Genomic DNA, 60,948 nt, shown 5'->3' on the forward strand with positions numbered 1-60,948 from the left:
AGCAGGGGGCCCGTGACATCCTTCAGGTGGTTCAGTACTAACCTCTCGAAAGATTTCATGACCACAGATGTCAGTGCAACAGGTCTATAGTCATTCGTACCTGTGATGGCGGGCTTCTTGGCCACTGGTACGATGGTGGAGCTCTTGAAACACGAGGGCACCTCACACAGCTCCAGGGAACGGTTGAAGATCCGTGCAAAGGTGGGCGCCAGCTGCTCAGCGCAGACTTTCAAGCAGGAAGGTGACACGCCGTCTGGGCCCGGTGCCTTCCTGATCTTTTGTCTCCGGAACATCTGGCGCACTTCCTCCTCGCGAATCTGGAGTGCGGGCGCGGCCTCTGCAAGAGAGAGAGTCGGTGACCACGGTGATGGAGGTGTGGACAGAGCAGTTGTGGGGGGAGGTGAGTATGTGGATTGTGTGGATTGTGCTGCAGGAGGTCCCGTTGTGTGGGAGGACCGATCAAACCTGCAGTAGAACCTGTTTAGCTGGTCAGCGAGCCTTGGGCTCTCCACAGGACGGGGGGTTCGTTTCTTGAAGCCCGTGATGCTCTGCAGGCCTTTCCACACTGTTGAGGGATCAGGATTGGCAGAGAGGTGTCTCTCCAGGCTCTCCCCGTAACACCTCCTGGCTTTCCTGACCTCTCGGTTCAGTGTGTTTCTGGTCTGCTTGAACAGGTCCCGGTCGCCGCTCCTGTAGGCCTCCTCCTTGACTTTGCGCAGCCTCCTAAGGTTCGGTGTAAACCAAGGTTTGTCGTTGTTGTACGTGCAGAAGGTCTTAGTCTGCACACACAGATCCTCACAAAAACTGATGTATGATGTGACAGTGTCAGTGAGTTCATGCAAGTCTGAATTTGCAGCTTCAAAAACACTCCAATCGGTGCAGTCAAAGCAGGCTCGGAGGTCCTGCCTTGACTCCAATGTCCACTTCCTGACAGTCCTCACCACAGGCTTTTAGTTTTTAGTTTCTGTCTGTAGGCAGGGATCAGATGAACTAGACAGTGGTCCGAGAGTCCTAAAGCTGCACGAGCCACAGAGTGGTATGCATCCTTAATTACGGTGTAGCAGTGGTCCAGTGTCTGTGCCCCTCTGGTGGGACACGTTATGTGCTGTCTGTATCTGGGGAGTTTGTGTGCGAGGTTCGCCCTGTTAAGATCACCCAGAACAATGATTAGTGAATTTGGTAGAAGTTTCTCCATGTCTGTCACCTGGTCAGCCAGCATCTGCGTGGCTTCACTCGCACGTGCGTGTGGTGGGATGTAAACAGCCGCCATGACGATCGAGGAGAACTCCCGTGGTGAATAGAACGGCCGGCAGTTTATGAAAAGTGTTTCTAGGAGAGGGCTGCAAAACTCTTTCAACACCATGACATCGGTACACCAACGTTCATTAATGTAGAAACAGAGACCACCTCCCTTTGATTTTCCGGAGAGCTCCGCGCTGCGATCTGCACGCGTTAGCCGAAACCCAGCTAACTCCATGGCGTGGTGGGGGGTTCGTTCGCTAAGCCACGTCTCAACAAAACACAGCGCGGCGGATCTGCTGAAGTCCGTGTTCCTTGAAGTGAGGAGCAGCAGTTCGTCCATCTTGTTCGCCAGGGAGCGGACATTCGCCAGATGAATTGACGGTAGGGCAGAACGGAACCCTCTCTGCCTCAGCTTTACGAGGGCTCCCGCTCGTTTTCCGCGTCGCCGCCGTCGCGCTAGCTTGTATAGCACCGCCGCTCCGGCTAAAATCTCCGACAAACAGTCTGAATCAGAGAGAACAGGAGAGAAAATACCAGAAGAAGACTGACCGATGTTTAACAGTGCTTCTCTAGTAAAAGTGATCCGGGATGGACAGCAGAAGACACAGAAAACACACAAAATAAGACAAAGAAACAGAGAGCGACTCACCGTGGCAGCCATCCGCGGCGCCATCAGTCGTAACCAAATCCCCGTAAGCGTATCATAGCTAATGTTATGAGCGTTAGCTGTGTTTCCTTTATTGATATCCGGCAATTTAATATTTTCTCTTTTCGTTCTCTTTTACCTTAGCATACTCCCGCACATCCTATACCAATAAATTCCAGCATAGCGTAGTACCGCATAACGTAACTTTAGCAATTAAAAAGGGTTCACCTGTTTCTCTCAAAGAATCGGAAGAATCTTCCACCTTACCTGGAAAGAAGGTCTTCCCCAGTGCCACTCTCCTGAGTCACAGCGCCACCGCCGAACGCCACCCCCCCCACGAGCCTCAGCGAATTAACTGACGGCTCTCGTCATCCCATGACGTTCCCACATCTAACCGATAAGCCCTAAAACATTCGGTAACCCCTATGGTACCGTTTAATCGGGTTAGACGTGAAACATTTAAATGTAAATTGAATTCATCCTCTAAATCAAGACATATATTTAGAAATACATTCATCTACATAAATTGCGATCCCCCTAAGTCCCGCCCCCTGGAAACACTCGTAAACTCCTGTCAATCACTCTGGCGGCTCTTTTTTCCGTAATCCCCCTATCTTACAAAACCTCACATCGCCCAAATAAACGAACAATATGGAATACCATTCTCCTAAATCCCCTGGTATTATTAAAGTGTGTACCCCGATCCCCTTCATTCGTAGAATTAATTTATAACATTAATACGATCGTACATTCGTAACCAAATCCCCGTAAGCGTATCGTAGCTAATGTTATGAGCGTTAGCTGTGTTTCCTTTATTGATATCCGGTCTCATTCATCCGGCAATTTAATATTTTCTCTTTTCGTTGTCTTTTAGCTTAGCATACTCTCACATATCCTATACCAATAAAGGCTAGCATAGCGTAGTACCGTATAACTTAGCTTTAGCGATTAAAAAGGGTTCACCTGTTTTTCTCAAAAAGAATCGGAAGAATCTTCCACATTACCTGGAAAGAAGGGCTTCCCCAGTGCCACTCTCCTGCCTCACAGCGCCACCGCCGAAAGCCAACCCTTCTTTTCTCTTTTCTTTTCTCTCCCACGAGCCTCAGCGAAGCAACTGACGGCTCTCGTCATTCAATCACGTTCCCACATCTAACTGATAAGCACTAAGACATTCTGTAAACCCTATTGGTACCGTTTAATTAGGTTAGTCGTGAAACATTTAAATGTAAATTGAATTCATCATCTAAATCAAATTATATATTTAGAAATACATTCATCTACGTAAATCGCGATCCCCCTAGGTCCCGCCCCCCGGAAATACTCGTAAACTCCTGTCAATTACTCTGCCGGCTCTTATTTTTCTGTAATCCCCCTATTTTCCCAAACCCTCCCCTCGTCCAAATAAAAAATTCATATGGAATAAAATTCTCCTCAACCCCCTGGTATTATTAAAGTGTGTTTCCCGATTCCATTAATTCGTAGAATTAATTTATAACATTAATACGATCGTATATTTGTAACGAAATCACTATAAGCGTATCGTGGCTAATGTTATGAGCGTTAGCAATGCGGAAGTACTTTTTCATTTCTGAATTTAAAGGGTATCATTAATCCCCTAATATTCGCGTCTAGCCGAGCTCTATTCGTACCACAGCGATTTAGTGTGCCAAGGGCGCCCTCAAGCGTCCCATCACGTACTATGTTTTCCTTTTATGTGTTAGAAGAAAAATCCTTCTTTTTTTTATATTTTTCTTTTAGAGTTTGCTTAAAATCAAAAATATAATTCGATTATAGTCCCCCCTTTTTTTTGTTTTGTAATTTAATTCAATTTAATCGTAAATTTTTAGATTTGGTTGGATTAAAATTCATTCTGGAATCTCATTGCATTTAGGATCAACATAAGGTTCAGTTTAGATTAATTTTGTTGAAATTTGGTGTAATTCCTAATTAATTTAGCGTTAATGGTTAGGGTCAGAGGTCAAGGTTAGAATTAGGGTTTGGGTTAGGTTTTCATTCTGAATCTGAATTTATGTAAGTTTTATGAATTGATTAAGTGTTAGGATTTAATGTTAGAGTAGAGTCCAAATAAGGATGAAGATTAGAATTTGGTGTCCGAGTTGGGCACTTTATCTATGTTGTCAGGAAAACCAGCCAACCAGAGTTAGACTCTTTGATTAAATGGAAAGTGTCAGGTTTTTCTCCAACCTCCTTTCAGCCGTCTCCCAATCACATAAACATCCCCCACAAGAACTTAAACCAAGGAACAATTATGATATTTTCCCTAATTTCCATATATCGTTTCGGGAGGGCATTCCCTCCAAATTTTCCCCAACCGTGTAAACTCCACCACTAGAACTTCTATTTTAACCCCGATATTCCAGTGTTCTCCGTTTCCGTTGTTGCCAAATTGAGTCCTAGTGGATATTGAGTTTTCAACCTCCTGACCCATCTCATTTCCGCGTTTTCCCTATCCCTTTGTGTCCAGCCCGCACAGCTCTCCAAAATCCGTATTCTCAAGTTACGTAACCCGTGCAGGCGGAAATGGCGTACTACATGCGTGTTACGCTTCTGGTTATGTGTGATGCTGTAGCGGTGCGCATGCAGTCTGCTTCTGACATCATTTCGAGTCCGTCCCACATACATAACTCCACACAATCGACAGCTCATACAGTAGACCGCATTCCGCGTAGACAAGGCCTTACCCGTCTGTTAGGTTCAGATTCAGCAAAAGGATCAGCAGACAAAACCAGTGAGACAAAATGTTGATCTTTTCTCGCGAGGAGTGCATCCAGACTTACAGCAATCCAAAATACACTAAAGGTCTTGGTTACACTCCTCTCTTTTTATTAAGGAATGCCCTAACTACAATGTGAGACTAGCCCCTGATAGGTGGGGGGGAAAGCGTGGGCTAGTCTCAAGAGTGAAGAAACGAGATTCTATGTGAAACTAGAAGTCGCGGACAGGATCCCATGAGAACCGAAAAGTGAATGTTATGGGAAACAAAGTAGTCATGAGAAAAGAGTGCATAGACAAAATGACATGTGCAGACATCAACAACTTTCTTGGATTCCCAGATGTGTAGAAAGTCAGGAAGCTCCAGACAGCATCGTTTGACTTGCTGTGGACTGGGGGATGTCTGCAAGAAGAAACAGCAAGCATTCTGCGCAATAACTTTATTAATAAGTACTCATTAGGGAACGCATGATAACATATATATACAATTTATCTAACACCGTCTGTGTGAAGAAATGTTCTTTCTTCTGAGAGTCTGTTATCACTCCTATTGATCTCCTGGCTGCACGAGAGGACCCACTTTTCATTTTAGTGCTAACCAACAAATCTTTTAAATTTGGATTCCTTTTGAAGGCTGAAACCACCTTATGTTTCGCCTTCAGGTCAGTCAGCGCCGACGCTTCCAAATTCTGTTTAATTTTTCTGTGAACATTGACTGTGTAAGAGTTGTAAATCGAAATTAGAGGAAGTATCATTTTTTTAACCCGCTGAGTGTCCCCTCTTCTTCCTTTTTTCCATGTTTGTAGCTTAATCGTGCGAAGAAATGACCGAGAATAACCTCGTTGCTGTAATGACCTGAACAAGACTTTGGTCGCTTCTTCCCTATCTTCTGCGTGAGTGCAAATTCTCCCGAATCTCAAGAGTTGTGAATAAACCAAACCCCCAAACGTGTGTCTAGGGTGAAAACTCTTTTTGTGTAGTAGCGCATGAGTATCTGTGGATTTAAAAAATACTCTGACATCAAGTCCCCCTGTTGTATGAAATTCCGGTCCCTTATATGTAGTTGTGTCAAGAAAATTAATTTCCCTCTCGCTAATCTGTGCCGTCAGTTTAATTGAAGGGTGGTGGCCATTTAAGGTTTTAAGAAACACGTCAAATTCTTCCCTAGAATCTCCCCAAATTCCCCAAATATCATCTAAGAACCTCAGGTAAGCTATAGGTTTCTTAGAGCACTGTGTCAAGGCGTTCTCCTCCCATTCAGCCATATAGATATTGGCATAGGCTGGAGAGAAACGTTTCCCCATTGCTGTCCCCTTGACCTGTAAAAAATACCCATTGTCAAATTGAAAATCATTCTTAGTCAGATTGAGTTCCAGCAATGCCAAAATGTGTTCATCCGGGCGGCCCAAAATCGGATTACGTGCCAAAACATTGCGTACCGCCTCTAAACCCCTAGCAGTTTCAATATTAGTATACAAGTTTTCAACATCCATGGAAAACAACCAACAGGTCTGTGGCACGGTCAAGGTCCGTACTTTTGAAACAAAATCATTAGTATCTTTGATGTAACTCGGATGTAGAATTGACAAGGGATTCAAGTAATAATCTACTAGCTCAGCCGAGCCGTAGGATTCGCTACTACAATCTGACTCGATGGAACGTCCTGGCGGCATTTCGTAGGGCCAGGGCCACGATGCCGGGTCTTTATGAATCTTAGGGAGTAGATAAAAGGACGTGACGGGGATGCTCCTGTTAAATACAAGAATTGTTTTTTTAGTAATGTGGTGCTCTTTTCTCATTTGATCTAATATTGTGTGGACTAACTTTTCTGTATCCGGATAAATCGGTTTTTGGATCGAATGGTAATACTCCGTATTGCGAAGTTGTCGATGAGCCTCTCTCACGTCATTTTTTCGGTCCATAATGACCACCGCTGACCCTTTATCTGCTGGCTTAATAATCAATTCCTCTGCCGAACTTAAGTCGTCCAGGGCTCTTCTTTCGCCCTCTGTCAAATTTGGCATCTCTCTTGGGACTTCCACTTGTTTTAGGACTGCTCTGTCTTTGTGTATTAATACTTTTATCTCCCTGGGTACTTCATCATCCTTGGGCTCCCACATTGAAGCCGACTGGAATTTGGGTGGTGCTGCCGTCGTCGAAGTTCCAAAATAAGAGTCTAGTTTTAACCTTCTATGGTACTGTCGCACATGGGCCTTGGTGATCCTTCTCTGATCCTTCATCATGGTTGCGGTGGGGACGAATGTAAGCCCCTTCTCCAGAAGCTCCCTATGATCTTTCGTCAAACTAAAGGAGGTCGACAGGTTGACCACTGGATCAGCCAGGGTTATCTCCTTGAGTTAGGGGAGGCTCCTTGGCATAAAAAAGGTTTTCCACAAGTTCCATATCTCTTCAGCCGTGTCCGTTGTCCAATGGATGTTGTCCGGTCCTGTGGTAAACAGTCTTGATGGTAAGCGTTGAATCGAATGACCCGTTTCCTCTATTATTTCATTCAGTTCCCTAAGGTTGGCTTGGATCTCCAAAGGAAGTGATTGGGAATAATTAATTTTAGGAATGAATATTTTAGCATAAGGAAAAGTGGCCTTAGCTGCTCCCAGCAATCTGGCTATCTCCTTGGATATGAATATTGGGATGACCCTACCTCTATTGTTAAGGCCCAAGGATAAAATGACCCCTAGCACGTTGGGAGAGGTTGCAGTTCTGTTTCTGAGTAGGTGAATCCCATGGCGGATTTTAGCTCCCGGGTAACAGTCCACTTGTACTTCGCGGTCTTCGATTTTCTGCAATTTGGCCAAGTTTGAATCACCTACAATCAACCATCTTCTCTGGGGAAACAAAAACCAATTTGCCCTCTTATTCCCTTCATGTTCGTGTGTGGTGTACATCGATTGTGGTTCGGTTTGTGTGTCACGTGACTGGAAGAATATTGTTTCCAGTAATTTCGGTCGTGGTGTCTCTCTTCTCCTAATTGGTGTTTCTGACGAGTTAGGGCCAGTAGGTTCCTGGTATTTCCTCCTTATTTCTTCAATGCGCTTCATTGGAGTCTCTGTCGTCGGTTCTTCGGAAGCTGTCGAGTCCTCCTCTTGAGTCGGTGAAGGTAAGTCTTCCATCTGCTGGTCAAGGTAAGTCGTTTGAGGCGCTCCCCAATCCTCTATGTGTTGGGCATCCCTCTGTTCCCCTGAGTGGTGGGTGAGCTTCTTACTCCTCTTTCTCTTTTTCTTAGTCTCCTTAATCTTCTTAACTTCACCTTGTTGAGTGTCTTTTTTTAGGTTGGGGTTAGGGTCAGGGTCAGGGTTAGGGTTAGGGTTAGGTTTTGAGTACAGAGACCCACTCCAAAAGGAGCGAGGAGGTGCACGGACCTCCCGGTCCCAGGATCCCCTATCCTCCCTGTCCAAAAAATTGGGCGGTTGACGTGGTCCCCTCCGACCACGACTAACCACCGTCCACTCTGTCATTGTTGTTTTTTTTTAACTTATTTAATTTTGAAAATTTAATGTATTTTTAACTTTATTTATTTACCAAAGCATTTAATGTACTAATTTGCCAATGAAATCCAATTCAATCCCTTTATTTATTCACGTATTTATTGAGACCCCCAAATCAATAAAGTCCCCAATAACCCAAACCCAGTGTATTGTGCCAAAAACAACAAAAAAACTTCTTTTTAAATGAACTGAAACAAATACGACGTTTCGACCTTAATCGGTCTTCATCGGGTACTATAAAAAAAAAAAAAAAAAAATGAAAAAAATGAAGAAAACCCCCAAAAAATATATTAGTGAAAGAGTTGGCTAGTTTTTAAGAGAGCAGAGAGTTGTCGACTGTTCGAGAGACAAAAGCACAATGAACCTGTTTTTTTCTCGCCTCCTTTTATACTCTTTCATTTTTTCTTTTTTCCGGGTCCCTTTTCCTTTTTCCTTTTTTCCTTTTGATTCAGATTTTATTTTGTTGACTTGTATATCACTTTTCGCACCATAAACCACTAAATCCACTGGTCTAATTATTTTCATTCGTTCTGTTGCTTATTTTACATCAAATGTATAATTTGTGTTAATATTGTTTTATTTATTTATCTCTTTCGACTCAATCATCAATTAATATTTAATGTTACCTCTGTGTTTTTAATACTTCTGAAATTTCGTAAATGATTTTAAATTAATTAGTATTTATACATTTTAAATTTTGACGTTCTAAACTTTTATGTATTTTTAAGCTTTCTTAGTGTTTTTGAAAATTTGTAATTGTCATTTTTTTTTATTTTTACATGTTATAGCGGCAGAATTATAATTTAGGCGATTGTTGATGTTAGGATTGTGTGATGTGGGTGGGGTTAGGGGTTAGGGTTAGGGGTTAGGGGTTAGGTTTAGGGTTAGGATTAGGTTTGGGGTTAGGGTTAGGGTTAGGGTAGGGTTAGGGTTAGGGTTAGGATTAGGTTTGGGGTTAGGTTAGGATTATGGGTAAGGAGTAGCGATTGGGGTTAGGTTAGGATTATGGGTAAGGAGTAGGGATTGGGGTTAGGGATGGGATTGTAGTAAGGATCCAAATCAAGTGGTGTATGGTGAATCTTCAATGCTTAATGTTTAGTCCAATTGGCTCCCTAGTTCCCAATGTAAATATCCAATATCGTTCCCTCCCTTTTCTTTCTATGTCTGTCCAATTAATGTTCCTTTGTAATCCCGCCATTCTCATTGAGGCCATACCATGATCAACAACATGTTTAACTAAGGGTGTGTCCATTTCTTTCTTGTTCTTCACATTATACCGATGCTGATACATGCGTGTGGACAAATTGTTTCGTGATTCGCCAACATATTGGATCCCACATTTGTTACAAAAAATAACATAAACACAATTTCTAGATTTTGGGTTGATTCCCTGGTCAATTCCAAATACTGTTCCCATTTCTATATTTTTAATGAAATTTAGTCTCTTGAATTGAGTGTCCAACAATAAGGGTTTGTCCCACTTCAATGTTGGCAATTTTGCCCGGATCAAAATATCTGCCAGACTCTTGTTCCGCTTGTAGGCAGAAATGACCTTAGTGCCAGAAAATAGCCCCAGAGCACCCTGTCCGTCGTGACTGCGCCAGCCATGCTGATCAGGCCAAGTTGGGCTTAAGAAACATGTATTTGCTTTGTATTTGTTGTTTGTTTTTGTGTTTGCACTTTGCCTATCCAGTCGCCTTTGTTATATATGTAATAAATGAGTCTCGACTTGGCATGATAGATTGACAGCGGCATTTGCGGTCAAATTAGTCGTACCTCGCACTTAATTCATCGACTCCCCTATCTGGGTGGAGCGAGAGCATCTTGCTCTGTGCGGCATCCATGCGCTCTCCTATCTGGGTAGAGCGTGAGTAAATTATAATTTTGCACCTAATTGTTTTCCTATCGGCGCTAGTTTGCGCTCCCTTTTATTTCCTCCGTGTGGCCATCGACAACGTTTCGGCATCTTTTGTGCCTTCCTCAGGTCTGGCACACGGGAATTGCAGCTAAATTTAGTTTTGTTGCATGTGGAGCTGTTTCCTCCTTCATGGCCGCATCGAGACTGAATTTCCTGCTCCGAGCAGTCCTTATATGTGTTTCATGTCAGCAATTTGCGTTTCGTTCCGGATAATTTTCCATCTACTCATTTTAGCTTATTAACTTGTTGTTTTTGCTCTTTTCTTGCAGGTACCGATTGGGTGTGAATATGTGAACTCGGCATAGTTAAGTATAACTGTGTGTTTTTCTGTTTCAGGTTATCCAGGTAAGTATTGTTTTTTTTGATAGTGTAAATTTTTACTTTCAACCACTTTTTAGTTTATATTCAATTTCGTGTTTGTGTTCAAATTTTTGACTTCTTAATTTCCATTTTTTGACTTGCAGGTTGAAATTTTTTTCATAATGGGAGTCAGGGAGGGATTTGGATTAGGGTTAGGGTTAGGGTTGGGGTTAGGGTTTGGGGTTAGGTTAGGGTTAGGGTAGGATCGGTTTAGGGGACAGCGCACAGACGCAGCAGGAGCTCAATGGAAACTGGAAACGTGGGGGGGCAGTGGGGGTGGCACAGGCGAGTTAGGATTAAGAAGGGAGTTCCTCCCCCGAAGGAGAGGAGCAAAGGCACGGTCCTACCATCCACGCCCACGTCCCACATCCAGCCCCAGAGCAACCTGTCCGTCGTGGCTGCGCCAGCCATGCTGGTCAGGCCAAGTTGGGCTTAATAAACATGTATTTGCTTTGTATTTGTTGTTTGTTTTTGTGTTTGCACTTTGCCTATCCGGTCGCCTTTGTTATATATGTAATAAATGAGTCTCGACTTGGCATGATAGATTGACAGCTGCATTTGCGGTCAAATTAGTCGTACCTCGCACTTAATTCATCGACTCCCCTATCTGGGTGGAGCGAGAGCATCTTGCTCTGTGCGGCATCCATCCGCTCTCCTATCTGGGTAGAGCGTGGGTAAATTATAATTTTGCGTCTAATTGTTTTCCTATCGGCGCTAGTTTGCGCTCCCTTTTATTTCCTCCGTGTGGCCATCGACAACGTTTCGGCATCTTTTGTGCCTTCCTCAGGTCTGGCACACGGGAATGGAAGCTAAATTTAGTTTTGTTGCATGTGGAGCTGTTTCCTCCTTCATGGCCGCATCGAGACTGAATTTCCTGCTCCGAGCGGTCCTTATATGTGTTTCATGTCAGCAATTTGCGTTTCGTTCCGGATAATTTTCCATCTACTCATTTTAGCTTATTAACTTGTTGTTTTTGCTCTTTTCTTGCAGGTACCGATTGGGTGTGAATATGTGAACTCGGCATAGGTAAGTATAACTGTGTGTTTTTCTGTTTCAGGTTATCCAGGTAAGTATTGTTTTTTTGATAGTGTAAACTTTTACTTTCAACCACTTTTTAGTTTATGTCAGGTGCAGAGCAGGGAGAGGATTCGAATGCAGAGACTTCAATGTCCAAAAAGGCTTTTATTGTCTCCACTGATAGTCGAACAAAAAACGCCTCAATAGGAGGGAAAAAAGGGAAAACTAAGGCGCCTCGAACCGAGGGAGAAAAAGGGGAAATCAAAGCACCTCGAACCGAGGGAAATACAAAAACAAGATAGCGATGTAACCAAGTTAACATCGGGGATCAAAGTCGCTCAAACAAGGCTTGTACGTGGAACTCGAGGGTTTCGTGATCGCTAGTGTTCTTACAAGGCAAGACGCACTGGCACTGGATACTGGGAAAGACGCGGGTTATATGGACACAGGAGGGGAACACAGGTGAAGACAGTTGGTCATTGACGCAGGTGCACACACTTGGAATCAGGGGTTCACGTGACCGGACGCACAGGGGAAGGACACACCGACTGGAACGAGAGGAAAATCACACAATAAAACAGGAAGTGATCCGGACGACACATGACAGCATGACATAACCCCCCCCCCACTAGGGCCGGATCCCAGACGGACCCGGAGCATCGGGGTGAGCCGCGTAAAAGTCATCTAGTAGCCCGGGATCCAGGATATAGCTACGCGGCACCCATTGCCGCTCCTCTGGCCCGTAACCCTCCCAGTCCACCAGGAACTGCCAGCCCCGGCCCTTCCGGCGCACGTCCAGCAACTTCTTAACTGTGTAGGTAGGCCCACCCCCCACCGTCCGCGTAGGCGGGGGTGCCGCGGGAGCCGGCACCATCCCACTTTCCCTAACCGGCTTGACCTTCCCGACGTGGAAGGTGGGATGCACCGCAAGGGACCGAGGCAGACGGAGTCGCACAGCCGCTGGACCGACGACCTTGGAGATCGGAAACGGCCCTACAAAACGGGGGGCCAGCTTCCTGGAGCCCACCTGGAGGGGAAGGTCCCGGGCGGACAGCCAGACCCGCTGGCCGGGCCGGTAGACAGGTGCCGGACGACGTCTCCGGTCAGCCATCCTCTTCACCCTGTCGCCCTGGCGGACCAGTATGGCCCTTGCCGCTGCCCAGATGCGCCGACAGCGTCTCACCACGGCGCACGCCGAGGTAACTGACACCTCCGGCTCGCTGTCGGGGAAGAGCAGGGGCTGGTATCCAAAGACGCACATGAAGGGGGACATCCCGGTCGCCGTGATGGGAAGGGAGTTATGGGCGTACTCTACCCAGGTCAAGTTTTGACTCCACGACGAGGGGTTCTGGGTTACCAAACAGCGGAGGCCCATTTCCAGCTGTTGGTTAATGCGTTCTGCTTGGCCGTTCGCTTCCGGGTGGTAGCCCGAAGTGAGGCTCACGGTGGCCCCTATAAGCTTGCAGAAAGCCCTCCAAAAGCGGAACACGAACTGGGGGCCCCTATCTGACACGACGTCCGAGGAAATCCATGAATCCTGCAGACGTGGTCCATGAGAACTACTGCCGTACGTTTGGCCGAAGGTAATTTGGGCAGGGCAATGAAGTGGGCCATCTTGGAGAACCTATCCACGACGGTGAGTATCGTCGTCTTACCGCTAGACACCGGCAGTCCCGTGACAAAATCCACAGAGATGTCGGCCCATGGTCGAGAGGGAATGGAGAGAGGCTGCAGCAACCCCACACGGCGGCCCGGAGTGTTCTTACTCCGCGCACAGATGGAACAGGCTGCAACATACTCCCGGACGTCCGCCCCCATGGAGGGCCACCAGAATCTTTGTTGGATGACGTGCAGGGTTCTTCGCACGCCCGGGTGACACGTGAGCCGGGAGGTGTGCGCCCAGTGGATCACTTGGGATCGTAGTTGGGGCGGAACAAACAGTCTATTCTCGGGACTTCCCCTAGGGGGTGGATCATCGTGGTTTGCCCGCTTCACCAAGTCCTCTATGGGCCAGGTTACGGCTCCCACCACGCAGTGAGGGGGGAGAATGGGCTCTGGCTCTGTGGACACCGGGTCTGGGCTGTAGATGCGTGACAGCGCATCAGGTTTGGTGTTCTTGGCCCCCGGTCTGTAAGACAACGTGAAATGGAAACGGTTAAAGAAGAGGGACCAACAAGCCTGGCGGGAGTTCAATCGCTTGGCCTCCTTGATATATTGCAGGTTCTTGTGATCGGTCCAAACCAGAAAGGGGTGTTGGGCTCCCTCCAGCCAGTGTCTCCATTCTTCAAGAGCCTTTTTGAATTTGCTAACAATTCCCGATCTCCGACGTCATAGTTCTGCTCCGCGGGGGTCAGCCGTCGGGACAAAAAGGCGCATGGATGGAGCTTGTTGTCGACCTGGGATCTCTGAGACAGGATGGCGCCGATTCCCTGACTGGAGGCATCAACCTCCACCACGAACTGACGAGATGGGTCGGGCAAGGTAAGGATTGGAGCGGTGGTGAACCGCCTCTTCAGCTCCTGGAAGGCGGCTTCAGCCTCCGCCGTCCAGCGAAACGGAACTGTCGGGGAGGTGAGAGCGTGCAGGGGAGCCTCGGTGGCGCTGAAGCCTCGTATGAATCGTCTATAAAAGTTAGCAAATCCCAGAAATTGCTGCACTCTTTTGCGGCTATCCGGTACCGGCCATTGGGTCACCGCGCTTACTTTGGCTGGGTCCATCTGGACCTTCCCTGGGGCTATGATGAAGCCAAGGAACGATATCGTTTCTGCATGGAACTCGCTCTTTTCGGCCTTTACATAAAGTCGATGGTCCAGGAGCCGTTGCAGGACCGACTTAACATGACTCTCATGGGTCCTCAAATCTGGTGAATAAATTAAGATGTCATCCAAGTAAACGAAAACAAAGTGGTCTAAGAAATCACTCAGAACGTCATTGATCATGGCCTGGAAGACCGCGGGGGCATTGGTGAGGCCGAACGGCATTACCCGGTATTCAAAGTGTCCCCGGGGGGTGTTGAAGCCCGTCTTCCACTCATCACCTTCCCGAATGCGCACGAGGTGATACGCGTTACGCAAATCTAACTTGGTGAATACCCGAGCCTGCTGCAACTGATCAAACACGGCCGACATGAGTGGGAGGGGGTACCGATTCTTTATAGTGATCTGGTTGAGGGGACTGTAATCTATGCAGGGGCGCAGGGTTCCGTCTTTCTTCCCCACAAAGAAAAACCCGGCCCCTGCAGGCGATGATGACGGCATGATCAGACCCGCTTTAAGTGACGCGTCAATATAGTCATTTAAGGCCTTCTTTTCGGGGCCCGAAAGGGAATAAAGTCTCCCCTTGGGGATCGAAGCACCGAGCAATAGGTCTATGGCGCAGTCGTAGGGACGGTGGGGTGGTAAGGAGCTCGCCTTGGCTTTGCTAAATACCTCCGCAAGTTGATGGTAGCATTTGGGTACTTGGTTTAGATCCGGAGCTCTGAACTCTGGTTCAGGAGACGCAAAGTCCGAGGGAGAAGTGCATGGGGACTCGATCGAAGGGTTCGGTTTGACACACGATACTTGGCACTGGGATGCCCACCCCTTTATCTCCCCTGACTCCCAGTTTATTGCAGGGTTGTGGTGTTTTAGCCACGGATAACCGAGGATAAGTTTTTAATCAACGCAATAATTTACAACCGTTGACCAGTCGAAATAATCGTCGAAATTTGGCATCTGTGGCTGGAAGCAGACGCCGAGTTCGACGTTCCTCCCAAACGCCACACTCCCTCGCTTTTCAGGGCTACACAAAAAAACATATTTTTCAAAACAACGAGTTGTAATTACCTTGTACGCTCTAGACGGTCAAGTTGCAAGCTGAAAACAAAAATATTTGTCTTGTTAGTTGTCGTGTTACTAACCGCTGTGTCTTGTTTGCAAGCATTGCCGCTTTCCTACTTCCTGTTGCAAGTCACGCCCACGGATTATAATTTTGCCGTGAGTTCCGCCTATTGACATCATGTCCGCGTCACATGACTGCGACATAATATTATCTAAAACTGTTTGTGCGGTATTGTGTTGTTTTGTGCGGTATTGTGTTATTCTGTGCGGCGTCGTGTTGTTCTGTGCGGCGTCGTGTTGTTCAGTGCGGCGTCATGTTGTTCAGTATGGCATGGTGTAGTTCAGTGCGGCATGGTGTTGTTCAGTGCGGCATGGTGTTGTTCAGTGCGGCATGGTGTTGTTAAGTGCGGCATGGTGTTGTTCAGTGCGGCATGGTGTAGTTCAGTGCGGCATGGTGTTGTTCAGTGCGGCATGGTGCTCTTCAGTGCGGCATGGTGTTGTTCAGTGCGGCATGGTGTTGTTAAGTGCGGCATGGTGTAGTTCAGTGCGGCATGGTGTTGTTCAGTGCGGCATGGTGTTGTTCAGTGCGGCATGGTGTTGTTCAGTGCGGGATGGTGTTGTTCAGTGCGGCATGGTGTTGTTCAGTGCGGCATGGTGTTGTTCAGTGCGGCATGGTGTTGTTTAGTGCGGCATGGTGGTGTTCAGTGCGGCATGGTGTTGTTCAGTGCGGCATGGTGTTGTTCAGTGCGGCATGGTGTTGTTCAGTGCGGCATGGTGTTGTTCAGTGCGGGATGGTGTTGTTCAGTGCGGCATGGTGTTGTTCAGTGCAGGATGGTGTTGTTCAGTGCGGGATAGTGTTGTTCAGTGCAGGATGGTGTTGTTCAGTGCGGCATGGTGTTGTTCAAAGCGGCATGGTGTTGTTCAGTGCGGGATGGTGTTGTTCAGTGCGGGATGGTGTTGTTCAGTGCGGCATAATGTTGCTCAGTGCGGCATAATGTTGTTCAGTGCGGCATGGTGTTGTTCAGTGCGGCATGGTGTTGTTCAGTGCGGCATAATAATGTTCAGTGCGGCATGGTGTCGTTCAGTGCGGCATGGTGTCGTTCAGTGCGGCATGGTGCTGTTCAGTGCGGCATGGTGTTGTTCAGTGCGGCATGGTGTTGTTAAGTGCGGCATGGTGTAGTTCAGTGCGGCATGGTGTTGTTCAGTGCGGCATGGTGTTGTTCAGTGCGGCATGGTGTTGTTCAGTGCTGGATGGTGTTGTTCAGTGCGGCATGGTGTTGTTCAGTGCGGCATGGTGTTGTTCAGTGCAGCATGGTGTTGTTCAGTGCGGCATGGTGGTGTTCAGTGCGGCATGGTGTTGTTCAGTGCGGCATGGTGTTGTTCAGTGCGGCATGGTGTCGTTCAGTGCGGCATGGTGTCGTTCAGTGCGGGATGGTGTTGTTCAGTGCGACATGGTGTTGTTCAGTGCGACATGGTGTTGTTCAGTGCGGCATGGTGTTGTTCAGTGCGGCATGATGTTGTTCAGTGCGGCATGGTGTTGTTCAGTGCGGCATGGTGTTGTTCAGTGCGGCATGGTGTTGTTCAGTGCGGGATGGTGTTGTTCAGTGTGGCATGGTGTTGTTCAGTGCAGCATGGTGTTGTTCAGTGCGGCATGGTGTTGTTCAGTGCGGCATGGTGTTGTTCAGTGCGGCATGGTGTTGTTCAGTGCGGCATAATGTTGTTCAGTGCGGCATGGTGTTGTTCAGTGCAGGATGGTGTTGTTCAGTGCGGGATGGTGTTGTTCAGTGCAGGATGGTGTTGTTCAGTGCGGCATGGTGTTGTTCAAAGCGGCATGGTGTTGTTCAGTGCGGGATGGTGTTGTTCAGTGCGGCATAATGTTGCTCAGTGCGGCATAATGTTGTTCAGTGCGGCATGGTGTTGTTCAGTGCGGCATGGTGTTGTTCAGTGCGGCATAATAATGTTCAGTGCGGCATAATGTTGTTCAGTGCGGCATAATGTTGTTCAGTGCGGCATGGTGTTGTTCAGTGCGGCATGGTGTTGTTCAGTGCGGGATGGTGTTGTGCAGTGCGGGATGGTGTTGTTCAGTGCGGCATGGTGTTGTTCAGTGCGGCGTCATGTTGTTCAGTACGGCATGTTGTAGTTCAGTGCGGCATGGTGTTGTTCAGTGCGGCATGGTGTTGTTCAGTGCGGCATGGTGTTGTTCAGTGCGGCATGGTGTTGTTCAGTGTGGCATAATGTTGTTCAGTGCGGCATGGTGTTGTTCAGTGCGGGATGGTGTTGTTCAGTGCGGGATGGTGTTGTTCAGTGCAGGATGGTGTTGTTCAGTGCGGCATAATGTTGTTCAGTGCGGCTTTGTGTTGTTCGGTGCGGCATGGTGTTGTTCAGTGCGGCATAATGTTGTTCAGTGCGGCATAATGTTGTTCAGTGCGGCATGGTGTTGTTCATTGCGGCATGGTGTTGTTCAGTGCGGCATGGTGTTGTTCAGTGCGGCATGGTGTTGTTCAGTGCGGCATGGTGTTGTTCAGTGCGGCATGGTGTTGTTCAGTGCGGCATGGTGTTGTTCAGTGGGGCATGGTGTTGTTCAGTGCGTCATAGTGTTGTTTAGTGCGGGATGGTGTTGTTCAGTGCGGCATGGTGTTTTTCAGTGCGGCATGGTGTTGTACAGTGCGGAATGGTGTTGTTCAGTGCGGCATGGTGTTGTTCAGTGCGGGATGGTGTTGTTCAGTGCGGCATGGTGTTGTTCAGTGCGGCATGGTGTTGTTTAGTGCGGCATGGTGTTGTTCAGTGCGGGATGGTGTTGTTTAGTGCGGGATCGTGTTGTTCAGTGCGGCATGGTGTTGTTCAGTGCGGGATGGTGTTGTTCAGTGCGGCATAATGTTGTTCAGTGCGGCATAATGTTGTTCAGTGCGGCATGGTGTTGTTCAGTGCGGGATGGTTTTGTTCAGTGCAGGATGGTGTTGTTCAGTGCGGCATGGTGTTGTTCAATGCGGCATGGTGTTGTTCAGTGCGGGATGGTGTCGTTTAGTGCGGCATGGTGTTTTTCAGTGCGGCATAATGTTGTTCAGTGCAGCATGGTGTTGTTCAGTGCGGCATGGTGTTGTTCAGTGCGGCATAATGTTGTTCAGTGCGGCATAATGTTGTTCAGTGCGGGATGGTGTTGTTCAGTGCGGCATGGTGTTGTTCAGTGCGGCATGGTGTTGTTCAGTGCGGCATGGTGTTGTTCAGTGCGGGATGGTGTCTTTCAGTGCGGCATGGTGTCGTTCACTGCGGCATGGTGTCGTTCAGTGCGGCATGGTGTCGTTCAGTGCGGCATGGTGTCGTTCAGTGCGGCATGGTGTCGTTCATTGCGGGATGGTGTCGTTCATTGCGGGATGGTGTTGTTCAGTGCGGCATAGTGTTGTTCAGTGCGGCATGGTGTTGTTCAGTGCGGCATGGTGTTGTTCAGTGCGGCATGGTGTTGTTCAGTGCGGCATGGTGTTGTTCAGTGCGGCATGGTGTTGTTCAGTGCGGCATGGTGTTGTTCAGTGCGGCATGGTGTTGTTCAGTGCGGCATGGTGTTGTTCAGTGCAGGATGGTGTTGTTCAGTGCAGGATGGTGTTGTTCAGTGCGGCATGATGTTGTTCAGTGCGGCATTGTGTTGTTCGGTGCGGCATGGTGTTGTTCAGTGCGGCATAATGTTGTTCAGTGCGGCATAGTGTTGTTCAGTGCGGCATAGTGTTGTTCAGTGCGGCATGGTGTTGTTCATTGCGGCATGGTGTTGTTCAGTGCGGCATGGTGTTGTTCAGTGCGGCATGGTGTTGTTCAGTGCGGCATGGTGTTGTTCAGTGCGGCATGGTGTTGTTCAGTGCGGCATGGTGTTGTTTAGTGCGGCATAATGTTGTTCAGTGCGGCATAATGTTGTTCAGTGCGGCATAATGTTGTTCAGTGCGGCATGGTGTTGTTCAGTGCGGCATGGTGTTGTTCAGTGTGGCATGGTGTTGTTCAGTGCGGCATGGTGTTGTTCAGTGCGGCATGGTGTTGTTCAGTGCGGCATGGTGTTGTTCAGTGCGGCATGGTGTTGTTCAGTGCGGCATGGTGTTGTTCAGTGCGGGATGGTGTTGTTCAGTGCGGGATGGTGTTGTTCAGTGCGGGATGGTGTTGTTCAGTGCGGCATGGTGTTGTTCAGTGCGGCATGGTGTTGTTCAGTGCGGCATAATGTTGTTCAGTGCGGCATGGTGTTGTTCAGTGCGGCATAATGTTGTTCAGTGCGGCATAATGTTGTTCAGTGCGGTATAATGTTGTTCAGTGCGGCATAATGTTGTTCAGTGCTGCATGGTGTTGTTCAGTGCGGGATGGTGTTGTTCAGTGCGGCATGGTGTTGTTCAGTGCGGCATGGTGTTGTTCAGTGCGGCATGGTGTTGTTCAGTGCGGCATGGTGTTGTTCAGTGCGGCATGGTGTTGTTCAGTGCGGCATGGTGTTGTTCAGTGCGGCATTGTGTTGTTCAGTGCGGCATGGTGTTGTTCAGTGCGGCATGGTGTTGTTCAGTGCGGCATGGTGTTGTTCAGTGCGGCATGGTGTTGTTCAGTGCGGCATGGTGTTGTTCAGTGCGGCATGGTGTAGTTCAGTGCGGCATGGTGTAGTTCAGTGCGGCATGGTGTTGTTCAGTGCGGGATGGTGTTGTTCAGTGCGGCATGGTGTTGTTCAGTGCGGCATGGTGTTGTTCAGTGCGGCATGGTGTTGTTCAGTGCGGCATGGTGTTGTTCAGTGCGGCATGGTGTTGTTCAGTTCGGCATGGTGTTGTTCAGTGCGGCATGGTGTTGTTCAGTGCGGCATGGTGTTGTTCGGTGCGGCATGGTGTTGTTCGGTGCGGGATGGTGTTGTTCGGTGCGGGATGGTGTTCAGTGCGGCATGGTGTTGTTCAGTGCGGCATGGTGTTGTTCAGTGCGGCATGGTGTTGTTCAGTGCGGCATGGTGTTGTTCAGTGCGGCATGGTGTTGTTCAGTGCGGCATGGTGTTGTTCGGTGCGGCATGGTTTTGTTCAGTGCGGCATGGTGTTGTTCAGTGCGGCATGGTGTTGTTCGGTGCGGCATGGTGTTGTTCGGTGCGGCATGGTGTTGTTCGGTGCGGCATGGTGTTGTTCGGTGCGGCATGGTGTTGTTCAGTGCGGCATGGTGTTGTTCAGTGCGGTATCGTGTTGTTCAGTGCGGTATCGTGTTGTTCAGTGCGGTATCGTGTTGTTCAGTGCGGTATCGTGTTGTTCAGTGCGGTATCGTTGTGTTGTTCGTATTGTGTTGTGTTGTTCGTAATGTGTTGTGTTGTTCGTATTGTGTTGTGTTGTTCGTATTGTGTTGTTGGTATTGTGTTGTGTTGTTCGTAATTTGTTGTGTTGTTCATATTGTGTTGAGTTGTTCATATTGTGTTGAGTTGTTCGTATTGTGTTGTGTTGTTCGTATTGTGTTGCCTCTCGCACCTAGAAGGTAAATAAATAGGAAGGAAGGACTCACCGGTGATGTCGTCGCCTACGTCCAAGTGTTGTACTTTGTATTTTCATCCTTCTGACAGTGGAAAACATATAGCCAACAAACACCGTGGAACCTAAACGAATGAAAGAAAACTATCATTTGGCCACAACCAACATTCACAGATACAACACAATGTGACGTGCGGGGTTGAGGTTAAAGGTTGAGTGAAGGGCCCTCGTTTTAAACTACTTTTTTGAAAAGGAGTGGGAACAAAACATATTTAATTTATTTATTGGGAAGTAGTAAGACTTATTAAATTTATTTAATCTACTTTTCTTCCCAGGCAAAATTTGATGTGCCGCAATTCCAAATTTCCAAAGTGAATGAAGGAATGAAATCCTTTAAATTATGATTTTGTATAAATACTAGGCATAAACACAAAATCTACGGCACAAAATGGGCAGACTTTACTTGTTTGAAAAGGACTGGTTACAAGACAGACTTTTTTAATTTATTTAATGGGAAGAAGACTTATTTAGTTTAATTGATCTATTTTTGTTCCCTGGCAAAATTCGAATTGCTGCAATTCCAAATTTCCAAAGTGAATGAAGGAACGAAGTCGTTTAAATTATGATTTTGTATAAATACTAGGCATAGACACAAAATCTACGGCACAAAACGGGCAGACTTTACTTGTTTGAAGAGGACTGGTTACAAGACAGACTTTTCTGATTTATTTAATGGGAAGAAGACTTATTTAGTTTATTTAATCTCTTTTTGTTGCCTGGCAAAATAGGATTTGCTGAAATTGTATTTTGCCAAATCTTGACTTGAGACCTGATAGGAAGTATTAAACGCTCAGTTAAATCGATACAAGTTGGTAATAAGAGCGAGTAATGTTGGTTGAAGCGACGAATGAAGGTTAAAAGCAATTTAAATTATGACTTTGTATAAATACTAGATATTAACAGAACATCTACTGCGTAAAATGGGCAGAGTTTACTTGTTTGAGAAGGAGTGGCTTATTTAAGACTAAGATTTATTTAATCTGTTTGTTCCCTGGCAAAATTGGATGTGATGCAATTCCAAATTTCACCACATGATGGTGCCAAATTTTGACTTCATAGGACATATTCAACACTTAGTTCAAGGTAATCAGATTTGTTTATAATTCTAATGGCCTTTTCAAAACTATTGTGGATTACTACTTTGGATCTATTCTACATTACTTGTACATTACTCTGTAACAGATTAGGCAGTATAATCACATATGTTAACTTGAGAGTGCCCACACTCAATCTACTTATCGTGATGTGTTAAATCAATTACTGTTAGACATTATTTGTCTGATAATCTACCAAATCTTTGAATTGAAGAATTTGTGATTTAATTAATAGCTTGTTGTTATGTTCAGGGTAATCAGACTTGTATATAATTCTAATGGCCTTCTTTTGAAAACTATTCTGAATTACAACTTTGGATCTTATATTACTTTGCAACAATATACTCGGTGACAGATTAGGCAGTATAATCACATATGTTAACTTCAGTGCCCACACTGTATTTATGTATGGTTATTTGTTAAATCAAGTACTGTTAGACATGAAATAGGAAGTGTTTAACATAAATGTTATGGCTACTCACCATTGTAGCTCGCTCCTGGTCAATGATACGAGCCTCTTCTTGCAGTGGAAAACTTGCAGCCAACAAACACCGTGAAACCTAAAGGAATGAAATTAAACATTAACATTTCGCCTGGACGAATATTCACACGTACAACGCAACGCGGCTACACTTCTGCTAGCGCCTCAGCTACACGTTGCTATTACAAACGTAAATCTCTTTAAACACAATGAGTGTTACTTACCGTGTACGCTGTAGACGGTCCAGTTGCAAGAAGAAAATAAAGATGTTTCTTTTGATATTCGTCGTTGCTCAGTGGCTCACGGCCATCGCGCCAAAAGATTTGAATTTTGGTGGAAGTTCCGCCAATTACCGAATATCTGCGGCACATGACTGCGACGGAATACCCGCTTATCTGAAACGGCAGTTAAAAGTAGAGTTACATCAAGTTTTCTTGGAACCTAAACGAATGAAAGAAAACTATCATTTGGCCACAACCAACATTCACAGATACAACACAATGTGACGTGCGGGGTTGAGGTTAAAGGTTGAGTAAATGGCCCTCGTTTTAAACTACTTTTTTGAAAAGGAGTGGGAACAAGTAAGACGTATTTAATTTATTTATTGGGAAGTAGTAAAACTTATTAAATTTATTTAATCTACTTTTCTTCCCAGGCAAAATTTGATGTGCTGCAATTCCAAATTTCCAAAGTGAATGAAGGAATGAAATCCTTTAAATTATGATTTTGTATAAATACTAGGCATAAACACAAAATCTACGGCACAAAATGGGCAGACTTTACTTGTTTGAAAAGGACTGGTTACAAGACAGACTTTTTTAATTTATTTAATGGGAAGAAGACTTATTTAGTTTAATTGATCTATTTTTGTTCCCTGGCAAAATTCGATTTGCTGCAATTCCAAATTTCCAAAGTGAATGAAGGAATGAAGTCGTTTAAATTATGATTTTGTATAAATACTAGGCATAGACACAAAATCTACGGCACAAAACGGGCAGACTTTACTTGTTTGAAGAGGACTGGTTACAAGACAGACTTTTCTGATTTATTTAATGGGAAGAAGACTTATTTAGTTTATTTAATCTCTTTTTGTTGCCTGGCAAAATTGGATTTGCTGAAATTGTATTTTGCCAAATCTTGACTTGAGACCTGATAGGAAGTATTAAACGCTTAGTTAAATCGATACAAGTTGGTAATAAGAGCGAGTAATGTTGGTTGAAGCGATGAATTAAGGTTGAAAGCAATTTAAATTATGACTTTGTATAAATACTAGATATTAACAGAACATCTACTGCGCAAAATGGGCAGAGTTTACTTGTTTGAGAAGGAGTGCCTTATTTAAGACTAAGATTTATTTAATCTGTTTGTTCCCAGGCAAAATTGGATGTGATGCAATTCCAAATTTCACCACATGATGGTGCCCAATTTTGACTTCATAGGACATATTCAACACTTAACTATTATGTTCAAGGTAATCAGATTTGTTTATTATTCTAATGGCCTTTTCAAAACTATTCTGGATTACTACTTTGGATCTATTCTACATTACTTGGCAACAACATACTCTGTAACAGATTAGGCAGTATAATCACATATGTTAACTTGAGAGTGCCCACACTCAATCTACTTATCGTGATGTGTTAAATCAAAGTCAAAGTCAAAGTCAAAGTCAGCTTTATTGTCAATTTCTCCACATGCCAAAGACACACAAAGAAACCGAAATTTCGTTCCCCCCTATCCCACGGTGACAAGACATGGCTCACAACAGACAAACAAGTAACAAGTATAACAAAAGCGTGCTGAATAAAAATAATGAATAAATAACACAACAATAAATAAATAAATAAGAGGAGCAGAAAAAAAAAGGAGCAAGTGCGCGTACAGCAGACATTCCCGAAAATAGCGCAACAGTGCCACACGCTACGCAGAAGGGGGTAGCGAGTTCAGGGCCCTAACAGCTTGGGGAAAGAAGCTGTTGGCAAGTCTGGTGGTGCGGGAGCGCAGGCTCCTGTACCTCTTCCCAGAGGGCAGAAGGTCAAACAAAGAGTGAGCCGGGTGACTCACATCTCTGGCAATCGAGGTTGCCTTGCGGGCGAGATGGGAGGTGTAAATGTCCTTCAGGGAGGGGAGCGAAGCACCAATAATCTTACCAGCCGTATTCACTATGCGCTGCAGGGCCTTCAAGTTCTGTTCAGTGCAGTTACCACCCCAGACAGCGATGCAACTGGTGATGACGCTCTCAATAGTGCCACGGTAAAATTACTGTTAGACATTATTATTCTGATAATCTACCAAATCTTTGAATTGAAGAATTTGTGATTTAATTAATAGCTTGTTGTTATGTTCAGGGTAATCAGACTTGTATATAATTCTAATGGCCTTCTTTTGAAAACTATTCTGAATTACAACTTTGGATCTTATATTACTTTGCAACAATATACTCGGTGACAGATTAGGCAGTATAATCACATATGTTAACTTCAGTGCCCACACTGTATTTATTTATGGTTATTTGTTAAATCAAGTACTGTTAGACATGAAATAGGAAGTGTTTAACATAAATGTTATGGCTACTCACCATTGTAGCTCGCTCCTGGTCAATGATACGAGCCTCTTCTTGCAGTGGAAAACTTGCAGCCAACAAACACCGTGGAACTTAAAGGAATGAAATTAAACATTAACATTTCGCCTGGACCAATATTCACACGTACAACGCAACGCGGCTACACTTCTGCTAGCGCCTCAGCTACACGTTGCTATTACAAACGTAAATCTCTTTAAACACAATGAGTGTTACTTACCGTGTGCGCTGTAGACGGTCCAGTTGCAAGCAGAAAATAAAGATAATTCTGTTGATATTCGTCGTTGCTCAGTGGCTCACGGCCATCGCGCCAACAGATTTGAATTTTGGTGGAAGTTCAGCCAATTACGTCATATCCGCGGCACATGACTGCGACGTAATACCCGCTTATCTGAAACGGCAGTTAAAAGTAGAGTTACATCAAGTTTTCTTTTTTAATCAACGCAATCATTTACAACCGTTGACCAGAAAGAATCGTCGAAATTCGACGTTCCCCCCAAACGCCACACTCACTCGCTTTTCAGGGCAACAAAAGTACTTCTTTTTAAAAACGATTAGTTGTACTTACCGTGTACGCTCTGGACGGTCCAGTTGCAAGCAGAAAATAAAAATATTTCTCTTGTTAGTCGTATGTTACCATCCGCTGTGTCTTTGTCAACATCGCCATTTTCCTACTTCCTGTTGCGAGCCACGCCCACGGATTTAAATTTTGGCGGAAGTTCCGCCCATTGGCGTAGTTTTCGCGTATAGCAAATCCGATTGGTTGGGAAGGGGGCGCGGTTATGCAGCCGAGGGGTCCTGTGATCGGTGGGATGTAAAGTAGGCGTCGACGTCACGTCCGCGTCACGTGACCACGACGTGGCAGACGTCATATAGCAACCGCTGTTTTGTTTAGTAGACTTACAGTTGTTATGCATTGACATAATGGCGCACACTCCAATAGATTTAAATAAATTAAATAATTCTTCTGCCCACTCCCTTTTAAACAAGTTAACTCTCCCCGCGGATTTGAATTCCGGCGGAAGTTCTGCCCATCACGTGACGTCTATCACGTAACCACACGCGGCAGATGTCATATAGCAACCGCTGTTTTGTTTAGTAGATTTACAGTTGTTATGCGTTGACATAATGGCGCACTGGTTAGCATGTCCACCTCTTAAGCATGATGTTGCGGGTTCGACGCCTGATCAATGTTAGCATGGAGTGAGCTGAAGTGCATGGCGCTGAAGATTTGAATCTTTGAAATGCGCTGAGGTCTGACGTATCAGGCAGAATGGTTTGCCATCACGTTCAACAAAAAATAGAAACTTTCCCACTCTGATAAAAACGTCCTGTGTTCATCTACATATTTTCGTTTTGCTGTGCATCTTTTCCCTGCCATTTCGAGAGCCCAATTGACACTAATAGTTTACTGAAATGTGTTTGCCCATCCTACTTTGTGGAATTTCACCACATGCGCTTTTGACGAAAATACTAAATTGAACTCAAGTGAAGCCAACACGCACAACCCCCCCCCCCACACACACACACACACCTACACACACACACACAAATGTTGATATGACCATAAAAGAGCCGCATGCGGTTCGGGAGTTGCGGCTTGGCCAAACCTGTACTATACAACTTTATTTGTGTAAAATTTTCACAACAGCTGTCACACAAACAAAGCGGGAAAAACCGAAGACGTGCGTGTTCCGCCCACGCTGGATTTATTTGCACCTTTGAAAAGACACCGTATTGCCGCAGATGTGGCAAAGAGTACTTTTGGGCATCTGAGACGGAAGGATGTCCAAAGCATCACGTCACCTGCTCTGGTAGGAATGGTGGTGGGACGTTGAGGTCAACCGCTTTGGGGTTGGCTGAATCTTTGGTCGCAGGATGCCACACACTTGAAGACAGAAGCAGAAAAGCAGAGCTAAATGCAAAATGTACTCACCGGTGACTCCAATTTTTTCCCCCCCTGAAGAAATGGATGGACGGGTGGCCCCGGCTGGCCGGTGGGACTCTTGTTATTCTGACCCTTTTTAGTGCGCGTTTGGGGCAACAACCGTTTTTTGTGGCGCTCTCTTCTGGTTCGAGAGTGCCCTGCATGTGAATTTGCCTTTCCTGCCTTCTGATTGGATGAGCGCCGGTGTGACGCGGTGGCTCTGTCACCGTGGCGGGGGGTATACGTCGGCATCGGAACGTCTGCCAACGTCTGAGACCGGCTGGCAGTGTATCGGAGGTGTCGAGTGCGGTGCCGCTGGAGCTCACTCACCAGCTGGTGTTAGGGCCACAGAATGAAGGCCAAGGAGAAGACTAGAAAGAGAAACAGAAACTTCTCCTCCAATTGTTTGATTTGTCTCTTCTGAGCTTCGATGAATTCTTTCAGCTCTTTGTTCCTCTAGGACGGACAAATGGAAAGTAGCCTTCAAAAGCCAGTAAGCGTGCAAGTAAGTGCCGGGCTGGCTTTGGGCCCTTACCTGTTGCGCGCTGTGCAGCAGATCCATTCTCTCTTGGAGGATGCAAGCGTCGCGCTCCCTCAACTTCCACATCAGGGCTCGCTTCCATTGGTCCACGGCGCTCCTAAGCTCTTGTCTCTGATCCGCCGTCAGCACGTCATTCACGCCAGCGTGGCTGGCTTTTTCGCCGTCCGTGGCGGGGCAGTCCCGCTGCGGTAGCGCCTCGTACAACATGGCCTCCAGCTCCATGATCCTCTGGGCCGCAATCCTCGTCCATCAGTGGTCCGGCGGGAGATTTGAGGGCGGCTTACCTTATGAGCCTGGTCCATGGAACGCTTCCTGAAGTCCAACTCTTCATCCAGGTAGCCCTTCTGGTTGCAGAACATATCCTAGCACAGCTCAAGGTCAGAATTGTTGGGGCACATTGCCCCGAGTTCCCCTTGGCTGATGTCGCGTGTCTGTCTACCTTCTCACTTTCAATGTCCAACATCTTCTGTTGAAGTGCTGACTTGGTCACTTTGATGTATTCTAACCACTGAGGAAAGGCTGCTGTCACATAAGCAGAATGCGAGAGCGTGCGTGGACGTGCGCGTTACCTTCTCGGCTAGGGTGGGAAGGGTCCTGGCGTGAATCACGACCACCTGCTCCTCGTTGGTGAGATTCTGCAAGAGCCCAAAGGCACAGCGTCAACAAGGTTCTTTCAGCGCAAAGCCTTCCAAAAGTCACATTTGAGCCGCCGAGTCTCGTGGAGTGCGAACATAAGGAGTTCGACATACACTTACGGCGTTATCGCCCAGGATGTCCAGCTTCTTCATCAGATCACTGATGACGATGTCCTGGGGAAAGGCGCAAGGAGCAATGTAAGGTGTTCTGGGACCTCAGGTTAAGGTTAGGGTTGCGAGGGACGCCTTACGTACGCTCACGCCGTCGGCCTCGCAGTAGATCTGCAAAGGGCTGAGGCCGTCTGGGAAACGGACTTGCAGAAACTTCAAGACGGGGGAGCGCCACTCCCTCTCCTGAAAGGCAGAGGCATGCATCCATCCGTCCGTCCGTCCGTCCGTCCGTCCGTCACATCTCTGGCCTCAACACGCTTGTGCGAGTCTTCCCACCTCCAGCTCCAGGATGCGGAACTCAAGCAGTTCGTTTTGGTCTCGGATATCCTGGATGTGCTCTTTCAGACGCGCTTCTTCCGCCTCCATCCGCCTGACCTGAAAAGACAGTCAGACCTCATCTGCGGGGCTTCCGGACGGGTGTGACGCCAAGCGACTCCGCCCAGCGCCTTTCTTTCCGTCACCTTTTCGGCCAACTGCTGATTGCTCTGACGCAGCAGCTGCTTCTCCTCCACCCACTTGACATTCTAGAAGAGACAAACGCGTGGACAGCTTTGAAATGTTGTGTCATTTTCATCCACAAATTCTTTGGTTGACTGGAAAATGACATTTGCTTTTCTCCGCATTTTCCCAGCCACGTTCAAGGGGGGGGGGGGGGGGGGTTGGTCCAGTAATGCCAGACGAATGAGTGACTGAAGAATGTAGCTATTTTGTCTGAGAAAAAGGTGTGCTCATTGATAAGCTTACCTGTCCTTGTTGCTTCAGCGCTGACTCCAGATCTGCTACTCTGCTTTGATAGTGACCCATTTCTACTGTCATGTAACATGGGGGGAAGAGATGGTGCAAATGGTAAAATATGGATTGTTCACAGGAATAAATTGGCAGAGCTGAAATTCCAAATTTGTCCAAAAGATGGCGCCAGACCAAAACATGAGACCAAAAAAGGGGCCAAAATAAGCTAAGCAAGTTAAAATAGAAATAAAACAGGAACACGGTGTCGGATTGTGAGTCACGCATGGACGCACAAATGTGATTTTTACTTTTTGATTTCTTTGCTTGGCTAAAAATGTATTCTGTAACAGCTTAAAGCAATATTGTTAGTCAATTCGATCAAGGGACCCGTCACTATGAGAATAGTGGCGTGACATAAATTGTTTGGAGAAGCACAAATGTGATTTTTACTTCTTGATTTCTTTGCTTGGCTAAAAATTGATTCCCTCTTTCATGAACTGTGTTTTGCAATCGAATTGTTCTGGGATTGAATGATTTTATTAACACGGGTATCAGTGGGTGAAATTGTTCGGTTTCTGGAGTGATTAAGATTTGTAATTCTATTTCATGTTTCTTCAATAAATGTGTTGTGTATATTCATCTACTTTGTTGTGCGCTGATTTGTACTGAATGTACAATCGATGGTTCGGGGTTGATTTGACAATTTGATTAATGTGCGGGGGGTTATTATGGTATAACATAGGACCGTAATAAATAAAAGTAACATCAGACAATTTTAGAGAATTGAATAACTTTCATAGTTATTTGAGACACGAGTGAATTTCAATCCGTTTGAAAGTTTGCTTCGTCTGAATAAATTAACGGAAGTGTTTGAACCGGATTATCGGTTTGGTGTAGAACTGAAAGTAATTTAATTATTTGAAGGGCGCAGGCCCGTTTCCCCTTTTGACGGGCCGCGTAAAAAGTAACTCCGAACATGTTAGAGAATTAAATAACTTTCGTAGATATTTAAGGGAAGAGTGAATTTCGTCAAAAGTGAATTCGTTTGAAAATTTACTTCCTCTAAATAAAATAACGACGATGGTTAAAATAGATCATTTGAGTTGGTGAAGGATAAAAGTATTTCGATTGTCCGTCGGGCGCGGCCCAGTTCTTAATTTTGTCGGGCCGCGTCAAAAGTTAAACAGGACACGATCGAAAAATAGACTTGCCTTCCAAATTAATTACTGGGCAAATCTAAATAGAGTAAGACATTTTTATTCGTTTTAAGAAAGTTGTTATTCTTTTTAAAGCAATCAAGTGGGGTGAAGCACTCCGACAGTTAAGTGCTAGATCTACATATAAGAAGTTAGAATTAATAACGTAAAGTGCATTAATTTTCTCCTTAAATGCTATTATTGTCAAACTTTTATTAATTCGATTCTCTTTCGAATAAACAAGTTGGTCGGCTCGCTGCTTGAGCGACCAAGTAGAACGGACCCATATCAACATTTACTTCGGCAAAACTAGTGCTAGGGTGCGCTATACAAACGAATCCCTGAGGTCTTAACAAAGACATCTAAAAATATCCGTAACATAATAAGAACTTCAAACATTAGCGGGGAGCCATCAATACGATGCGGTCACTTCGAAGTCTTGCCTCGAATTGAGTTACTCGGCTCGAGCTTAGGGTGACTTGAGAGGGATTGGCGTCGTACAGAAATTAGATTGATTCCGGTGGAGTTAATTTAACTCGGGTGGTTAGATTACGGACGAATCTCCGAACCCGGCTAAGACAAACCCGTTACCGGGAAGCCGGGGGCACCTTATTGAAAGAGGTGCGTTTGACACTACCATCAGCTTTTCTCTGGTCTGAAAGGAGGAGGAGGAGCCTCCCTCCTCCTCCTTTCAGACCAGAGAACACCCGAGGCTGGGTGAGAACGGGGAGGCTGCGACCCGGCCGGGGGTTGCGGGAAGGGGCGCCACCTTGATCTCCTTCTCGGCGTCGTAGTCCCCTCCGCTGGTCTGGGCTAGCAGAGCGTAGGCTCGTTGCAGCGCTTGATATTCTTGCGTCAGCTGGCGGTAGCGAAGCTCCGCCTCCTCATGCACACACCAATGCAACACAGCACTAGTACCAGAATCAGTCAGACCGGCGACAAAGCACCCGCGACGCAAAGACGAGTCCGATTCCAGGCTGAAGAGGAATGTTTGGCGCCAATACGCTGGCAGAAATGGCGGGCTACCTCTTCGGGTTCCGTGTCGGGGGTTCTGTCGGTGTGAAAAGACAAGGACGATCCGTCCGAGTCCACCAACACGTCTTCGTCGTAGCCGTAAAATGTTTCGATGACCTGCGGGCGCGGAAGCAAACATCTCTCTGAACAAACTGAAGCGACACCTCACGATGAATCGACGAGAGGAACGATAGCGAGAAAAAGGCCATTTCATCTTGCGCAACACCAAGCAGCCGCAAACAAACAGACTCACCTTGCAGGACCTCACGCTTTGTTCCTCCTCAGAGATTCTCGACGTCGGTATCGTAGCAGCAAATCTCTCTCCTGTCGACACAAATAATCCGCCTTTGAGATTCTTTGGATGCAAAGGGAACGAACGGCTCCGGCGCAGAAACAAACGCGACTCACGATGACATTTCTGACATGAGCTCCTGTCTCCAGAGCCTGAAAAACCCGTCACCGGCGATGATTGGAGGGACGCTCGTCTTTTCCAAAAGTGACAACTACAGGGTGTGTCAGGGTTTTCCAGATTATCTTTATCGTACGATTATGTTGCTTTGACTTTGACTGCAACCTGTAATAAATAATATTATTTATCCCTTATTTATCCCTATCGCTTATCCCTTCCTACACAAAGTCGTAAAACATCCCTTGCTATGTTTTGACTAGAGGTCAAGGGCTTTCTCTATTCAATCCACTCTTACACCCACCCTGTTTCTCTTAATAAAAATGCTCGTGCAGGAGCCGAGAGTCAGACTTCATTCGTACAACGGATGGACTCTCCACCTGCAGGTGTCCAAAAGAACTTACTTGTCTCCCGTGTGGTTCTTGCAAAATAAGTTGGAGCGAGCGCAACTCTAACAGGGTGCATTTTGCCACTAGCTGCCTACGGACAATGACGTCGCGCTCGCGGCTCATGGTTGACGGGCTGAGCAGCCGGGCGAGTCCGTCGTTTTCAGCGCACAGCGAGTGGCAAAGGCGCTGACAAAACGGGAGCTTTGAGCTGCTGAAAACGGCAAAACAAGTCTAAAGCGTGTTCAAACGCGTGCGTACAATGCTCCTGCTTGAAAGGTCGGAATTTAAGGGGCCAATTTTTTGGATGGCGGCCGCCGGCCAAGCTTTGGACGGAAAAGGTTTCCTGGCGACAGCGAGCGAGCGCGGCGCTGCCGTACGTGCACCGAGTCACCTGCCTGAAGACCTTGGACAAGTCGTCGATGATGTGCCGCTGCTCCACAACTTGAAGGAACTGCATTTCACCGTCCTGCTGGCCGCAACCGCGCTCCAGGTCATTGAGCGAACTAGGCCTTCTCTGTGGAACACAAATGCAGTGGACTCTGTTGGCACGCCGCCGTTGTCCGCGTCGACTTACCAAGCTTGCCATCTCCTCGTTCTCCTGGGTGACAAAGCGCACTTTGTTTTCAAGGCGACACAGCACCAGTGAGAGTTCTTCATTCTTCCTGCTCAGGCGTTTGTTTTTGTACAGGAGTGGCAGAAACTGGCTTTCTGTTTCTCTCAGTCGCTTAAGCTGCAAGCATGAAGTGCGGGATGCGAAAGACGCACAACACGCGGGCCAGAACGTATCCATTCCTTTTGCATCGGTTTGAACGGAATCGTGGCTTTGGCTCCCAATAAAAGACATCTACCAGGCAACCGACTCGCCGCGCCGCTCAACTAATAAGCAAGCACAATGGGTGCCTCGCTGGATGGCGCGCATCAAACGTAGCGCAAACCTTCAAGCGTGCCGTCAATAAATTACCAGTTCATTGCGCTCTTCAGAAAGCAGGGCGTTTCAATCCTCCAGTTTCCTGATGACTGCGCTGAGCTCAGCGATTTTCAGATGAAACCTTCGCGTGTCCCGATCCTCCTGAGACTGAAAACGCCCCGCAACACACACACACAACCACTCGTTCAAAGTTCAAAACTGTTTTTGTGCTACCTTCCTCCAGCAACGAACTAAGTCATGCGTACTGCAAGTGTGTGATGAGGTGGCTTACGCTATGAAGAGGATTGCTAGTAGCGCCGTTGACCCCACTTCCAGGGTAGTTTAGGCCCGCCCTTTGGGAATCCCTCAGGGCAGCGATCTGCTGCTCGGCAGCCTGAGTCTGCAGCTGAAGGCGGTGGACGTGGCCGGCCCCAGGGATTTATCCAAAACACTAACCGCTCTGTCTTTCAGCTTGATCTCATCCATCTGGATGTACAAACGGGGAGCGCTCAGGCAGGCGGGCAAACTCATTTGCCAGAATTGTGACAAAAACAAAGAGAGCAACCGACCAATTTTTATCTTGAATCGACTAGAACACCATTGCTGTGACAAAAGCGAAGCGAGCAACCGGACGTTTTCTTCTTGTGAAATAGAATAGAATAGAATGCCTTAGGTGTCATTGCACTGCAGGTATACAACGAAATTGGGAACATAGCCACGCACCGCGCATCTGATCAGTCCTACCAGTCGGCGGATCTCCCTCTCGCAGTCTCTCTTGGTTCGGCTCAGCTCCTCCCGATGCTGGTGATGAGCCGATCGGAGCTCGGCCGCTCGGGACTGCCAGGCCTGCTGGGCCGCTGCCAGGGCTTCTTCCGCGCTCCTGGTGGAGGCGACACCGCTCGGTCTCCCGACACCGCCGCGTCTCCTCCACTTCCGCCAGCAAAGCGCCCCCGCTCCTCACCTGAGCAGACATTGCGCCACATCGGGCCGTTGAGACCGCAACGGAGCGCCGCGACGCTTACTGGGGACAAGCTACACAATACGGTAGCGGCCGCATCGGAGCCCGACGTGGCGTGCGGATAGTCAGACACGGATTGAGCGGATCACCTTCTACTGAGCTCTAAACTGAACTCTGCATCACACATTCACAGAACTGTACTTTATGACACTACGGACCTCTATCTTGCACTATCTCGCACTACCAACTTTACTGAACTTGTGTAAACCCTTTAAATAGAAGTTTAATACATGGTTTAGCATTCCTCTGCACACTCTTGAATACTGTTTTGCCTACTTGCACTATTGCATAATTAGCACTGCTGCACTTTATACTTATTTGTAATATATATATATATACAGTATATGTATATATATATATTTTCATAGGATATGTTACTTCTATTCAACTGCAATATCACTACTTTGTTGTAAGCCGTGTGCAACGAAATTTCGTTTTGTATGCACCATGTGCAGACAAGATGACAATAAAGTTTGTCTAAGTCATGTCAGGTCAGAGTCAACAAGACTCGCACAAGCGTGTTGAGGCCAGAGATGTGACGGACGGACGGACGGACGGACGGATGCATGCCTCTGCCTTTCAGGAGAGGGAGTGGCGCTCCCCCGTCTTGAAGTTTCTGCAAGTCCGTTTCCCAGACGGCCTCAGCCCTTTGCAGATCTACTGCGAGGCCGACGGCGTGAGCGTACGTAAGGCGTCCCTCGCAACCCTAACCTTAACCTGAGGTCCCAGAACACCTTACATTGCTCCTTGCGCCTTTCCCCAGGACATCGTCATCAGTGATCTGATGAAGAAGCTGGACATCCTGGGCGATAACGCCGTAAGTGTATGTCGAACTCCTTATGTTCGCACTCCACGAGACTCGGCGGCTCAAATGTGACTTTTGGAAGGCTTTGCGCTGAAAGAACCTTGTTGACGCTGTGCCTTTGGGCTCTTGCAGAATCTCACCAACGAGGAGCAGGTGGTCGTGATTCACGCCAGGACCCTTCCCACCCTAGCCGAGAAGGTAACGCGCACGTCCACGCACGCTCTCGCATTCTGCTTATGTGACAGCAGCCTTTCCTCAGTGGTTAGAATACATCAAAGTGACCAAGTCAGCACTTCAACAGAAGATGTTGGACATTGAAAGTGAGAAGGTAGACAGACACGCGACATCAGCCAAGGGGAACTCGGGGCAATGTGCCCCAACAATTCTGACCTTGAGCTGTGCTAGGATATGTTCTGCAACCAGAAGGGCTACCTGGATGAAGAGTTGGACTTCAGGAAGCGTTCCATGGACCAGGCTCATAAGGTAAGCCGCCCTCAAATCTCCCGCCGGACCACTGATGGACGAGGATTGCGGCCCAGAGGATCATGGAGCTGGAGGCCATGTTGTACGAGGCGCTACCGCAGCGGGACTGCCCCGCCATGGACGGCGAAAAAGCCAGCCACGCTGGCGTGAATGACGTGCTGACGGCGGATCAGAGACAAGAGCTTAGGAGCGCCGTGGACCAATGGAAGCGAGCCCTGATGTGGGAGTTGAGGGAGCGCGACGCTTGCATCCTCCAAGAGAGAATGGATCTGCTGCACAGCGCGCAACAGGTAAGGGCCCAAAGCCAGCCCGGCACTTACTTGCACGCTTACTGGCTTTTGAAGGCTACTTTCCATTTGTCCGTCCTAGAGGAACAAAGAGCTGAAAGAATTCATCGAAGCTCAGAAGAGACAAATCAAACAATTGGAGGAGAAGTTTCTGTTTCTCTTTCTAGTCTTCTCCTTGGCCTTCATTCTGTGGCCCTAACACCAGCTGGTGAGTGAGCTCCAGCGGCACCGCACTCGACACCTCCGATACACTGCCAGCCGGTCTCAGACGTTGGCAGACGCTCCGATGCCGACGTATACCCCCCGCCACGGTGACAGAGGCACCGCGTCACACCGGCGCTCATCCAATCAGAAGGCAGGAAAGGCAAATTCACATGCAGGGCACTCTTGAACCAGAAGAGAGCGCCACAAAAAACGGTTGTTGCCCCAAACGCGCACTAAAAAGGGTCAGAATAACAAGAGTCCCACCGGCCAGCCGGGGCCACCCGTCCATCCATTTCTTCAGGGGGGGAAAAAATTGGAGTCACCGGTGAGTACATTTTGCATTTAGCTCTGCTTTTCTGCTTCTGTCTTCAAGTGTGTGGCATCCTACGACCAAAGATTCAGCCAACCCCAAAGCGGTTGACCTCAACGTCCCACCACCATTCCTACCAGAGCAGGTGACGTGATGCTTTGGACATCCTTCCGTCTCAGATGCCCAAAAGTACTCTTTGCCACATCTGCGGCAATACGGTGTCTTTTCAAAGGTGCAAATAAATCCAGCGTGGGCGGAACACGCACGTCTTCGGTTTTTCCCGCTTTGTTTGTGTGACAGCTGTTGTGAAAATTTTACACAAATAAAGTTGTATAGTACAGGTTTGGCCAAGCCGCAACTCCCGAACCGCATGCGGCTCTTTTATGTTCATATCAACATTTGTGTGTGTGTGTGTAGGTGTGTGTGTGTGTGTGGGGGGGGGTTGTGCGTGTTGGCTTCACTTGAGTTCAATTTAGTATTTTCGTCAAAAGCGCATGTGGTGAAATTCCACAAAGTAGGATGGGCAAACACATTCCAGTAAACTATTAGTGTCAATTGGGCTCTCGAAATGGCAGGGAAAAGATGCACAGCAAAACGAAAATATGTAGATGAACACAGGACGTTTTTATCAGAGTGGGAAAGTTTCTATTTTTTGTTGAACGTGATGGCAAACCATTCTGCCTGATACGTCAGACCTCAGCGCATTTCAAAGATTCAAATCTTCAGCGCCATGCACTTCAGCTCACTCCATGCTAACATTGATCAGGCGTCGAACCCGCAACATCATGCTTAAGAGGTGGACATGCTAACCAGTGCGCCATTATGTCAACGCATAACAACTGTAAGAACTTCCGCCGGAATTCAAATCCGCGGGGAGAGTTAACTTGTTTAAAAGGGAGTGGGCAGAAGAATTATTTAATTTATTTAAATCTATTTGGAGTGTGCGCCATTATGTCAATGCATAACAACTGTAAGTCTACTAAACAAAACAGCGGTTGCTATATGACGTCTGCCACGTCGTGGTCACGTGACGCGGACGTGACGTCGACGCCTACTTTACATCCCACCGATCACAGGACCCCTCGGCTGCATAACCGCGCCCCCTTCCCAACCAATCGGATTTGCTATACGCGAAAACGACGCCAATGGGCGGGCTCTTCCGCCAGAATTTAAATCCGTGGGCGTGGCTCGCAACAGGAAGTAGGAAAATGGCGATGTTGACAAAGACACAGCGGATGGTAACATACGACTAACGAGAGAAATATTTTTATTTTCTGCTTGCAACTGGACCGTCCAGAGCGTACACGGTAAGTACAACTCATCGTTTTTAAAAAGAAGTACTTTTGTTGCCCTGAAAAGCGAGTGAGTGTGGCGTTTGGGGGGAACGTCGAATTTCGACGATTCTTTCTGGTCAACGGTTGTAAATGATTGCGTTGATTAAAAAAGAAAACTTGATGTAACTCTACTTTTAACTGCCGTTTCAGATAAGCGGGTATTACGTCGCAGTCATGTGCCGCGGATATGACGTAATTGGCTGAACTTCCACCAAAATTCAAATCTGTTGGCGCGATGGCCGTGAGCCACTGAGCAACGACGAATATCAACAGAAATATCTTTATTTTCTGCTTGCAACTGGACCGTCTACAGCGTACACGGTAAGTAACACTCATTGTGTTTAAAGAGATTTACGTTTGTAATAGCAACGTGTAGCTGAGGCGCTAGCAGAAGTGTAGCCGCGTTGCGTTGTACGTGTGAATATTGGTCCAGGCGAAATGTTAATGTTTAATTTCATTCCTTTAGGTTCCACGGTGTTTGTTGGCTGCAAGTTTTCCACTGCAAGAAGAGGCTCGTATCATTGACCAGGAGCGAGCTACAACGGTGAGTAGCCATAACATTTATGTTAAACACTTCCTATTTCATGTCTAACAGTACTTGATTTAACAAATAACCATAAATAAATACAGTGTGGGCACTGAAGTTAACATATGTGATTATACTGCCTAATCTGTCACCGAGTATATTGTTGCAAAGTAATATAAGATCCAAAGTTGTAATTCAGAATAGTTTTCAAAAGAAGGCCATTAGAATTATATACAAGTCTGATTACCCTGAACATAACAACAAGCTATTAATTAAATCACAAATTCTTCAATTCAAAGATTTGGTAGATTAACAGAATAATAATGTCTAACAGTAATTGATTTAACACATCACGATAAGTAGATTGAGTGTGGGCACTCTCAAGTTAACATATGTGATTATACTGCCTAATCTGTTACAGAGTATGTTGTTGCCAAGTAATGTAGAATAGATCCAAAGTAGTAATCCAGAATAGTTTTGAAAAGGCCATTAGAATAATAAACAAATCTGATTACCTTGAACATAATAGTTAAGTGTTGAATATGTCCTATGAAGTCAAAATTTGGCACCATCATGTGGTGAAATTTGGAATTGCATCACATCCAATTTTGCCTGGGAACAAACAGATTAAATAAATCTTAGACTTAAATAAGCCACTCCTTCTCAAACAAGTAAACTCTGCCCATTTTGCGCAGTAGATGTTCTGTTAATATCTAGTATTTATACAAAGTCATAATTTAAATTGCTTTTAACCTTCATTCATCGCTTCAACCAACATTACTCGCTCTTATTACCAACTTGTATCGATTTAACTGAGCGTTTAATACTTCCTATCAGGTCTCAAGTCAAGATTTGGCAAAATACAATTTCAGCAAATCCAATTTTGCCAGGCAACAAAAAGAGATTAAATAAACTAAATAAGTCTTCTTCCCATTAAATAAATCAGAAAAGTCTGTCTTGCAACCAGTCCTCTTCAAACAAGTAAAGTCTGCCCGTTTTGTGCCGTAGATTTTGTGTTTATGCCTAGTATTTATACAAAATCATAATTTAAACGACTTCATTCCTTCATTCACTTTGGAAATTTGGAATTGCAGCAAATCGAATTTTGCCAGGGAACAAAAATAGATCAATTAAACTAAATAAGTCTTCTTCCCATTAAATAAATTAAAAAAGTCTGTCTTGTAACCAGTCCTTTTCAAACAAGTAAAGTCTGCCCATTTTGTGCCGTAGATTTTGTGTTTATGCCTAGTATTTATACAAAATCATAATTTAAAGGATTTCATTCCTTCATTCACTTTGGAAATTTGGAATTGCAGCACGTCAAATTTTGCCTGGGAAGAAAAGTAGATTAAATAAATTTAATAAGTCTTACTACTTCCCAATAAATAAATTAAATACGTCTTACTTGTTCCCACTCCTTTTCAAAAAAGTAGTTTAAAACGAGGGCCCTTCACTCAACCTTTAACCTCAACACCGCACGTCACATTGTGTTGTATCTGTGAATGTTGGTTGTGGCCAAATGATAGTTTTCTTTCATTCGTTTAGGTTCCACGGTGTTTGTTGGCTATATGTTTTCCACTGTCAGAAGGATGAAAATACAAAGTACAACGCTTGGACGTGGGCGACGACGTCACCGGTGAGTCCTTCCTTTCTATTTATTTACCTTCTATGTGCTAGAGGCTAAGTGTTAGAAGCTAAGTGTTAGAGGCAACACAATACGAACAACACAACACAATACGAACAACTCAACACAATATGAACAACTCAACACAATATGAACAACACAACAAAATACGAACAACACAACACAATACCAACAACACAATACAAACAACACAACACATTACGAACAACACAACACAATACGAACAACACAACGATACCGCACTGAACAACACGATACCGCACTGAACAACACGATACCGCACTGAACAACACGATACCGCACTGAACAACACGATACCGGACTGAACAACACGATGCCGCACTGAACAACACGATACCGCACTGAACAACACGATACCGCACTGAACAACACCATGCCGCACTGAACAACACCATGCCGCACCGAACAACACCATGCCGCACTGAACAACACCATGCCGCACTGAACAACACCATGCCGCACTGAACAACACCATGCCGCACTGAAAAAACACCATGCAGCACTGAACAACACCATGCAGCAGTGAACAACATTATACCGCACTGAACAACATTATACCGCACTGAACAACATTATGCCGCACTGAACAACATTATGCCGCACTGAACAACACCATGCCGCACTGAACAACACCATGCCGCACTGAACAACATTATGCCGCACTGAACAACATTATGCCGCACTGAACACCATGCCGCACTGAACAACACCATCCCGCACTGAACAACACCATGCCGCACTGAACAACACCATGCCGCACTGAACAACACCATGCCGCACTGAACAACACCATGCCGCACTGAACAACACCATGCCGCACTGAACAACACCATGCCGCACTGAACAACACCATGCCGCACTGAACAACACCATCCCGCACTGAACAACATTATGCCGCACTGAACAACATTATGCCGCACTGAACAACATTATGCCGCACTGAACAACATTATGCCGCACTGAACAACATTATGCCGCACTAAACAACATTATGCCGCACTGAAAAACACCATGCCGCACTGAACAACACCATGACGCACTGAACAACACCATGCCGCACTGAACAACACCATGCCGCACTGAACAGCACCATGCCGCACTGAACAGCACCATGCCGCACTGAACAACACCATGCCGCACTGAACAACACCATGCCGCACTGAACAACACCATGCCGCACTGAACAACACCATGCCCCACTGAACAACACCATGCCGCACCGAACAACACCATGCCGCACTGAACAACACCATGCCGCACTGAACAACACCATGCCGCACTGAACAACACCATGCCGCACTGAACAACACCATTCCGCACTGAACAACACCATGCTGCACTGAACAACACGACGCCGCACTGAACAACACGACGCCGCACTGAACAACACCATGCCGCACTGAACAACACCATGCCGCACTGAACAACACCATGCCGCACTGAACAACACCATGCCGCACTGAACAACACCATGCCGCACTGAACAACACCATGCCGCACTGAACAACACCATGCCGCACTGAACAACACCATCCCGCACTAAACAACACCATGCCGCACTGAACAACATTATGCCGCACTGAACAACATTATGCCGCACTGAACAACATTATGCCGCACTGAACAACATCATGTCGCACTGAACAACACCATGCCGCACTGAACAACACCATGCCGCACTGAACAACACCATCCCGCACTGAACAACACCATGCCGCACTGAACTACACCATGCCACACTGAACAACACCATGCCGCACTGAACTACACCATGCCGCACTGAACAACACCATGCCGCACTGAACAACACCATGCCGCACTGAACAACACCATGCCGCACTGAACAACACAATGCCGCACTGAACAACACCATGCCGCACTGAACAACACCATGCCGCACTGAACAACACCATGCCGCACTGAACAACACCATCCCGCACTGAACAACACCATGCCGCACTGAACAACATTATGCCCCACTGAACAACAATATACCGCACTGAACAACATTATGCCGCACTGAACAACATTATGCCGCACTGAACAACACCATGCCGCACTGAACAACATTATGCCGCACTGAACAACATTATGCCGCACTGAACAACATTATGCCGCACTGAACAACATTATGCCGCACTGAACAACACCATGCCGCACTGAACAACACCATGCCGCACTGAACAACACCATGCCGCACTGAACAACACCATGCCGCACTGAACAACACCATGCCGCACTGAACAACACCATGCCGCACTGAACAACACCATGCCGCACTGAACAACACCATGCCGCACTGAACAACACCATGCCGCACTGAACAACACCATGCCGCACTGAACAACACCATGCCGCACTGAACAACACCATGCCGCACTGAACAACACCATGCCGCACTGAAAAACACCATGCCGCACTGAACAACACCATGCCGCACTGAACAACACCATCCCGCACTGAACAACATTATGCCGCACTGAACAACATTATGCCGCACTGAACAACATTATGCCGCACTGAACAACATTATGCCGCACTGAACAACATCATGTCGCACTGAACAACACCATGCCGCACTGAACAACACCATGCCCCACTGAACAACATTACGCCGCACTGAACAATATTATGCCGCACTGAACAACACCATGCCGCACTGAACAACACCATGCCGCACTGAACAACACCATGCCGCACTGAACAACACCATGCCGCACTGAACAACACCATGCCGCACTGAACAACACCATGCCGCACTGAACAACACCATCCCGCACTGAACAACACCATGCCGCACTGAACAACACCATGCCGCACTGAACAACACCATCCCGCACTGAACAACACCATGCCGCACTGAACAACACCATGCCGCACTGAACAACACCATGCCGCACTGAACAACACCATGCCGCACTGAACAACACCATGCCGCACTGAACAACACCATGCCGCACTGAACAACAACATGCCGCACTGAACAACAACATGCCGCACTGAACAACAACATGCCGCACTGAACAACAACATGCCGCACTGAACAACACGACGCCGCACAGAATAACACAATACCGCACTGAACAACACCATGCCGCACAAACAGTTTTAGATAATATTACGTCGCAGTCATGCGACGCGGACATGACGTCAATAGGCGGAACTCATGGCAACATTATAATCCGTGGGCGTGGCTTGCAACAGGAAGTAGGAAAGCGGCAATGCTGGCAAACAAGACACAGCGGTTAGTAACACGACGACTAACAAGACAAATATTTTTGTTTTCAGCTTGCAACTTGACCGTCTAGAGCGTACAAGGTAATTACAACTCATTGTTTTGAAAAATATGTTTTTTTGTTGGCCTGAAAAGCGAGGCAGTGTGGCATTTGGGAGGAACGTCGAACTCGGCGTCTGCTTCCAGCCACAGACGCCAAATTTCGACGATTATTTCAACTGGTCAACGTTTGTAAATTTTTGCGTTGATTAAAAACTTTATTTAACTCTACTCTTAACTTTGCCGTTTCAGATATGCGGGTATTACACCGCGGAAATGACGTCAATAGGCTGAACTCTCGCCAAAATTCAAATCTGTGGGCGCAATGGCCTTGAGCGAGACAACGGATACAAACACGACGATTATCAACAGAAATATCTTTATTTTCTGCTTGCAAGTGGACCGTCTAGAGCGTACACGGTAAGTACAACTCGTTTGTGTAGTTTGCGTTGCGTTGTATCTGTGAATGTTGGTTGAGGCTAAATGTTAATGTTTAATTTCCTTCCTTTAGGTTCCACGGTGTTTGTTGGCTGTATGTTTTCCACTGCAAGAAGAGGCTCGTATCATTGACCAGCAGGAGCTACAATGGTGAGTACCCCTTTCGTCGTCCATTTATGTTAAACACTTCCTGTTTCATGTCTAACAGTACTCGATTTAACAAATAACCATAAATAAATACAGTGTGGGCAGTCAAGTTAACATATGTGATTATCCTGCCTAATATGTTTATCACAAATATGTCACTAATATGTTTATTTGTTTATCACAACACCTTTGGACCTTCAGCAATCGATTATTTCCCTTCATCTACATAGAGACAGAACGATGGTGTCTTAAACATCTCATTCATTTCACCAAATAACTTCACGCAGGTGGATAACGGCCGTCTCGGTCACGCTATGTTGCGTGATGCAGTTTTGAAGAACCAAATGCATTTATTCAATGAATAAGTCAAGCTAGATCTATGTTTATGATGTTGTACGTTACGGTACCGATTGAAGTTGAGTCCGAAGCCAGTGGAAAACAGCGCTGCGTTTGTGCTCTCCAGGTACAAATGTTGTGATCTCTGACTGACGACCGGGCGAGACTCGAGTAAGAGATGTCCAAACGAGCTCCGGCAGGGCGGGTCAAGGCGGAGCGAACGGACGCCTTTCAGGCCGCCAATGACGAGCTGAGAGCCAAACTGATGGACGTCCAGTTAGAACTTCAGCAGGAGAAGAACAAGGTGAAAACCTCAACAGACAGACACTGCCTTCCTCCCTGCCTGCTTCCCTGCCTGCCTCCCTGCCTGCCTCCCTGCCTGCCTGCCTCCCTGCTTGCCTCCCTCCCGCCCTCCCTCCCTCCCTCCCTCCCTCCCAGTTTCCCCGATGTAGATTTGACATGCGTGTGCCATGACTGTGTCAGCCTACGTCAACAAATGCACCGAGGACGTCAGCACCACTAAGAATATCATCACCCGGGGCAACCAACGACCCTGGATGACTGAGGAGGTACGTCAAACGCTACGAGCACGGAACTCTGCCTTCAAGTCTGGCGACAAGGAGACACTGAGGACAGCGAGAGCCAACTTGAACCGTGCCATCAGGGTAGCGAAGCGAGACCACAGTCGAAAAATTCAGGATCGTTTCCACGACGCCAACAACACCAGGAGTATGTGGCAAGGCATACGGGCGATTACAGACTACAACTCACCCTCCCCCCCCCGGTGGGTGAAGTTGATGCTGACTTTCTAAATGGTCTAAATAACTTCTTTGGGAGGTTCGAGGCACTAAACGGCACTCCAGCAGTTAAAACTGTCCCCCATCAGGAAGAGGAGGTACTCTGCCTTGACTCCGCCGATGTGTTGAAGACCCTGAGGAGAGTCAACCCCCGTAAGGCCCCTGGCCCCGACAACATTCCTGGGCGTGTGTTCAGGGAATGTGCAAGTCAGCTGGCTGGGGTCATCACAGACATTTTTAACACCTCGCTGGGCCAAGCCACAGTGCAAGCGTGCTTTAAGACTGCCTCCATCATTCCGGTGCCGAAGAAACCTCAAATCACCTCATTTAATGATTACCGGCCTGTTGCACTGACTCCGGTCATGATGAAGTGCTTCGAAAGGCTGCTTAAAGATCACATCGTTTCCAGACTCCCCCCATTATTTGACCCGTTCCAGTTTGCCGACCGGCAAAACCGCTCCACTCAGGACGCCATCTCCTCCGTTCTTCACCTGAGCCTGGCTCACCTGGAGGAGAAGAACACCCATGTTCGGATGCTGTTCCTGGACTTCAGCTCAGCGTTTAACACCATCATCCCACAGCATCTAGTAGGAAAATTGGAACACCTGGGCTTCAACACCCCCCTTCGCAACTGGCTGCTAGACTTCCTCACCAACAGACCTCAGTCAGTCCGGGTCGGACAGAACACCTCTGATGTCATCACCCTCAGCACAGGCTCCCCTCAGGGCTGCGTCCTGAGCCCCCTGCTGTTCACCCTGATGACACACGACTGCGTCCCCAGGTTCACCACCAATCACATCGTGAAGTTCGCAGACGACACAACGGCGGTGGGGCTCATCAGAGACAACAACGACCTGGACTACAGAGAGGAGGTGGAGCAGCTGGTGGGCTGGTGCAGAGACAACAGCCTGATCCTGAATGTGGAGAAGATGAAGGAGATCATCGTCGACTTCAGGAAAAACCAGCCTCACCACGCTCCACTGATCATCAACAGCTCAGCTGTGGAGGTGGTCAGCAGCACCAAATTCCTGGGGGTCCACATCACAGAAGACCTCACCTGGACTATGAACACTACGGCACTGATCAAGAGGGCACAGAAGCGCTTGTACTTCCTGCGGAGGATGAGGAGAGCCCACCTGCCCCCACCCATCATGAGGACGTTCTACAGGAGCACCATAGAGAGCATTCTGACAAGCTGACTCTCTGTGTGGTGTGGAGGCTGCACCGCCTCCGATTGGAAGAACGTGAGGAGAGTGGTGAGGACAGCAGAGAGGATCATAGGGGCTCCTCTTCCCTCCATTCAGGACATTTCATCTCAGCGCTGCATGTCCCGTGCCCGTAACATCATCAATGACCCATCACACCCCCACCATGGACTGTTCTCCCTGCTGCCCTCTGGGAAGAGGTTTCGCACAATCCGCTGCAGGTCCACCAGGTTCTGCAACAGCTTTTTCCCTGCTGTCATCAGACTGTTGAACATTAGAACTGTTGAGCTCTAAACTGAACTCTGCATCACACATTCACAGAACTGTACTTTATGACACTACGGACCTCTATCTTGCACTATCTCGCACTACCAACTTTACTGAACTTGTGTAAACCCTTTAAATAGAAGTTTAATACATGGTTTAGCATTCCTCTGCACACTCTTGAATACTGTTTTGCCTACTTGCACTATTGCATAATTAGCACTGCTGCACTTTATACTTATTTGTAATATATATATATATACAGTATATGTATATATATATTTTCATAGGATATGTTACTTCTATTCAACTGCAATATCACTACTTTGTTGTAAGCCGTGTGCAACGAAATTTCGTTTTGTATGCACCATGTGCAGACAAGATGACAATAAAGTTTGTCTAAGTCATGTCAGGTCAGCTGTCTGGAGAGAGAGAGAAGTCAGGACCTGCGGGCGGAGCACCACCGTGCCACCGCCGCCATGACGGAACTCAAAAGCAAACTCCATGAGGAGAAGCAGAAAGAGTTAGCCGTTACCAGGGAGACATTACTGCGGCAGCATGAAATGGAGCTGATGAGAGTGATCAAAATCAAAGATGGAGAGATCCAGCGACTGAATGCCTTGGTCCTCAGCCTGAGGGACGGCTCCATGGACAAGGTGATCCGCTCAATCCGTGTCTGACTATCCGCACGCCACGTCGGGCTCCGATGCGGCCGCTACCGTATTGTGTAGCTTGTCCTCAGTAAGCGTCGCGGCGCTCCGTTGCGGTCTCAACGGCCCGATGTGGCGCAATGTCTGCTCAGGTGAGGAGCGGGGGCGCTTTGCTGGCGGAAGTGGAGGAGACGCGGCGGTGTCGGGAGACCGAGCGGTGTCGCCTCCACCAGGAGCGCGGAAGAAGCCCTGGCAGCGGCCCAGCAGGCCTGGCAGTCCCGAGCGGCCGAGCTCCGATCGGCTCATCACCAGCATCGGGAGGAGCTGAGCCGAACCAAGAGAGACTGCGAGAGGGAGATCCGCCGACTGGTAGGACTGATCAGATGCGCGGTGCGTGGCTATGTTCCCAATTTCGTTGTATACCTGCAGTGCAATGACACCTAAGGCATTCTATTCTATTCTATTTCACAAGAAGAAAACGTCCGGTTGCTCGCTTCGCTTTTGTCACAGCAATGGTGTTCTAGTCGATTCAAGATAAAAATTGGCCGGTTGCTCTCTTTGTTTTTGTCACAATTCTGGCAAATGAGTTTGCCCGCCTGCCTGAGCGCTCCCCGTTTGTACATCCAGATGCATGAGATCAAGCTGAAAGACAGAGCGGTTAGTGTTTTGGATAAATCCCTGGGGCCGGCCACGTCCACCGCCTTCAGCTGCAGACTCAGGCTGCCGAGCAGCAGATCGCTGCCCTGAGGGATTCCCAAAGGGCGGGCCTAAACTACTCTGGAAGTGGGGTCAACGGCGCTACTAGCAATCCTCTTCATAGCGTAAGCCACCTCATCACACACTTGCAGTACGCATGACTTAGTTCGTTGCTGGAGGAAGGTAGCACAAAAACAGTTTTGAACTTTGAACGAGTGGTTGTGTGTGTGTGTTGCGGGGCGTTTTCAGTCTCAGGAGGATCGGGACACGCGAAGGTTTCATCTGAAAATCGCTGAGCTCAGCGCAGTCATCAGGAAACTGGAGGATCGAAACGCCCTGCTTTCTGAAGAGCGCAATGAACTGGTAATTTATTGACGGCACGCTTGAAGGTTTGCGCTACGTTTGATGCGCGCCATCCAGCGAGGCACCCATTGCGCTTGCTTATTAGTTGAGCGGCGCGGCGAGTCGGTTGCCTGGTAGATGTCTTTTATTGGGAGCCAAAGCCACGATTCCGTTCAAACCGATGCAAAAGGAATGGATACGTTCTGGCCCGCGTGTTGTGCGTCTTTCGCATCCCGCACTTCATGCTTGCAGCTTAAGCGACTGAGAGAAACAGAAAGCCAGTTTCTGCCACTCCTGTACAAAAACAAACGCCTGAGCAGGAAGAATGAAGAACTCTCACTGGTGCTGTGTCGCCTTGAAAACAAAGTGCGCTTTGTCACCCAGGAGAACGAGGAGATGGCAAGCTTGGTAAGTCGACGCGGACAACGGCGGCGTGCCAACAGAGTCCACTGCATTTGTGTTCCACAGAGAAGGCCTAGTTCGCTCAATGACCTGGAGCGCGGTTGCGGCCAGCAGGACTGTGAAATGGAGTTCCTTCAAGTTGTGGAGCAGCGGCACATCATCGACGACTTGTCCAAGGTCTTCAGGCAGGTGACTCGGTGCACGTACGGCAGCGCCGCGCTCGCTCGCTGTCGCCAGGAAACCTTTTCCGTCCAAAGCTTGGCCGGCGGCCGCCATCCAAAAGATTGGCCCCTTAAATTCCGACCTTTCAAGCAGGAGCATTGTGCGCACGCGTTTGAACACGCTTTAGACTTGTTTTGCCGTTTTCAGCAGCTCAAAGCTCCCGTTTTGTCAGCGCCTTTGCCACTCGCTGTGCGCTGAAAACGACGGACTCGCCCGGCTGCTCAGCCCGTCAACCATGAGCCGCGAGCGCGACGTCATTGTCCGTAGGCAGCTAGTGGCAAAATGCACCCTGTTAGAGTTGCGCTCGCTCCAACTTATTTTGCAAGAACCACACGGGAGACAAGTAAGTTCTTTTGGACACCTGCAGGTGGAGAGTCCATCCGTTGTACGAATGAAGTCTGACTCTCGGCTCCTGCACGAGCATTTTTATTAAGAGAAACAGGGTGGGTGTAAGAGTGGATTGAATAGAGAAAGCCCTTGACCTCTAGTCAAAACATAGCAAGGGATGTTTTACGACTTTGTGTAGGAAGGGATAAGCGATAGGGATAAATAAGGGATAAATAATATTATTTATTACAGGTTGCAGTCAAAGTCAAAGCAACATACATAATCGTACGATAAAGATAATCTGGAAAACCCTGACACACCCTGTAGTTGTCACTTTTGGAAAAGACGAGCGTCCCTCCAATCATCGCCGGTGACGGGTTTTTCAGGCTCTGGAGACAGGAGCTCATGTCAGAAATGTCATCGTGAGTCGCGTTTGTTTCTGCGCCGGAGCCGTTCGTTCCCTTTGCATCCAAAGAATCTCAAAGGCGGATTATTTGTGTCGACAGGAGAGAGATTTGCTGCTACGATACCGACGTCGAGAATCTCTGAGGAGGAACAAAGCGTGAGGTCCTGCAAGGTGAGTCTGTTTGTTTGCGGCTGCTTGGTGTTGCGCAAGATGAAATGGCCTTTTTCTCGCTATCGTTCCTCTCGTCGATTCATCGTGAGGTGTCGCTTCAGTTTGTTCAGAGAGATGTTTGCTTCCGCGCCCGCAGGTCATCGAAACATTTTACGGCTACGACGAAGACGTGTTGGTGGACTCGGACGGATCGTCCTTGTCTTTTCACACCGACAGAACCCCCGACACGGAACCCGAAGAGGTAGCCCGCCATTTCTGCCAGCGTATTGGCGCCAAACATTCCTCTTCAGCCTGGAATCGGACTCGTCTTTGCGTCGCGGGTGCTTTGTCGCCGGTCTGACTGATTCTGGTACTAGTGCTGTGTTGCATTGGTGTGTGCATGAGGAGGCGGAGCTTCGCTACCGCCAGCTGACGCAAGAATATCAAGCGCTGCAACGAGCCTACGCTCTGCTAGCCCAGACCAGCGGAGGGGACTACGACGCCGAGAAGGAGATCAAGGTGGCGCCCCTTCCCGCAACCCCCGGCCGGGTCGCAGCCTCCCCGTTCTCACCCAGGCTCGGGTGTTCTCTGGTCTGAAAGGAGGAGGAGGGAGGCTCCTCCTCCTCCTTTCAGACCAGAGAAAAGCTGATGGTAGTGTCAAACGCACCTCTTTCAATAAGGTGCCCCCGGCTTCCCGGTAACGGGTTTGTCTTAGCCGGGTTCGGAGATTCGTCCGTAATCTAACCACCCGAGTTAAATTAACTCCACCGGAATCAATCTAATTTCTGTACGACGCCAATCCCTCTCAAGTCACCCTAAGCTCGAGCCGAGTAACTCAATTCGAGGCAAGACTTCGAAGTGACCGCATCGTATTGATGGCTCCCCGCTAATGTTTGAAGTTCTTATTATGTTACGGATATTTTTAGATGTCTTTGTTAAGACCTCAGGGATTCGTTTGTATAGCGCACCCTAGCACTAGTTTTGCCGAAGTAAATGTTGATATGGGTCCGTTCTACTTGGTCGCTCAAGCAGCGAGCCGACCAACTTGTTTATTCGAAAGAGAATCGAATTAATAAAAGTGTGACAATAATAGCATTTAAGGAGAAAATTAATGCACTTTACGTTATTAATTCTAACTTCTTATATGTAGATCTAGCACTTAACTGTCGGAGTGCTTCACCCCACTTGATTGCTTTAAAAAGAATAACAACTTTCTTAAAACGAATAAAAATGTCTTACTCTATTTAGATTTGCCCAGTAATTAATTTGGAAGGCAAGTCTATTTTTCGATCGTGTCCTGTTTAACTTTTGACGCGGCCCGACAAAATTAAGAACTGGGCCGCGCCCGACGGACAATCGAAATACTTTTATCCTTCACCAACTCAAATGATCTATTTTAACCATCGTCGTTATTTTATTTAGAGGAAGTAAATTTTCAAACGAATTCACTTTTGACGAAATTCACTCTTCCCTTAAATATCTACGAAAGTTATTTAATTCTCTAACATGTTCGGAGTTACTTTTTACGCGGCCCGTCAAAAGGGGAAACGGGCCTGCGCCCTTCAAATAATTAAATTACTTTCAGTTCTACACCAAACCAATAATCCGATTCAAACACTTCCGTTAATTTATTCAGACGAAGCAAACTTTCAAACGGATTGAAATTCACTCGTGTCTCAAATAACTACGAAAGTTATTCAATTCTCTAAAATTGTCTGATGTTACTTTTATTTATTACGGTCCTATGTTATACCATAATAACCCCCCGCACATTAATCAAATTGTCAAATCAACCCCGAACCATCGATTGTACATTCAGTACAAATCAGCGCACAACAAAGTAGATGAATATACACAACACATTTATTGAAGAAACATGAAATAGAATTACAAATCTTAATCACTCCAGAAACCGAACAATTTCACCCACTGATACCCGTGTTAATAAAATCATTCAATGTGATTTAAACACTTCCTTTAATTTATTCAGTCGAAACAACTTTCGAACGGATCGAAATTCACTCGTGGCTCAGATAACTACGGAAGTTATTTAAGTCTCTAACTTGTTCGGAGTTCCTTTTTACGCGGCCCGTCTAAAAGGGGAAGCGGGCCTGAGCCTTCGGTTGCATATTCAGTACAAATCCGCGCACAACGAAGTAAGTAATATACAAAACACATTTATTGTAGTAACATGGAATAGAATTACAAATCTCAATTACTCCAGAAACTGAACAATTTCACTCACTGATACCCGTGTTAATAAAATCATTCAATCCCAGAACAATTCGATTGCAAAACACAGTTCATAAAAAAGGGAAGAGGTAAATACCAGCTGCGTGCTATTTTTGGTGGAAGCAAAATCGAGTGATCAGTTCGATCTTGCTTCTAAAATCCAAATTAGAGAAACAGGCTGGCCACGAGGAAGCCGGCGGCCCGATGACTATTCCCCCCTCTCGCTAAAATACATAAAAACGGTCATCCTCACCGATTTCTCCTATAAAGTTGTCCAGTCCAATTTTTGGGAGTAAATCCAAGTTAATTTCAGTCCAGCGATCCTGCGTCTCACACAAAGATCTTTGGGACTTTGGAAAAAAAATCTTGAAACTCCTCCGGGCCTCTTCACGTATGAGCGCTCTTTTGGGGGAAAAAGCCCTGAAGCTGCTCCTGCAGGACCTTTTATAGACCTCTCCGTCCCCCCCCTCCCCTTTCTTTTCTCCTGTACTTTCCCTATAGGGTAAGACTGCCCAGTTTTCCCACGCCTATAGAAGGGACTGGCCAGCTTTCTCACGCCTATAGAGGGAACTGGCCAGTTTTCCCACGCCCATAGAGGGAACTGGCCAGTTTCCCCACGCTTGGTTATCTGTGGCCTTCAGCAGCTGTTTCCGCCCTGACCACGCAGTACTTTCCACCAAATGCACAGCTAGTGGTAAAACCTTTCACTTCCCCTTTTCTTCTCTTTCTGTTACATGAAAATAACTTTTTAAAGTTACGCTTCAATTAACTCTGAATTAAAAATCCAAACCCTTGACCTACTTTTCTAAACAATTTATGTCACGCCACTATTCTCATAGTGACGGGTTTCTTGATCGAATTGACAAATAATATTGCTTAAAGCGGTTACAGAATACATTTTTAGCCAAGCAAAGAAATAAAAAAATAAGAATCACATTTGTGCTTCTCCAAACAATTTATGTCACGCCCCTATTCTCATAGTAACGGGTCTCTTGATCGAATTGACAAATAATATTGCTTAAAGCGGTTACAGAATAAATTTTTAGCCAAGCAAGGAAATAAAAAAAAAATAAAAATCACATTTGTGCTTCCATGCGTGACTCACACTCTGACACCGTGTTCCTTTTTTATATCTATTTTAACCGGTTCAGCTTATTCTGGCCCCTCTTTTGGGCTCACGTTTTGGTCTGGCGCCATCTTTTGGACAAATTTGGAATTTCAGCTCTGCCAATTTATTCCTGTGAACAATCCATATTCTACCATTTGCACCATCTCTACCCCCATGTTACATGACACCCCCTCTTTGGATTGAAAACAGGTATAAATTATCCCTGATCCCCAAGAGCGACACAGCCATGTCGTCGTCTTCGTCTGAGATATTCACAACCTCAGCGGTCGTTGAAGTAGGGCAGGCCGCTGCCATGTCTCCCTGTCGGGCGATCTCTGCGAGGGCGTTGATCAGGCGCGACAACCGACCAGCAGCGTTGTCGTCGTCAGCGTGGTTCTCCACGGCGAGGGCTCTCAGCTCCGGTGGTGTTGAACCCCCTGTGGCCACACTCTTGACATCTGCATCCTCATTTTCAGCCTCGCTCCTGCGTCCTCCGTCTCGAGCCTCATCGTCGTCCTCAGACTCAGAAGGAGCTGCATCCACATCCAGCGGGCTTATCAGCCGTACGGGGCTGATGGGTGAGTCGAGGGGAGGATCGTCATTGTAGCCAGGCCCTCCATACGCACGGCTGCCGTCTGGATCCCGACGCCCCATGCAACCCTCGCATGGCTCTCTGCACCGGACGTAAGACCCATCCAGGGTCCAATGTCCAACACACCGTCCTCCTCCCCGACGCGCAGGCCGGACAAGCCCCACAGGGGCCTCGCTGGGCATCTCCATAGGTCGGTGTAATCCATATCCTGCGTTTGGGTGCGTGTAAAAGTCAGCCGAGAGAAAGCGATGAGGAGCGCTCACTCCCGTCCCGAACACACGTGCACGAGCTAATTTGTCCAGCCCGTACATCCATGGTTGGTCCGATCTCCCATTGTGAAAAGAACACCATTCGTGTCAAAATGGTAATTCGACACTGGTGGCACACCATGGCATCCAATACTTTGACTGGAAGCTTGTCCTCATTTCTCTGGGCAAATTCCAGCTCTCTTACTTCGGTGGTCAGTACAGATGGCATCATGAAGCCTACTCCCGACCACATAGTAGGCAACAGGTTGGGTGTCAAACAAATGACACAAGCTTCGTCGACCCATGTCCAGTGAAAATGTTCTGGTCCACTGGGTGTGCAACCCCGCTTGGCCAATCTCACCAGATTTAGGGCCCTTCCGGTCTGGATCCCATTTAGTGTTCTTCTTACGATGACCGCACCTTTGTGTGCGGCCATGCGCACGAAGGCCGGGATTGTTCCGTGGTCCGTTGCCATATGTTATTTGAATTACTTCTTGGCTTGATTCGGGTCAGCCGATAACGGCTTCAGCTGTTCAACTCCTTGGATACCTTTCTTCTTTAGTCGTACTGTGTTTCTATCCAAAACTTCACTAACGATGTCCGAGCAGTCGTACTTGGCCTTCACTGCCGTGTTGCTGTTCAGGTCCCTCGACTTGATCCACACCTTCTGTCCAACGCTGAACCGACACTTCTCCTTATTCTGGGACGAGCCGTCTTGGGTTCTGCCCACTTCTTGTGACACAAAGAGTCGTTGGTTCAGCTCTTCGGACGGGGAGGGCCGGCTGCTTCTGCTCCTCCCGTTCAGGTCCGCAACCAAATCAAGCAGTTTAGTACTCCACTCTTTTCCGTTAGCATTTTTTCCCAACCAGGTTTTGACCAGACCAATAGTTCTTTCTGCCACCCCATTTGCTTGTGGTGTATAAGGAGGCGAATAGACTCTGACTATTCCCCACCTACGACACCATTCGTCCACCTGGGCGTTTTTGAAATGTGTTCCATTGTCTGTTCTCAACTCTTTTGGGATTCCTAGCCACATGCACCCATCTTCCAGTGTCTTGATCACACTGTTTGCATTGGCTTTTCTCACTGCTTTCAGCCCGACGTGTCCTGACATCGAGTCTACCAGCACAACCAGGTATTTCTCACCCTTTGCGCCACTTATTCCCATGGGGCCAGCCACGTCCATACAAACCGAGCCCCACGGCACAGTACTCCTAATCGTCAATCCATCCGTGCATCGTCCTCTTCGCCCTGCGTTGTATTTGTTGCACGGATTACAATCCCGCAGGACCGCACGAATCGTCCGGTCAGGGACCCAGAGTTCCAGCATCTCTAACTTTTTTCGCGTAGGCAGTGGACCCGCGTGGCCTAGTGCTTCATGCACTGCCGACACGACTTGCCTCACGCTCTCATCTGGGACCATTTTTCCGCGTGGGGTCTTGTCCCATTTTTCTGCTCCTACAACTATTATTCTTCTTTCCTGGACGTATCGATCAACTTCGTTATTACCTCTCCAATGAGCTCCTTCCTTCACATGAGATTTCTGGTGAACCACATCCAGACTCAAATTTAGCCGTAACTCGGCTATCTTTTTCCACACTTCATAATGGGCCACTAGTTTTCCTTTCGCGCCCTCAAAGCCATTCTCTTCCCAAATGGCTAGGTCGAATTTGAGAGCTTGCGCGCAATAATGACTGTCAGTTATAAGTCTTACGCGTCCAGCGTGACTTTTTTCCGCTTCTAACAGTCCTTCCAGCACTGCCGTGGCCTCTCCTGCTTGCGCGCTGCCGGGTGTCTTTCCTTTGCGGCGGCAACGCTCCACTCCATTTTGCTTCAGAATAAAACCCCAGTGGGCATTCTGCTCTCCTTCCTTTTTTGACCCATCGGTGTATAGAGTCCATTCGTAGGGCTTCTCTTCATCCATACTCTTTTTGAGTATCGGCTTCTTTGTGGAGGTTGTAGTTGGTCCAATTTCCAAGTCGGGGTCCAGTAGGATGTCTTCCCATCTGCCCCATCGAATGTTGGTCGCTTTAGTGCTCTCGATTGTAGTCTTTCTTAGAAAACGATGCACGTTACTTCCCGTCTGGACTTTGATACCTTGTCCTTGGGCCAGGTCTTTTAAATTACTCCAGTACCTTGCCAACACTGCAAGTTCTTTCTCCTCCTGGGGGAATTTTTTCTCGACGCTGGACAGGGTGTAGGTCCACAAGGCCACCAAACCGGCACCTTCGTTGCTGACCGACACCATTGCATCATTTTCTTCGCACTGCACCTTTGCGACCAGTCTTACTGTCAAACTTCGTGGCTCAAGCCGCACGGCTTCTCGGACGGCCTGTTTCAAATTATTCTGATTGTCACTGTCTGACCACTGCCACTTGGTTGGTTTTTGGCCCTCCGGAGTTTTCTTCAAGCGGCCGTACAGTGGCCTTGCATGCTTCTGATAGTGAGGAACATGATCCCGCACATAATTGCACAGTCCAAGTATTCGCTGCAACTCTGTTTCTGATCTCGGGGGCGAGATCTGTTCGATTTTCTGTCGAAATCCTTCTGAGATTCCTAAGTTCTCAGTCACTTGGAATCCCAAGTAATCCACTTAGAATCGGGCTAGTTGGCATTTCTTGAGATTCAGCTTGAGACCGGCAGCGGAGACTCGTTCCACCACTTTCTGCAGCAAGTCCAAATGTTCCTCCTCTTCGTCATTTGAAACAAACACATCATCGATGTACACCGTAACATCCAAACCACTCAGAACTTGTAAAACCGCTGATTGAAACACATTTGGGGAGTTTTTGTATCCTTGTGGCAATCTTTGCCACACGTATGATTTCCCTTTGTGCGTGAATGCTGTTTTTCCTTGTGATGTTTTGGCCAGTCGTAGTGAAAAGAACCCGTTTGCTAAATCAATGCATGATTTGTATTTCTTCACTCTTAGAGTCTTTAGGGATGCCTGGGGATTCATGAGGCTCGCTCGATTAGCCACCGTCCGGCGGTTAAGAGCTTTAAAGTTTATAACTGGCCTCCATCCTCCCCCAGACGCCTCTGGTTTTTTCACTGCCTGAATTGGGCTGTTGGTCACTGGATTTGATTCTTCCCGAATGATGCCAAGCTGTAGAAGTTCCTTCACGATTGTTTCCATTTCAGCCACTGCCTCGGGATTCAAGGGATATTGTCTCACCGGTGGATGCACTCCTCCTTCAATTGTGTGGATGTATTTTGATCCAAGGTCACCACAGTCGTTCTTGAAATGCGCCACAGTTGCCTTCTCCAATATAGCGGTCAGTTTCTGCTTCCCATCTGGAGACAGGTCGCTGTTTTGGACCAATTGGATCCGGACGGAATCCACATCCACAGGTTTGTACCATTCATTCAGTGGCATGGTTTTAGTTGGACCCACTCGGACTGTTTTTGCTTTGATGTTTTCCAATCTTGCTTTTACTGGCTGACGCTGATGTGCTGGTTTTGTCAGATCTTCGGCGTCTCTCAATGTCAGTAAATTGCGGGGCCCTTTCACCCAAACGATTCTTTTCCAGACTCCAATCGGCATGCTGGTCACTGATCCATCTGCCATCATAACAGTTAGGTGTCCTATCACTTTCAAGGCTTTGCGGGTCATCGACACCTCGGCTCCGGTATCTACTAAATACGGAGCTCCATCAATATCAGTGTAGAGATTGTCTCCCTCTCTGTACACGCCCGACAGGGTGACCCGCGCCTCCTTTTTACTTATTTTCTGGGCCCAGCAGGGGCCGCAGCCTTGCGAGCCTCTGCCAGGGCCTTTCTTTCTTCTGGTGACATTTTGTCATACACATCTTTTGCCACATAACCAGTTGAATTCACTTTGCCATAAAGTGGTTTGGGATTATCTTGGGTGTTTTGTCTCTTATTTTCATTAGATTTTTGCCCCTTCTCATAAGTTGGTCGTGGTGGTGGTTTCCGACCTGCTTGTGTATCTTCTGTGCGAGTGCGAGTGCTGCCCGATGGATTCGGCTTTTGTCTCTCCATGTAGTGTTTTGTTACTCTGTCCCATTTCTTTATGGATTCTTCGATTCGTGCCAGAGTTGCCTCCGCACCCAGCTTCACAAAAGTGGTGTCCTTGTCCTCGGTAACTGCTCTCAATACTCGCACGTATCTGTTCGGGCTTATCACTTGCTTCAACTTATGCCATACATTCAGCAAGGTGAGACCCTGCTTTAATGCTTCTTTAGCTCTGGTTATATGTGCATCTTCGTCATCTTCTTCATCATCCACCCACCTCTGGTAGGCATCCTGGGCTGTCTCATCCCTTCCAATGGGCTCGGCTGTAATATATTGCAGCCACAACTTCTTTGACAACTATCCGCCCGGACTGTCTTTGATTACCAGCCAGGTTGCCAATAAATATTCGTTGATGCTTTCCTTTTGGTACTTTACGCGTACCATTCCTTTTAGAGTTTTAAAGGCTCGTGTCTCTCTTTCCAGGTCATTTCCGGGCATCCCTGTATTTTCCAGATAAGTCGCTCCCAGTTGCGTGGTGCTCGGCTGAGCTTGTTGGGTGAAGTTTCCAATTATGTTGGTTTGTGTGGACATTGCGGGATTAACAGTGTGTGTGTCCAAATCTTCACACGCTCTCAGTTCTGCTTGAGCGGCATCATACACACCCTGCTTCATCCTCCGCAACAATACGTCATACATTACGGTCACAAAGCCTTCCCTAAAATTTTTTGTCAAATCTGTGTAACTTACCAGGGTGTGGTAGGCTGGTGTGTTTAACACATTCATTGCCTCCCTGTAAGTTAGTTTCACCGGGATATCTATATTTCTTTCTATTTTTTCCCACCAGGCTGGCGGGAAAGGGTATTCTTTCTGTCTGACTTCTGGGATGTAAGTTTTCCTTCCATCCTTGGTTTCCACCCATCCTAATTGAACTTCCCTTGCCAGCCTTTCCGAAGCCCGGAAGATGCTTAGCACTGGCTGTTGCTTCTTGGCTCCTTTCCGGGTTGCTCCTAGCACAACTCTCGGTGGGGGGTCATTAAGATCAGGAGGGACCACTGCCGACCTCACCGAAGCCTGATTTTCCTCTTCGGAAACCACGTCATCACTTGAGGTGGCCGCCTCCCTGTCTTCTCCCTCTTCATCATTATCACCCTCTTCCTCGTTGGATGTATGAGCATGTTCAGTGGCCCCAACTTCGGTGTTCCTTGATTCTATTTGTTGACGTGGGCCCTGAACTGTGGAGGGTCTAATTTTGGGAGTAGACGTCAGGCGTGCTCGGTAAGAGGTACCAGCCACTTCTCGGTTTGATTTTAAAACCACTCTCCTCTCCCTTTCAATTCTTCTCCCTCTTTCCTGAGGTGGTTTCCCTGGAGCCGGGACCTCGGTTGGTGCCGGATCCGGCCCCCCTGGTTTGGTTATCTCTGGGTTGATTTCGTTGGCCACGGTCTCGTCCTCATCCCCTGTTGTTGGGGATGGTGTCCTTGACCGTACGGTCCTCACTTGCAATACTGGAGTAGAACTTGAGGCTGCCACTTTTTCCTCTTCTGTTCGAATTGCTTTGACCGATGGATGGGGCAGGACTGTCAACTTCTGTTGTGTTTGCTGTTCCATATTCTGCTCTTTCCGAGCCACCAGTAGCGCTTGGTCATATGTGGCTTCCAGAGCTACTAATTCCCTCTCTCTTCTTTGAGAGGCTGACATTGCCAACACAAACTCCAGCCCTTCCACTGCTGTGATCGGGGTGGCTATCTGCAGCTTATAAGCCCCTGCAATTGCTGTTTCTGCAATTTTCCATGACATCCGTCCAGATCTGACGCCATTCACTTCCGTAACTATTCTTCTGGCTCCTCTTTCGATGGCAGCATCCACCGCTTTCTCCAGAATTCTTGTCATCATCTTCAGATAGTCCTGCTGGTCCAGGTCTGCCCTCCACTTTTGCACGACGGCATGTATTATCATGTGGTATTTTGATCTTCCCCCACTTGTGAAGATGAAAGTAAGATCCTCCGGGTCATGCTCCATTTGTCGTCTTGCATCCTGTAGGTCCTCAATATATTTTTCACCGGCCATCAATCTCAGTCGTGAATCAAAGGTCTGGTTCCATGCACGGAATTTGTCGTTGGTGAAAACAATGAGGGCGTCTCCTGTCAGTGACCAAATATCTCCGACAAACTGGCACATCCACACTCCATTACCCACAATCACTTTCTTGGTTGATTCTTCCGGCAAAGACGGTAGGGGGTCTTTTCTAAAGAGGAGATTAAGCTTCGGTGCAAGGGCGCCTCCGCGCCTGGTGTCCTTGGCCTCCCACACCTCCTCTGTGTCCTTGCTAGTGCCCAGTCCTTCTTCTCCGTTAGGCACTTCCTCTTCTTCTTCACTGGAGAATACCGGTTGATCAGTCTTTTTCTCCAAAATACTTCTCATCTTCGCCAGGTGCTGCAGGCACTCGTAATAGCGAGGCACTGCCTTCACTTCTCCAGGTAATGGGGTTGCAAGCTCGCTCTCGATGCCAGCTTCGTTGGTCAGCATTTTCACTATTGAGTCCAAATCTGTACTTGTGCTTATTAATTTTCTCATATTACATTCCTCCACCATTTTTGCCCCCCATTCACACCAGTCAGGTGCTTCTCTTCGAGTGTAGCCCCTTTCAGGGTGGGCTGACACTATTATTGATAGTCCATCTTCTCCTGGTTGCTCGGCAAAAAATCTTCCATCCCTTTCGATGGCTTCTTTCATCCGCGTCGAGAGGCATCCCGCCTCTATCGACGGGTTTGATCCCACTATGTACTCAGTCCATTTCTGAGGCCACTTCTCTAAGCCTCCTCCATACAATATTACACATGCTGGTTCTTCATGTCGTCTTGGAGAGTCTGGATTAGACCCCTCCTTTCCGGTTCCTTTCATAGGATTTCCAGGTTCGGGATCCGATCTCCTTCCACCGCTAGCCATCTTTTCAATGAATAGCAGTTTCTCTAGTTGTAGGGTCGAGCTGTCTCCTTTCGAAGCCTTTCCGTGTGCACTCGGAACAGGGTCGATTCAGCTCTTAGTTACTCAGCGGCACCCTTTGCGTCGCCTCTACTCAGAACACCAATATGAGAACTTTTGCCTCGCTTATTGATGCTCTCAACGGCGGGATGCACTTCTTTTTCTTTTTCTTTTTTCCCCACCAGGTTTTCTACTGACAGGAAATTCTAACAAGGGTACATTCAATTGCAAATTCTAATTCAAACGTTATTGTAGCGAACAGGAAATGACGACTAATCATCAGCCCGAAGCCACTCAGCCTTTCAATTCTTGGGAACCTGTAAGTCACAGAAGGTCTCCAACAGTTAAGAATCATGTACCATACAAGCCTTAGAAGAATTATCTTGGCTGTTTTTCTTCTGCCTGGAGAGTAAGTACAGTTACTACTCCTGGTCAGCCTTTATTGTAGTCTTCAACAGCAGGAAAAAAAAAAAAAAAAAGAGAAAAGGGCAGAAAGAAGAAAAATCCTTTTGTGAGTTCAGCGGTCAAAAATCTGTAATCCTCTGATGCGAATTTGTAATCCACACAGGTGTCCGGGAAAAAAAAATGTAATCCACACAGGTGTCCGGGAACAAAAAATTTGTAATCCACACAGGTGTCCGGGAACAAAAAAAAAAAAAATTGTAATCCACACAGGTGTCCGGGAACAAAAAAATTGTAATCCA

At 47.3% G+C, this 60,948-nt stretch overlaps 2 protein-coding genes and 1 long non-coding RNA gene across 6 annotated transcripts; 2 read left to right on the forward strand and 1 right to left on the reverse strand.

Moving 5' to 3' along the window:
- Positions 1 to 26,552: 26,552 nt before the first annotated feature.
- On the reverse strand, positions 26,553 to 28,685 carry LOC125981125 (janus kinase and microtubule-interacting protein 3-like). Of its 4 annotated transcripts, none has more exons than XM_068652272.1 (8): positions 28,262 to 28,685; positions 28,127 to 28,180; positions 27,941 to 28,006; positions 27,811 to 27,879; positions 27,656 to 27,715; positions 27,366 to 27,599; positions 27,161 to 27,201; positions 26,553 to 26,791 (listed from the first exon to the last, which is right to left on the reverse strand). In XM_068652272.1, exons 1-8 carry the CDS (start codon positions 28,379 to 28,381, stop codon positions 26,701 to 26,703), a joined length of 735 nt encoding a protein of 244 aa, XP_068508373.1. In that variant the 5' UTR covers positions 28,382 to 28,685; the 3' UTR covers positions 26,553 to 26,700. The 4 variants fall into 4 exon arrangements, with proteins under 4 accessions (XP_068508373.1, XP_068508369.1, XP_068508372.1 ...); XM_068652268.1 differs by having other exon boundaries at positions 27,656 to 27,733; positions 28,262 to 28,680; XM_068652271.1 differs by having other exon boundaries at positions 27,161 to 27,286; positions 27,656 to 27,733; positions 28,262 to 28,679.
- A 6,345-nt stretch (positions 28,686 to 35,030) lies between these two features.
- LOC125981185 (janus kinase and microtubule-interacting protein 3-like) lies at positions 35,031 to 36,202 on the forward strand. Its single transcript, XM_068652306.1, has 3 exons — positions 35,031 to 35,414; positions 35,494 to 35,619; positions 35,989 to 36,202. The coding sequence occupies exons 1-2, from the start codon at positions 35,187 to 35,189 to the stop codon at positions 35,608 to 35,610; spliced, it is 345 nt and encodes a 114-aa protein (XP_068508407.1). The 5' UTR covers positions 35,031 to 35,186; the 3' UTR covers positions 35,611 to 35,619; positions 35,989 to 36,202.
- Positions 36,203 to 43,243: 7,041 nt separating this feature from the next.
- Positions 43,244 to 45,157, forward strand: LOC137840577 (uncharacterized). Its single transcript, XR_011087321.1, has 3 exons — positions 43,244 to 43,313; positions 43,774 to 43,950; positions 44,130 to 45,157. It is a non-coding gene; the product is annotated as an uncharacterized lncRNA (long non-coding RNA).
- The last annotated feature ends 15,791 nt before the right edge of the window (positions 45,158 to 60,948 follow it).

Source organism: Syngnathus scovelli, chromosome 1 (genome assembly GCF_024217435.2).
Source record: "Syngnathus scovelli strain Florida chromosome 1, RoL_Ssco_1.2, whole genome shotgun sequence".
NCBI lineage: Eukaryota > Metazoa > Chordata > Actinopteri > Syngnathiformes > Syngnathidae > Syngnathus > Syngnathus scovelli.

Coding starts and splice junctions, on each gene's coding strand:
- LOC125981185 (XM_068652306.1), top strand. CDS start 35,187: ATGGAGCTGGAGGCCATGTTGTACGAGGCGCTACCGCAGCGGGACTGC. Junction 35,415..35,493: donor TGCTGCACAGCGCGCAACAG/GTAAGGGCCCAA, acceptor TGTCCGTCCTAG/AGGAACAAAGAGCTGAAAGA.
- LOC125981125 (XM_068652268.1), bottom strand. CDS start 28,381: ATGCATGCCTCTGCCTTTCAGGAGAGGGAGTGGCGCTCCCCCGTCTTG. Junction 28,181..28,261: donor GCGAGGCCGACGGCGTGAGC/GTACGTAAGGCG, acceptor GCCTTTCCCCAG/GACATCGTCATCAGTGATCT. Junction 26,792..27,160: donor TGTGGCCCTAACACCAGCTG/GTGAGTGAGCTC, acceptor TCTGTCTTCAAG/TGTGTGGCATCCTGCGACCA.